Source organism: Martes martes (assembly GCF_963455335.1).
Source record: "Martes martes genome assembly, chromosome: 5".
Classification (NCBI taxonomy): Eukaryota; Metazoa; Chordata; class Mammalia; order Carnivora; family Mustelidae; genus Martes; species Martes martes.
In genome coordinates this window covers 159,388,073-159,460,161 of record NC_137892.1, presented here as the reverse complement: position 1 = coordinate 159,460,161, position 72,089 = coordinate 159,388,073, and positions in this window count along the sequence as shown.

Here is a 72,089-nt window from a genome sequence, read left to right as displayed (position 1 = left end):
TTTGAAGGGGGCATATTGCAGTTTTGCTGAAATCTAAGCAAAAGACATTCACTTGGGGGACACTAGTTACCTTCGTGTTTTTATTTTTTTTAAATGTCAAAGTGTTTTGCATCTTTTTTTTTTTTTAAGATTTTACTTATTTATTTGACAGACAGAGATCACAAGTAGGCAGAGAGACAGGCAGAGAGGGGGGGGAAGCAGGCTCCCCGCCGAGCAGAAAGCCCGATGCGGGGCTCGATCCCAGGCACCTGGGACCATGACCCAAGCCGAAGGCAGAGGCTTTAACCCACTGAGCCATGCAGGCACCCCTTAGTATTTTTATAAGTTTATGCATTTCCAGTTCAGGTTAAGGAAAACTAGAAGAGTATTTACAAAAGGCACCTTACCTCAACTTCAGCTTCTAAATTTAAAGAAGGACAAATCTCTATATATCCCTACATAAGTTAAGCGTATTCCCTAAACTCAAAGAATTTCATCTTTGCACGTATATACACACACACTTGAAGACACACCCATTCACAACATAAAGAAAGAGAGCATCCTTCAAAGTGTAAGGGCTTAGTTGAACTTCAAAGTTGTTTCAGGGAATATGTTAAAATTTTAAAATTGATGTGGACGTGTGTTACTTTTTAGGTGGGTTCCTCCCCGCCTTCACTTTGATATCCTCTGTGGTCTAGAAGCAAATATCGGGTTCCACCCACACTGCAGGGGCGGGGTTTACAATGTCTGAACCCCAGAGTGGGGGATTCAATAGGACCACTTTATCCTCTGCTTGGCCACCACCTGCCTGAGGTCCCCAGTGATTCCCATCTCTCCCACGTACAAAATGCAGGCATCAACTAGAGTCCAAGACCTCAGCATCTAAATGCAGTCAAGGGGTGGGTGAGGCTCCTGGGACCTCCACAGATTAATATACATTAACATAGGATTTGTTGAATATAGCTCCTGGGGCAAAACTCCTCTCCTGGGACCAGTGAAACCAGGGAGATAATGGGTGGGCAGATGGGGGTAGACTGACAGGTTTGCCCTGTTGAGGTAGGACCACTCATCGAGGGGATCTGGGGGAAGGTGGGGGAACTGGGGAGAAGAGGGTATCTAGGTGGAAGGGAACCACCAGCCTATAGTGATTCTGAAATCCAGCCAGGCAGATACTGGGTTTCTTTCAGGTTTCAGGGCCTGCAACTAATTCCCTGTGATTCTTAACACTTTTTATGTTCCTGGTTCTGCTTCCCAAATAATCCTCCTCTCTTCACAAAAAGTGTGTGACTGCAGCTGAGTAGTTTGATAAGCCTGTTCATGGTGTTGGCTCCAGGGGGGAATTCACTAAGACTCTGACGAGTCGGTTTTCTCTCCATCCTTCCAAGCTAGACCAGGAAGCCAGGGAGACTCCATTTGTGAACAGCTCTCTGCTGGTTTTCCGCTAGGCCTCATTTCTGAGTAAGCCCCAGAAGCCATGTTCGCACTTCAAGGGGAAAGCAAAAAGTTAATCATTTTCTGAGTTTTGTCTTAGGCCCCAAACACCCGAGGGCATTTAAGAAGACCCAGATCCCAAACATTTCCTGGACAGTAGCTTTGGACCAATCTCGGCTGACATTGGCATTAATACCCCGACTTCCGCTGATTTATGGAATAATACCTATTCTTCATCGGACATTCACCTTTGATTGGACCCTACCCTGGATTTATGAAGAGAAGCATCCCCTGGACCCCTTTCCAGCCCAAGCCCCAAACAATGATGAGACTCATTTTCCTTTCCTTTCTGAGTCTCCCAGACACTCCATCCGCTGTCCCCTGTCTGTCACACACTATTCAATACACCGCTTTCACATTCTCTGGCCTGCATCTGATTTCCATCCTGGGAGGAGCCATGGGCCCTCAGCTGATCTCGAGGGACCCCCTTCCCTCTGGATCCCCAGACCCAGCCTACCGGCATCACCGGGTTTTCGTCTGTGAGGTGGTACCTGGCATAGTAGCACAAACGGTAACATAAGTTAACTCTTTCAACTAAAGTAAATGCAATCAATATTTTGAAAAAAACAGGAAATAATAAAAACATCAACAGTTTTGTGTATTAATAGATACAAAAATGTTAAATAAAATACAAACAAGTGAATTTATAAAATACAGTAAACGATAATGTGCAACATCTAACTACTATTTATTAAAGATATGTTATAGCATTTTATTATCAGGTAAAAGGAGAAAATCTAAGAGCTCATCTACAAAAAACACTTGAAAAGATTTGATATCCATCTCTGGTTTATTATTTTGTTGTTGTTGTTATTTTCAAGTAAAACAAAAATAGAGTGAGATCTCCTTACTCTGATTTTAAACTTCTCAAACCAACATCACCATTATGTTATTCTGGAAATATTAGCCCATATGATGAGATATGAAATGAGTTATGAGTATTATTTTGGAAGGAGTGAAGTGAAACTACCCATGTGTGCACATGATATTTTGATCATCTAGAATAAGCAAGACTTTAACGTAAGCTATTGCAGACGAGAAGTGAATTAAGATATATGGCTTCAAAATACATGGCAAAATCAATAGTTTTCTTCTAGTTCAAAGCCAGTAGATTGAAAATGTGGATCTTCGTCCTCCCACACAAAATCCCACTGAAATGACGAGGAGAGAGAGAGAGAGAGTGTGTGTGTGTGTGTGTGTGTGTGTGTGTGTGTGTATTTCATAACCACACTGGGGAAAATAAGAAACGAAGCTGCTGGGTGTGGGGAAGTTTCCATCAATTTTTTTCAGTAACATTTGAAGGCAACTGGCGTCAGGCTGGGGCACCAGGGCCAAGAAGCAACCGCCCCACTCCCACCACCGGCTGCTGCAGCGGTCTTTGCCCCCCTGCTGCTCAGCCTCCAGATCACAGCACAGGTGTGGGTGGGCTACATCGGGGTAATTCGTGGAACGACTGCAACATCCCTGAGCCAGTGAGTTTGCAACGCAAGGGCTGGGGTCCTTTCCCATCCGTTCTGTTGCCCCAACCTGAGCACAGTCTCCCGGACACAGAACCGCATCCTTCGTGTGCGTGAAGAAAGGATCCATGGGACCATCAGGGATGAAAGAATGAGTGACTGAGGAACCTTGTGAAAACTTCCCCGCACCCAGCTCTGCCTGGGGATCACTGACACGCTCTCCTAGCAGCCCCGCTCCTGTGCTGTTGCCACCTCTCCGTTGGGGCTCGTCGCTATGGGCGCTCCAGCACCCCACCCCGTCCATCCGTCCCGCTCAGTCCTCAGCAGCCAACGAGCTTCTGCCAGGTGCATAGCCCTGGATGCACGCCAGAGCCATGCAGGCAGTGAGTTCCCGTAACGATCTGCCTGAATGAGATTTTAAAAATAAAAGTAGCTTCTACCTCACTTAGAGTTGCTATTGGATGAGATTGTAATGATAAATATACCCGACTCAAAGGTTTGGTTCTTTCCTAAGTCAAGCACACTGCTTGCCCTCAACTGAAGCCGCTTGTGACTTTGCCAGAATTACAGAGTGTGGCTTGTGTGAAAAGAGCAACTTTTTCACACAAAAATCCCAAGACAGACGTCTCCAGAATAAGTCTAGGGATACCCTTGCCTACGGGTAATTTTAACAGAATCCCATAGAGAGTCAAAGAAAAGACTTAAGGCAAAGAAGGGACACTCTACTTAACACACAAGGAGGTTATTCCCAGGATTGTTTTGCAAATAAACCTCAGGACAAAAAGTTGTGGTTTTATATATATATATACATATATATATATATATTTGTCATTTAAAAGAAAAAAAAAAAAGCTATGGCAGACAAAAATAGACTATACACACGTTCTTTTTATAACTCATTCCATGGGAGAGAGGCCTAAAAGTGTTAACAGAACTCAGGATTCACAGGGAAAGTGTAGAGTAGAAATAAAGGAGCCCTTTAAAACTTTAAAAATTTGGGGGCACCTGAGTGGCTCAGTGGGTTAAAGCCTCTGCCTTCGGCTCAGGTCATGGTCCTGGGGTCCTGGGATTGAGCCCCACATTGGGCTCTCTGCTCAGCGGGGATCCTGCTTCTCCCTCTCTCTCTGCCTGCCTCTCTGCCTACTTGTGATCTCTGCCTGTCAAATAAATAAATAAAATCTTTAAAAAAATAAAAACAAAAAAAACTTTAAAAATTTAAAAAATATTTAAAAAGTATTTTCAGTGATATTTAAAAAGCGAAAACTTCTACTCAATATATATGTTATTAATCATGAATTATTGAGCTCTTCTTTGTTTTTACTCAAGGTAGAAGTTGGAATTAGAGTGACTCATGTACTATTAGTTTAAAAATACTTCAGTAATTTTATTCAAATTAGAATTCCTCTGAGTCACCCAAAGCAGGCTAATAAAAATGTATAGATAAGGAAAACAAATTTATTAGTGTATAGCTCCCAACGAATAAAATATCTATTTACCCAAAATATTGCATTGTTTTTCAACTGATAAAACTGGGGAAAAAAACACCAGCCTGTCTTTGCCAATTACAGAACTCATGGTTCACAGGCTATAATGGGCCTTTTCTCAGGCATCAGTGACTTTCCAAGGCTGACCTTGACATGTTTGCTTCGAGTTCCTGCAGCTCATCCAGGATAAGGGGCTTTGCTTGGCATCTGTTTTGATTTTGGCCTGAAGATTTGAAGCCAGCTGGCTATAGTGAACCAAGGGGAGAAGGTTGGTTACTGACCCCAATACAACAAACCTATTTTTTTTTTTAAAGATTTTATTTATTTATTTGACAGACAGATCACAAGTAGGCAGAGAGGCAGGCAGAGAGAGAGGGGGAAGCAGGCTCCCTGCTGAGCAGAGAGCCCGATGTGGGGCTCGATCCCAGGACCCTGAGATCATGACCTGAGCCGAAGGCAGAGGCTTTAACCCACTGAGCCACCCCGGTGCCCCAAATCTATTTTAATTCTGATCTAAGGGAAGAATATGTGTAGTGCTTTGGGTCTTCGTCAACTATTTCTACATCAACTACTTGATTTGCAATGATTCTTCGCTATTTTGGGGTCTGCACAGAAAGCAGTCTTCTGCCCATGCCCCATGAGCACTGTATTTAGAGATGCTCCTACTTCTGGAAACGATCACTTAATTAGTGTTCATCCAGCGTTTGTTAGGTGACCGGTATTATTTTAGACCCTCTCACAAACCAATTCACTAACAACCAACCGAGTGAACCGGGTGCTCCTAGTGTCGTGATACAACTAAATGGGAAAACTGAGGCCGAAGATGGGAGGACGACTCACCGCAGGTCATACCTGATCAGATACAGGCCCAGCGTGTGCCCACGAACCGTTTGCTCTCAATTCTCTGCTATATTCTCTAAACACCTTGTCTGAAACACTTCCATTATTTCCCATTGTTCTTGGAATAAAGACAAAAATTTCTAAAGGTCCCAGGACATTGCCCTGATGGCCTTCTCCCGCTCCTTCTGTCCTGGGCTCTGAATGTCTCTGTGTTCCAGGGGCAGGGCCTTTGCACATACTATTCCATCTAAATGAAAATGCTTTTCCTTTCCCATATTGTCTGTTTAAACCCTATTTGTTACTAATATTTTATCCTAATGGTGGATCCTTGAAAAGGCTTTGCAGACCCCTGACTGTATCAACCTTCATACAGTAATTTCTGAAGCCATCACATACCAGCTCTTCGCCGCACTTTGCATAGTTGTCATTTAACACGTATCTGCGGACTGCCCCAAGGACGCCTCTCTGCCTGGCTGCAGAGCCTGCACAGTGAGGGTCAGGACCGGGTTTACCCATGATCACTTTCTTTCTCCCCCAGCACAGATCTCAGTAATGGCATGTGGTAGGTATTCAACACACGCACACTTGTTTGTTTGTTTGTTTAAGATTTATTTATTTATTTGACAGAGAGAAAGACAGTGAGAGAGGGAACACAAGCTGGGGGAGAGGGAGAGGGAGAAGCAGGCTTCCCGTTGAGCAGGGAGCCCGACGCAGGGTTCAATCCCAGGACCCTGAGATCATGACCTGAGCTGAAGGCAGACGCTTAACGACTGAGCCACTCAGTGCCCCCCTCCCTCCCCCCACACACTTGTTAAGTGAATGAATAAAGGAGAATGTTTTGTGGAGAACCATTATTTGCTTTTCTTCTTTCCTACCCGTAGAGGGCAGTGGTTCTACCACAAAGAAGATACTAGGGGGTGGAAAAAAGAATGAGGAGGACAATTAAGGCAAGAAGAGACAGAACAGGAAAGTTTAATCATAAGTATACAGTGGGAATATTTTGGAAGAGTGAGACCCTTCAGACCCACAGAGAGAATTATCAGTGTGTGTCCTTTAGAAGCCACGACAGCATTCACAGACAGTGCTTGGAGAAGGAGCTAAGCTATTCATGCCTGACATCATAACAAGTACAAGAAATGGACAAGACCCTTCTATTATGCCCTAATAGTTCATTCATGCCATTCTCTAACCAAATCAGGCAGCTAGTCCTTAGTACTCCGAGAGTATTCTGGGAGTATTGATACTGAAAAGCCTTGGGATGTAAGAAGATATTCAGATGGTTGGTGTGACCCCGAATGAATAATATGATCATGGAAGGGGATGACAGGAGCAGAAGACATGTGACATGTGGCCTGGGTAGAGGGAGCAGATGCGAAAGGTCCAGGCATCAGGAGCAGACCCTTGTCTGTAGGAGGTATCTTTCTCCACAGAGCTTCTGACCGGTACAAAGAGGGCACACCATCGGACCTGTGATTGAACTAAGCCCCTAAGTAACAGAGATGTCTGGGCACTGGATAAAGGCTAGAGAAGAGGAGGAAAGAAGGAACAGGAAGAAGCAGGGGTGGGAGACACAAAGGGGAGAGGAGAGCAAGGAAAAGACTACTAAAATGACAAGCTTAACTGACACGCTGGGCTGTGGCTGGTGGGCTCTGAAGTTCCTGGCTGGGTCGTGTCCCAGAAGGCCTCCCACCAAGACAGGAGCCACAGTAGGGCAGGCTGGCAAGGCACCTTCAGCTCGGACCACACGGGATCAGATAGCAGACACCTCAGAAAAGGGAGCTCTGAACAGGCTGCACAAACAGAGGTTTTGATATACGTAGAGCACTTCAGAATAAAATATAGATTTGGGAATTCTCAGTATAACTGTCTTTAACAGTAACTCCACAAGTACTCAAATTGTGGACAAATGCCTGATTTAACGTATGAGTAGATTTACGGAGCCATAAATGTTGATAAGACTGTCCTGGCCAGGGACAACATGGGAAAGAAAGAAATTACAATATTCCCTGAACAAGTTTGAAATGCCCAGGCCATACTAAAGCCAGCTTTCTGGTTTGGAGTGCCCTTTGCCCTTGGGCAAGAGAGGGCTGTGCCTCAGGAGGACTGTAGGATTCTCCCTGAATCTATGGGAATTAAATAAGGGGTGTCTTGCAGCGGTGAATCATGTAGATTTTCTTCAGTATTCAAGCAAGCTAGACTCCCAAAGGAATTTGTCAGTCACTGTTTGATATGCAGGAGGTCCTTCTCAATAAAAGAAATATCATAAACGAAGGTTTGTTCCCAGGTCAACATGCAAAAGCCACTTGAGCCCATGAAGTGCCTGAAATAACGCTCAACATCTACACAAAAACGTTGGGACGCAAATATGTCGGAAGTAGCGGGACAGGACTTCCGGCCCAAGGGCTCTTGTGCATAGGGCGGTCTCGAGAATAGCGCCTTATAGATGCAGCCTTGCCAAACCAGTTCTAAATGTTCTTGCATCAGATGTGTAAGAATCGTCATCAAAATGTGATGACAATGGAGAAAAACACACATAAAAAGAGGAAGGAAATTGGGTTAGAGAAAGAAGAAAGTGAATTTGGTTTCTTTTGCGTTTTAAAATATTTTAGGCAAACACTCATTTGGCCTAAATGTTACTCCTAGTAGGTGAATGCTTAAAGTCACGTCAGATTTGACTTCAAGGTCCAGGCATTAGGTACAAAGAGGAAGTAGACAAGGAACTCTGAAGAGGCAACAGTGTGTGTGCACGTGTGTGTGTGTGTGTGTGTGTGTGTGTGTTGTTTTGTTAATGTAATTCTTTGGCTGCGAGAGTAGAAGGAAAGGCCAGCATATGTTTTTATGTTGCACAGTAAACTCTGAATTCAAGGGATCATAAAAGAGTTCAGATAACCCCAATGGGAGCCAGGGAATCTTTGTAACAACAGACTACATTAAACCACTTAAGAATCTCCTCAGTATTTGATGTGATACCGCACTACTATCTCATGCAAATTCTCCCCTAAAATTATCCACCATTTGTTACGATAGTGACATTACCATTTCTGGTTTTCACGCCCATGAAAAACAAATGAATTGTGGAATGCTGATACAATGCTTGTAGTAAGATCTGAGCTATCCTGGTTTTCTACAAGCAACTTAGAATCACCTGTGGGATCCCATTAAGGCCCCTCTATTCCCGATTTTCTTTAGTTGCTGTGGTATCATGGGATTTTCATAACTATGTCTACCCAGAAGAGTAACTAAAACTCAAAACTAAACACCAAGGATCAAACTGTGAGGGATTCTCTCCAAGAAGACAAGTGGACATGCACTTGTGGATTCTTTGTGTTTATCATTATGTTGTTGTTTCTCTGCACCTTCTAGAACTGGGAAGTGCAGAAAACCTGCTTTATACATTGCAATACTCACTGAAGCATCCATGTATCCTGGGGTAGTGTAAGTGTTGGATTTTCAGGAAAGAGAAGTAAATCTACCGCCGCCACCACCACATCAAAACCAGTGCATGCCCCATCCTGCAAAATCTCACTGCAGCCCAGGACCCACCCCCCCAGAGTTTTATAACATGTCCCCCTGGTCTCACACTGACTTGTGCTGGGCTGATCCCCATTCCCTCTGCACAGATCTCGAGTTTTGTCTGACATGTAGTCAATTTACATACTTGTGTCCAGAGCCACAATTTTAATCAATCCTCTAATGACCAAAGACAATTTTCTTTTGGCTGACGGGGTCACATAAGCAGAAACCAAATTCTGGGAATCTGCATGTTCCCAAAGAGTGCCATTCTGAGGCTTTTGTGATATTTGCTGTGATATTCAAAGTATTCTTGCTATATTACTGCCATCTTCATGCTTTGCATTTTTAATATGGAAAACCTTAGTGTCAAATAAATATCTTTCCTGCCAATACATCTCATGTGAACACTGACTTTGACTTGGTGTCCTCAGGTTCTTGGGGAAATCTCTACACAAATTTCTGTGCCTTGAAAGATCAGCCAAACTTCCTAGAAATCCATTTCCATGACAGGGCTTTCCAAAGGAAACAGAGAAGTAACTAACAGCATCCCCACAACTAGGGAAACAGGGCTGATTTCCCTTGTACTCATCACACTAACAGCCAAGTTAATCCCATTATTATGCTTAGGGACTTAATGCTTTACAGAAGTGAACATTTCAAAATCGAAAACATTTATACCTTCAAACTATTGACTCACAAGCTGACTTTCCTTATTCTCTATTAACTCCTCATTTAATTATTGGTAGGAGTCTAAAAATAATCAAAATTCAAATAATTTAAATGGCTAGAAACAATAAAATAAATATATGCCGTATATGCAGCACTTGGGGGAAGTAGTTACTGGAGAAATAAACAGCAGCAACATATTTCTTCTTGTCCAAAATGTGAGACAGAGCACACCTGTCTGTCCTTCTTCTTAAGCTTCCATTAAAGTCATAGTAACTGGGTGATGGGCATCAAGGAAGGCACATGATGTGATGAGCACTGAGTCTTATACGCAACTGATGAATTATTGAACTCTACATCTGAAACTAATGATGTACTATATCTTGGCTAATTGAATTTAAATTTTAAAAAATAAAGTGGTAGTAAAGGAATGTCTCAAAAATCCCAAATAATAAAGCGTTCTGGAATGGAGACTGGGGCAGACAAAAGAACTGGACAAATGCCAAGATAATTGAAAGATGCAGAAAGACAGAGGAAAAGGCATACTGTACATCCACATCAAACAAATGACTTACAACTCTCTCAGACCTAACAATTTCTTATCATGACAAATATTTTGTGACTTTCCCTTAATTGTAATAAAAAAAAGTATAAAAAAGTAAACTATCCATAGGCAATTATAAAAATTAGTATAATGTCTTAACTACAGCTGGAAGGAGAGATACCAAGTAATTCATGATCACTTGAGGAACTTAATTTGGAAATTCTCAGGTAGAACAACACTTAAAGACTGGGAAGCTATCCAAGGCTGGAATCTGTATAAAATAGTGTGAATTCATTACCTGCAAGCACAATATTCCAACAGGTGTGTTCTTTTTGCTATGTAATTACTGTAATAACTTTGCCTTTGATTTTGGAATTTTTCAAAATGATAAAAGTTTAAGCAGAATAAATGCATCTTCCCTGGATTTCAAGATTGATGCATTCTTTGAAAATTCAATGCTTATCAAAACTACCTTTAAAATATGTTCACCATATTTCCTTATAGGAACACTAATTGTTAAAATATAACAAGTGATCATCAACACCCTCAAAGTTCTGAGGGACAAGGTTTTTCATGTGAAAATGCTAAATTTAGGCAAATGACCACACAAGGCAAGAACAGAAACATTTTAAAATATGTAATAACTCAGCATTTCTTTTCTGACAAAGCTGTGTAAGGACAGACTCCAACAAAATAAGGGAGTAATCCCTGAAAGAAAAAGAAAGGAAAATCAGGAAATGATGGATTGGATAAAAAAGGAAAATGCAGGAAATTTGCAATATAAAAGAAGATCAGTCAGCCTAGAAAGTAACCAACCAGACTAGAGTCCATTTCTTACCTCTCCAGAGAGTGAAGTCAAGCAGCTGAGGGCAGGAGGGTGCTCAACAGAAAAGATGGTTCCATTAAAATGTTGAAATGCTTATGGTAAAGACCAATATCATAAGAGAAAACAGACAGTTACAAACAATAGGAAAACATAAACGTCTTTAGGAAACCTGAACTTCCAACATGAATAAACTAGTCCCACTTACAATAAAAAGTTTACAAAGAAAATTAAAATAATTCCAAAGAAGGGATTAAAAATACAAGAAACTGAAAGATATAAGGGATTTCCTGAGAATGATTTTCTTTACATCAGAAGACTGAAAAAAAACCATGATGTTAACCAGTCACTCCAGTAAAAACAAAATATGTCAAACTGAAGGCACACAACTATATGAAATAAATATAGCATCATTTTTAAGCAACTGCTGAAGGGTAAGAAATTTTCAAATTAATTAATTGATTCCTTGTTCTTCAAATGGATGATATGAAGGCCTGGTTCTCTGTGTACAATAACTATTGATGCAAATCCTGTCTTTCTCTGTGTTTACCACAGTGGGGTTCCTCTCTATGGAAGCCACACTGGGGGACATATTTGTATCCTGCAGCACGGCTTCCAGAAGGATGGGGAAAGTACTGGAAGATTTGACTGTGTGAGACAGTTAGCTTCATGTGTCAACTTGCCTAGTGGTCCTCACCAACCAGTTGAAGGCCTTAAGAACAAAACTTGAGGTTTCCTATAGAAGAAGGATTATGACTTGAGGCTATAACAGGCCAGTGTGCTGGCCTGCCCCGTAGATTTCAGACTCAAGACTGCAACATCAGCTCTGGCCCTACTTTCCAGGCTGCCACCCAGCCCCACAAATTATGGACCAGCCAGCCTTCATAATCATGTGAACCAATTCCTCAGAATCAATTACATTATCTATCTATCTATCATCTATCTGTCAACTCTCTATCTACCCATCTCTCGTCTATTTATCATATCCTTTTGGTTGTGTTTCTCTGGAGAGCTTACACTGATATACTGTGTTTCCAGGATTCCTCCCAGTCATTCAACCCACCTGAATTCACAGAAGTGGCTTTTTTTCAGGTTCTAAGTTACTTGTGCAGAAGACAACACTCTCAGTAATTTGGTTGCATGAGCCTTTGAGGTGAGGGTGGGGTTGAGAATCACAGATCCGAGGCCAAAGAAATGTAAGTCTATAATCATAGAAATGCTTTCCAAAAGGATGTGGGTGTGCAGGGAGCAAGGACAAGAGAGAGATAGCTGGTTTTCTTCCTTGTCCTACAGACTCAACTCTGTGCCTCCAGGCAGTTCTTCTCCCTAGTGCCCTGGCTTCTTGGTGGCCTTCCTACCTGACAGCCAGTGGTTCTTATTCTGACATTTGCCCTGGATGTAACTCTAGCCCATTCTCTACCTTCGCCCTTCCTACTGCCAGGATTAATAGGTGCTGACATATATTTTGAGTTTTGTTGTTGTTTTTTCCTTTAAGTTTATCCCATAACCTTGGTTAGCTGGGCTCCTAATCCATTAGTTTTCCCTGGGGAATTTAGATATCTAATATCTGAAAGGAGAAGGACAGTTTGGGTGCCTTTGCATTGGTTCTGTCTTAGTTCTGTCAAGTATATCAGCGACTTATCCTGTCCTTTTTCCTAAATTTTAGAGAATCTATAATGAAAAAGACAAGTATTCAGACAGATTTTTGTGCAAGTGGATTGGGATTTGTACCTTCCTATTCCTTTAATAATCAGGAGACAAATTATAACTGATTTTTTTTTACTTGAGATTTCCCCTTTTAGGCTGATTCACTCCATCCTGTGAGTGTCTACATGAAGTCCCATCAAGATGAACCAGAATTGCTCAGCTCTCCATAGCTCCTTCACAAGGAAGCTAGGGCAAAGCAATGGGCATCCCAAGAATGAAGGAGAGGAAATTACCAAGGACCTTGGACTCCCAATAGGAGATTAAGTGGAAAATCATTACAAATCCTAAAAAAAGAAGTAGGTGACTCAAACTGTAGGCTGGTATGACAGACATTAGTGCATAAGCTATTTCCCCTTTCCACATAAATTCCAGGCGTGTTACCAACAGGGCTACAATTGTCCCCAAATTCAAGTCACCTTAGCCTATATTGGATTGAAATGATCTCCCTTATGTACCGCTTCCTAATGGAAAGGATGACACTCACACAAAAGCCCTAGAAAACCTTCCTGATCCTTGACAATGAGACCATTTCCAATAGTATGACCCCTCTGGTGTTGCACAGTCATTTTCTTTATGTGCTGAACATTTTCTCAGGGAATCATTGCTGAAATGCCACCATCCTCATGATGAGGGAGATACCAGCACGACTTTCTCTTTATAGTTCCACATACATTAGGAAAGCAGAAAACCATTGCCTTGTGGATTCTAAATGCATGAAATCCAGCTGCATGATATGATTTTCATCTTGTACAGCCTTCGGGAAAGCTTAAATGGACATATGGGCATGATTTAGGGTGGTAATTCTCAAACTTTAGCGGGCACTAGTTGCCTAGAGGGCTTGTTAAGACTTGGGTTGCTGGGACTGTCCCCTGAATTTCTGATTTGGTGGGGGATGGGAGGGGGGAGAATTCTAACAAGTTCCCACATGATGGTAGTGCTTCTGGTCTGGAGGTCTGCAGTCCACACACTGGAACCGCTGATTTGGGGAGTAACAGGTATTAAAGTAAATCTATTCCTTTTGTGAGACACAAAAGAAGGCAATATTCTCTTTAATGTATAAGGAGCTGTATTATGCTTCTGTCTTCAGAACTTTTTTCATGAGTTACAAGATTATTTAAGAGTTTAGAGAAATTATGAAACCAACCCTAAGGAGAGGTTGTCATTCTCTTGCTAACCATTTTCTTCCTTATTCTGGATCCCAGCTGGTAAGATAATAGTATGTGGGGATCTCCTTCCCATTTCTGTTTTAGAATTGCTTGCTTTTAGCTTGTGCTAAAATCACCATGTGGAGTTTATGCTACTTTTGACATACATTCCCAGAGAAAGAGAAAACTCAAGGACTTACCTTTCCTTCCTTCCTTCATTCTTCTTCTGTAACCAGCTTCTGTGTTGTGTTGTCTCTTTTTTCTCCAGAGACCAGTCTGGCTCCCAGAAAACACTTTTCCATCATCTTCCTGGGTGTGATATTCAGTTCTCTCTGTAAGTATTCACCTTATGAATACATTCTGTCCACTGTGTTTGTTTAAGGACATAAGGAGAGGGACGCCTGGGTGGCTCAGTTGGTTGGGCAGCTGCCTTCAGCTCGGGTCATGGTCCCGGCGTCCTGGGATCGAGTCCCGCATCGGGCTCCTTGCTTGGTGGGGAGCCTGCTTCTCCCTCTGCCTCTGCCTCTGCCTACCGCTCTGTCTGCCTGTGCTCGCTCGCTCTCTCTCTCTAACAAATGAATAAATTAAAAAAAAAATTTTTAAGGACATAAGGAGAAACATGTCCCCTGGCTCATTCTTGTAAAGAAGGCAGTGTGAGGTGTGGTGCAGAAAAGCCAATGCCACTTGGGACAGCAGAACAGTTGTGGCATGATGCCAATTTTGCCATGTCTTAGCCCCTCATTGCATTTCTCTGGACCTCAGATACCTGCTTGAAAAATATGCATGTGATGATGTGACTGTGTAGGAACTCACAGTGTCTTAAAGGTCTATTATGTAAGATTCAAAATGGTTCCTAACAAATATGATGAGTTATATAAATAGATATGGTATAATTTACAATAGCTCTGGGTTACACAATAATATGTTATAAACTTAAGAGACACTTAAGTTATATTGAAGTTATCCTCATTCCCAGGAATTGTATATTAAAAATTATTAATTTTCAGTTTTAATATGCTTCTTTCTAAGACTAAAAAAATCTACCTAAGGAAAAATAACATCAACCTAGATTTTAATTGAATTCACATGTACTGTAAATGCTTCAAACCTACTATTCATGGAACCTAACCAGAGGCTTCCTGGACTCTAACAAATTTAATTTAATTTAATTTAATTTAACAAATTTAATTTAACATTTAGTAGGTATTTTGAGTTTGATTGGATATACTCAAGGCTGACTATATCAGTAAGAGTCATCACAGTTTCTCTGTTACAGTTATACAGTTTTTTAAAAACAAGGAAATTTGATGTTATCCGAAAGTATATATTACACCATAAAAATGAAACTTTTAAGATAAAATGTAACATAACCTTTAATGCATCTTACACAGGATATTGTAAAAGTAGGATTTTGTTCCTAATTTTCAAATCCATGTTCTTATGAACACATTAGGCATAGAAATCCACTCGGAACAGAAGAAAAGTGAGATACTACCAAATTCTATAATCTTGATGTATTTTCAATTGCATGTATTTCAACATATGTTGGTTGCATAAGTCCATAGACAACAGTCAGGAACAGAAATTCACTTCTTTTTTTCCCTCAAAACTCTTCAGCAACAGATAACCAAACTGGACTATTTACTAAGGTTGACTTCATATTATAGAAAGTTATGAAACTGGCATTTTCCATTTGGTTATTAATTTCTCTTTCCCTGAATACATATGATATCTATCCAATGCCCATTTATTATTTGCATGTCTGAGAAAGAAACATACTTACTTTATAAGAATTACTACATTTTGATTGCCAGAAATGATCAAAGTAATTCAGTTTGGATAACAGACCAAATCTTTTCATGAGACAAGTAAAAGAAGATGGATTATAAGAATAATTTAAAAAATTCTTGGTGGTAAAAAGTTGGAAAACCCTTAATATTGTCCAACTCCATATTAATAAGTGATATAAACTTGGTTTCATACAGATAAAATGGCTTTATAGAATATCCTAGAGTGAGAAAGCTGTGACCAGAATCCAAGATTTCCTGATGTGACAGACCTGAGTTCTTAATCCAGCATCTCCTAAGACACATAAAACCATATTGCTCTTTCAATGTGTCCAGGGATGGAGAATCTATCTCAGATTGCAGGAGACTAGGAAGAGATGTCAATGAAATGCAATGTAGAGCCTAGAGAGGCTCCTGGACCAGAAAAGGGACATCAGTAGGACAACTGTCATAATTTGAATAAGGTCTGGAGTGGAGTTCATGGTATTGTATCATTTGTCTCTACTTTTCTAAGGAAACAGCTCATTTAAAATAATTATATGAAAATATTTAATTCTTCTCTAGCTGACATTTTCTGTAGCTTCACCTGGTAAGTCAGAATATTGCGCCGAAATGAGTTTAGATCTTATAATATAAAATTCATCGACATTGTCCATAAAGGTAGATTGATTTATGGAATACTATTACTTCCTTTACACGAGTGATGTCATTCCTTCTCCAATGAAGATTTTCTGTGAATCCATTAACTTAAAACTGTGGTAGAATTCTTTAAGAAAAGTCATGCTCTGAAATAAAGCACAAGTACTTCCCATTGGCCTGAATTCACTCGTCCTTATGATGTCTGAATTTTCTGGGAAATAGTTTAATCCACCCCAGATTCTCTGCTCACTTTGTTTTCTACTTTTCTGAAGGTGCATCACCATCAATTATTAATTTGGCATTACCTAAGAGAGATTATCTTAGTGTTTCTGCTCATTGTTAATGTGCTTTAAAAACAGGAATCAACATTTCCCTTCTAAATATTTAAGTAACTTCTTTAGCCAATTCCCTAGCATAATCAAATGAATCTTGTCTGCTGGCAAAACATAAAGATATTGTATAAAAGAAAATACTATAGAAGTAATCAAACTTGTAAGAGTCTTATGCCCCTTGACTTCATGTTTCTGTAAGGCAGTGGCTTGAATGCCTGAAGGTCATGCTGTGTGTATTACAACTGGGATATAGAAACCACTCCTGTCCACGTTCTGGTGGACACTGGCTGGAGACATAGGCTTAAAGGGATCCTCCTACTCCATATCCCTCCTAGAGATGTGGTTTTAAATTCTGGTTTGTCCAAGAAACTTCTTATATTATCTCATGAGTTCCTGGGTCCATCTGGGGATTTCTACATTCAGAAAACCAGTTGTTAGATCCTTTGTCTATGAGAAATGTTTACTTCCATATCAGGATCCACTGAAGACAGTTTCCTCTATATCCAGAATTCTAATTTATATCAATGGTTATTGTTTTCTCTTTGAAACTGATTTCATAAGAATTTTGTTTAAAAGGATCAGTGCTATTATTGTAATGCAGAGTCACTGAACAGCTGCTAAGGTTCTCACTTATGTATATACTGTACTGTTTATGTAGTTCCAGAACCCAGGGCAACCCCAGGTCAGCCAGAAATCCCTCCTCACTCTCTTGTAGAGTCATTCAGATGCCTGTGGCTTGATCAGTGACACTGCTGTTGGAATGCAGTAGGGCACAGGGGGTAGGAGGCTCTGGAGCCAGGCCCACCTACCTTTCGACCACCTATTTGCTGCATAGACCTGAGCTGGGAATTGTTAATTTCTTTACACTGAAATTTTAAAACTAAAGACCAGCCCATAGTGCCAAAGGTTTTCTACCGATCAGCAAATGATAACTACACACAAGCTGTTTCCTTTGTTTGCCATTTAAGAGAATAATATTTTTGCTTCATGTGGTGTAAATTGGTGATTGGGTTTCTCTTTTTAGTCCAGACATACCACTTTCCCATAAGAATTTAGAGTCTCTGTAAACGGAATCTGAGTTACTGAACTTCAAGAATTTCACCATTAAATAAATTAGTCATCTACACAGTGTTAGGGCTTATGGTAAAACTGTATATATAACTGGAACTCAAAAAAGAAAAAAAATGCAAAAAAAGACCTCTAACTTGTCAATCAGAAATCATTAAAATCTGCCATAAAACTCAAGAATGCTGTTCATTAACCTTGGACTCTAATTCCGCTCTGACCCGAATCCTCTTGATTCTGTGAAATGCAAGGTCACGGTGGCTGGAAGGAAATAGAAGGTAAGTGAGGGAACCCATTGCTGCTCAGGGCCCAACAGAAATGGCAGAGATGGAAACCTATGGAAGGAAAAACCAGACCTCAGGATGCCTAAGCACACGCTGGACCCGCTGATACAGGGACAAAGACTCACACAATTAAGTGAGACTTAATGAATTTGTGCGTGATGAGTCCCAGAGCTAACATGGAAACATATTCCATACAGACTGCTCTTGAAAACCATGAATGTACAGGATATTTTAAGTTACTGCTATTTAAAATGGCATGTTTAAAAGTGGTGTTTTGGGGTTTACAGTGAACTTCCAAATTTAACCTGATCCGTGCCGTACAAAACTAATGCATCCTCCACAGACCAAACAAAAGTTTATATTACCTGGAGTTTTAGATAATAAGAAGGAATTTCTCTCCCCACCTGAAGACTGACTGACTTACATATTTATTTATTTATTTGAGGGAGCATGAGAGCAAGCATGGGGAGGGGCAGAGGGACAGAATCCTCAAGCAGCTCTCCGCTGAGCATGGAGCCTGACCCAGGGCTCCATCCTGTGACCCAGAGATCACAACCTGAGCCAAAACCAAGAGTCCAACACTCAGTCCACTGAGCCCCTGTAAGAAGGAATTTCCATACCTCGCACAAATTCTTATAATTTGTTTGTTTTTCGTTACCTAAAAGCTCTCAACAAAACTGGAGAGGTAATAGGTAAAGGCGCCCTTCCAAGTAGCCTGACGGCATTTGATATCTTGTGTTTATAATGCATTGTGCCAGGGCTAGAATATAAACAGGGGATACACTAAGACCTGTGGGCTATAGGGCATCATACAGGACCTGTAACCCCAGCAATGAAAGGCCACAGGTGCCTTGTTCTCTCTCCAGCACTTTACACAGACCAACTCCAGCACCTCCGTGTACCTTGCTGGACCAGCGAACCGAAGACAGTCTGATCATTCACGATGGATCAGTCTGAAGCTATGATAAAAGGGCTACAAAGACAGAGGGGAGAAAAGCTATGAAGAACACACCAAGAAAATGCCATATATCCTCGAACGCAGCCGTGTAGTTGCTGTGGACCCGCAGTACTAGCAGATAGGTAGTTACTCAAGGAGAAAGTCAGTAAGGAAGGGAAAGTTCCACCAGCCAAGAATGAATTTAAGAAAGCCTGGATGTGGCCTCACTTACCAGCACATCCTCTTCAAACACAAAACTTAAAGGCAACTGACAGAATGGAGGAAGATATTCGCAAATGACATATCAGATAAAGGGCTAGAATCCAAAATCTGTAGAGAACTTACCAAACACAACATCCAAAAGACAAATAATCCATGTAAGAAATGGGCAGAAGAGGGGTGCATGGGTGGCTCAGTGGGTTAAAGCCACTGCCTTTGGCTCAGGTCATAGCCCCAGGGTTCTGGGATAAAGCCCCGCATGGGGCTCTCTGCTCAGCGGGGAGCCTGCTTCCTCCTCTCTCTCTGCCTGCCTCTCTGCCTACTTGTGAATCTCTGTCTGTCAAATAAATAAATAAAATCTTTAAAAAAAAAAAAGAAAGAAAGAAAGAAAGAAAGAAAGAAAGAAAGAAAGAAATGGACATAAGAATGAATAAACATTTTTCCAAAGAAGACCTCCAGCTGGCCAACAAACACATGAAACGATGCTCAACATCACTCATCATCAGGGAAATATAAATCAAAACCACAATGAGGTATCACCTCACACCTCTCAGAATGGCTAAAATTAACCACACAGGAAACAACAGATGTTGGTGAGGATGCGGAGAAAGGGGAACCCTCCTGCACTGTTAGTGGGAATGCAAACTGGTGCAACCAATCTGGAGTGTGGAGTTTCCTCAAAGAGTTACAAATATAACTACCCTATGACCCAGCAATTGCACTACTAAGTATTTAGCCAAAGGATACAAAAATGCTTATTTGAAGGGGCACATGCCCCCAATGTTTATAGCAGCACTATCAACAGTAGTCAAATTATGGAAAGAGCCCAAAGGTTCATCGACTAATGAATGGATAAAGAAGAGGATAAAGATGAATGGACAAACAACCATATAGATAGATAGATGTGTATATGTATATGTATATGTATATGTATATGTATATGTATATGTATGTGGTGGAATATTACTCAGCCTTCAAAAAGAATGAAATTTTGCCCTTTGCAACAAAATGGATGGAAGTAGAGGGTATTATGCTAAGTCAGAGATAGACAAATACCATATGATTTTGCTCATATGTGGAACTTAAGAAGCAAAACAGACGAACATAGGGGAAGGGAAGGAAATAAAATAAGACAAAAACAGAGAAGGAGGCAAACCATGGAGACTCTTAATTACAGACAACACACTGAGTGTTGATGGAGGGACATGGGTTAGATGGGGAATGGGCATTAAGGAGGGCAGTCGGTGTGATGAGCGCCAAGTGTTGTGTGTGGGTGAGGAATCACTGGGTTCTGCTCCTGAAACCAGGGCCACTCTGTATGTTAACTCCCTGGAATTGAAATTAAAAACAAAACAAAACAAAACAAAGTGTCTTTTGACTATTACAGGAGCTAAACTATACTTTCATTGTGTTAAACTCCTGGAATTTGGGGGTTATCTATTACCGTACTAACAGAATCTTATGTAACAGAGGTTTGCACTCAGATCCCATCTCTGCTGCGTACACTCTACCGAAGTGACTTGAAGCCCCTCAAGCAGATAGGAGAGATTCCCAGGGGAGAGGCTGGGAATCCAGGCGGGAGGTCATCCAGGGTTTCTGGAATTACAACTAGCCTGCTGGAAAGTTGAAGCTCCTACCATGTTTTTCGATCTCAGCTTTGGTCATCATCAAGAAGCAGTAGGATTTCTCTAATCAAAACTCCATTTTCTTCTTTTATCCTGCGGCATTCTGAGTAACACAGGGGGATCTGAAGGTGAGGTTTAGAGGCAGAAAGCTGGGACTCATAAATTCACTACTAACAGGAAACATTGTGGCCAAAATGGTAGGGAGATGCACAGTTTCCACTTCATAGGATACATCTGCATGGAGGAAACTATTTGCATTACGGATGCACGTAGATTGTTCATGTGAATGTAACATAGCACAGTTTCCAAAGACATAAAAATAAAATGAAAAATAATATATCTGAGACATACCTGTTTTTCTGGAGTTCTTCCAGGAATAAATTAAAGCATCAAGCTTTTATGATTTTGGTCTCTTATTATGATTCATTTATGCAGGTAATTCTCCTTAATTAAATGACACCCATGGGCCAGACCGTATTCTTAGAGAAGCATCACTGTTTGGCCTCCTTCTTACCCAGCAAACATGTGCTCTCGCTCAGGAGGAGCCCCCCTACTCCCACCCAGGTGCAGATGGCAGAGGTGGGGGGAGGGGAAGGGGCTGGGCAGGTCTGGGGAGGGGTCCAGCTAGGTGCAGGGTTCCCAGCAGCTTCAGGACTTGACGGTGAGGTGGGTTTTCTGCCGTCTGTGGGCTGTATAACTGGCCCAGAGGATTGGGGATGGGGGGACTACCAGCCAATCGTAAAGGGCCCAGAAGCTTCGGTGGGAGATCAGCTCATTTAGGTGGAATGCGACGATCATATGACATGGCGGCCTCTCACACCCCTCATGCCTCGCCTCCTTCTCTGCTGGTCCCATTCCAGCTTGCAGAATAGGGGTGTTGGGACCCACCCTTAAATGCGATGCCCTTCGTTAGCCCAAACACACACGAGATCAAAGAGTAGCATTTTGCACGTCTCTGGTTATTGTGGACGCTTTTGTTGCTGGGACGCCTCCCCATCTCCGAAAATGACGGCTTCATCTTCCAGTCCGTTCCCCTAGGAGCCCCGCAGTCCTTCTGCACACCATGATTTTCTCAGGCTTGTATCCGGTCTGCTAGCCAGTCCTGTCCCCGCCACCTTCCGAATATACCCTGGCTGACCCCTCATCCTCCCCACCACAACTACTCCGGCCCCAGGCGCCGGCACCCCTCACGGAGCTTGCCCGAAGAGCCTTTTAGGAACCGCTGCCGTCTGTGCTTTAGGCCTTCCTGGAGTCGATTCTCAACAAAACCGGAAGCGATGAAGTGTAGGGAAATGATTCTCCTCCGACCAACCTCCTGTACTCGTTTCTGTCCCATTTAGGATAAAGACAAATGTCCTTCAAATGGCCCCTAAAGCCCCATCCTATGGGGGTCCCCGAGTCTTTGGGATCTCCTCGCCCTGCTCTCCCTCCTGCTCATCCACCGACCTCTGCTGCCCGCAGAACTCTCTAGACTCCCAGCCGGGAGTCCTGGCCCGGCCACCACCATGCTCTTTCCCTAGTCAGCCGCACAGCCCAGCAGCCGGGGATGCTCTCCGTCCACACGCTCTGCTCTATCTGCCCCCTCGGACCTGCCCCACACATCACAGGCTCCATATTGAGGGTTTTCCTCATGGCCCCTTCGGAGGCACGTAAGGGTACGGAATGTGGTTCTCCGCTCTCTATGCTGGGGCCCAGCGCCTGGCACAGGACAGGTGCTGCGTCAGGTTCTCCATGGCCGCCGGCTCCCCCCGCGAGAGGACCGCTGTCCACCCCTGCTCTGCGTGGCCGAGTCAGCAGGAGCGACGTCGAGGTGGGCGTTTGTATTCCGCACCGAAAAAACTGCCCACTTCTGTTAGGTTCAGTTCTCGCTGGTTTTGTTTCACAGGGAGGTGAGCAGAGGGTCCAAGAGTGAGCTCAGCCCCTCTCAGGGGCTACAAAACACCGCATGCTTCTGTAGAGTCGGCTCAAGTGAGTCTCCGGGAAAATTTCATGACGTTTGAAACATCAGGTGTGATATTTGGGGGCTGTTGGTTTTTTTCTGTCACCGTGTGCTTGTGTTTTGCTTTACCTCTAATTGAATTGAATTTAATCAGCCAGTGGATGACATTTATCGGCCATTCGCTATGCAGCAGGCCCTGCAGGGCCACACGAAGCTGAGACAATGGGGGATGCCAGGGCCACCAGCATGCTGAGGGGGAGACGGCCGACCTGCTTCACCCACAAAGGCTGTGCTGTCTGTGATCAATAACCTTCCGATCAGGGAAGAGGGTTTGGCAGCCTCCCTAGGAAGGGGGAGGCCGTCACAGAGCAAAAGATAATTTTTTCCTAGTAGAATTCTCTAGGAGTAAATCTTCCTCCTCATTTCTTAGTAAACTCTCCATGACAGGTGGGTCATGAGGTAGAAGAGGAATATGGGATTAAATGGTTTTTCCTCACAACATCAGATCGTTACAGTGTTGGGTGATCAGAGCCCAGCTTGGTCCAGGAGCCTCTCCTTTCAAATGTACATGTCGTTAGTACATTACCGTGAATTATTTATCAGGATCTTTATGAAATGCTTTGGGCCCAATGGATTGAAAGAGAAGGTAAGTGAGAGAAACAGAGAGAGAGAGAGAGAGACAGAAATCCAAGACCAGAAGCCAATGAGTGGAGCCTCCCAACCAAAAAGAGCAGAGCAGAGGGGGGGCGCTGTCCCCCCTTGAAACCAAGGGAGGGAAGCCCATAGACAAAGTAAAGGTTGCTTCATCCAAGAGCAACACCCCAGGAAAATTTTCCTGCTCACTCTCAATGTTACTTTCAGAAAGTAGAAAGCCTCAGCCCTTGACGGTCCTGATTTATGATTCTCCGGGGTCATTCCACTGCTGTTTGCACAAGCCAGAGAGAAAAATCAAAACCACTCGACCCGCTGGTCCTGTACGGAAACAAGGCGGACGTCAGAGTTTCCAGCCTGATGCTCCAGGGACGCACCCACAAGGCTCCTGCCCACGGTGGCAGCAGCGATGGCTGCCCGTGTAGTGTGTGGGCAACACACCGACACTAAGCAGGCCACATATGATGTCCCTGGCACACATGTCCCCGCACACGGTGGCATTCGGCTCGGTGGCTGAGATGAATGAGAGGGACAGGCGGGGCATGGTGTCCGTGTTCTATGAACAGGAGTACAGTTCTGCATCTCGAGGTCGCCATTTCCAAACAGCCCCAACGGGGAACACTTGAGAAGCAGTTCTAGTATGTTCGATCCCTGTGAATATTCACCTTAAAAAATAGAGGAGTTCCTGTTATATATATATATTTTTATTTTCAGCATAACAGTATTCATTGTTTTTTTTTTAAATTTTTTATTTATTTTCAGCGTAACAGTATTCATTGTTTTTTCACCACACCCAGAGCTCCATGCAATCTGTGCCCTCCCTAATACCCACCACCTGGTTCCCCCAACCTCCCACCCCCGCCCCTTCAAAACCCTCAGATTGTTTTTCAGAGTCCATAGTCTCTCATGGTTCACCTCCCCTTCCAGTTTCCCTCAACTCCCTTCTCCTCTCCATCTACCTTGTCCTCCATATTATTTGTTATGCTCCACAAATAAGTGAAACCATATGATAATTGACTCTCTCTGCTTGACTTATTTCACTCAGCATAATCTCTTCCAGTCCCGTCCATGTTGCTACAAAAGTTGGGTATTCATCCTTTCTGATGGAGGCACAATACTCCATAGTGTATATGGACCACATCTTCCTTATCCATTCGTCCGTTGAAGGGCATCTTCGTTCTTTCCACAGTTTGGCGACCGTGGCCATTGCTGCTATAAACATTGGGGTACAGATGGCCCTTCTTTTCACTACATCTGTATCTTTGGAATAAATACCCAGTAGTGCAATTGCAGGGTCATAGGGAAGCTCTATTTTTAACTTCTTGAGGAATCTCCACACTGTTCTCCAAAGTGGCTGCACCAACTTGCATTCCCACCAACAGTGTAAGAGGGTTCCCCTTTCTCCACATCCTCTCCAACACACGTTGTTTCCTGTCTTGCTAGTTTTGGCCATTCTAACTGGTGTAAGGTGGTATCTCAATGTGGTTTTAATTTGAATCTCCCTGATGGCTAGTGATGATGAACATTTTTTCATGTGTCTGATAGCCATTTTTATGTCTTCACTGGAGAAGTGTCTGTTCATATCTTCTGCCCATTTTTTAATATGATTGTCTGTTTTGTGTGTGTTGAGTTTGAGGAGTTCTTTATAGATCCTGGATATCAGCCTTTTGTCTGTACTGTTATTTGCAAATATCTTCTCCCATTTCGTGGGTTGCCTCTTTGTTTTGCTGACTGTTTCCTTTGCGTGCAGAAGCTTTTGATCTTGATGAAGTCCCAAAAGTTCATTTTCGCTTTTGTTTCCTTTGCCTTTGGAGACATATCTTGAAAGAAGTTGCTGTGGGTGATATCGTAGAGGTTACTGCCTATGTTCTCCTCTAGGATTCTGATGGATTCCTGTCTCACGTTGAGGTCTTTTATCCATTTCGTGTTTATCTTTGTGTACGGTGTAAGAGAATGGTCGAGTTTCGTTCTTCTACATATAGCTGTCCAGTTTTCCCAGCACCATTTATTGAAGAGACCAGGTGGGATTCATCCCTGGGTTACAAGGATGGTTCAACATTCGCAAATCAATCCATGTGATAGAACAAATCAATAAGAGAAGAGAGAAAAACCACATGGTCCTCTCAATTGATGCAGAAAAAGCATTTGACAAAATACAGCATCCGTTCCTGATTAAAACACTTCAAAGTATAGGGATAGAGGGAACATTCCTGAAGTTCATCAAATCTATCTATGAAAGACCCACAGCAAATATCATCCTCAATGGGAAAAAGCTTGCAGCCTTCCCGTTGAGATCAGGAACACGACAAGGATGCCCACTCTCACCACTCTTGTTCAACATAGTATTAGAAGTCCTAGCAACAGCAATCAGACAACAAAGAGAAATAAAAGGTATCCAAATTGGCAAGGAAGAAGTCAAACTCTCTCTCTTCACAGATGACATGATTCTTTATATAGAAAACCCAAAAGACTCCACCCCCAAACTTCTAGAACTCATACAGCAATTCAGTAACGTGGCAGGATACAAAGTCAATGTACAGAAATCAGTGGCTTTCTTATACACTAACAATGAAAATACAGAAAGGCAAATTAGAGAATCAATTCCATTTACTATAGCACGAAGAACCATAAGATACCTCAGAATAAACTAACCAAAGAGGTAAAGGATCTGTACTTGAGGAACTATAGAACACTCATAAAAGAAATTGAAGAAGACATAAAAAGATGGAAGACCATTCCATGCTCTTGGATTGGAAGAATAAACATTGTTAAAATGTCTATACTGCCCAGAGCCATCTATACTTTTAATGCCATTCCGATCAAAATTCCACCGGTATTTTTCAAAGAGCTGGAGCAAATAATCCTAAAATTTGTATGGAATCAGAAGAGACCCCGAATTGCTAAGGAAATGTTGAAAAAAAAAAAAAAAACTGGTGGCATCATGTTTCCTGATTTCAAGCTTTACTACAAAGCTGTGATCACCAAGACAGCATGGTACTGGCATAAAAACAGACACATAGACCAGTGGAACAGAGTAGAGAACCCAGATATGGACCCTCAACTCTATGGTCAAATCATCTCCGACAAAGCAGGAAAAAATATCCAGTGGAAAAAAGACAGTCTCTTCAATAAATGGTGCTGGGAAAACTGGACAGCTATATGTAGAAAAATGAAACTCGACCAGTTCCTGTTATTTTGCCTTCTAAAATTATATGGATGGCCTCTGAGCTCTGGACGTAGAGATTGGACACTTCCCCCAACAAAATAAAAATAGAGTTTTTAACTTTAAAAAAAACTTTTTAAAATGTAATATAAAATACCTGAAGACTTTGGGGTTTTTAACTAAAATGTATAATTTGTTGCTCCTCTCTTATGGCTCAATGAATGTGCTAACATACTCCCTAATACCTAATTTTTAATTATTTTTTCATGAAGAGCAAAAAAGCCTTATTGTTTTCAGAAAAGAATGTTGTTACAGTATCATTCAGTTACTCTAGTAGAGAGGTACAGATCTCTGTTACAACTGAAAATGAACGGAAGCATGAACCATTAGTATTCAGCTCTGTATGTTTTTCCCCCCTTGACACTTATTCAGGGGATCCAGACAATTTGAACTAATTCCCAGTAATTTCCCACTGGGACACAAGCTCTGTGGGAAAATAGCAGGACCTGCACATTTACGCCCGCTTCTCTGGAGGACGCCCACTGCAGCATCCCGAGCGTTGTTATCCCTGGAAGGCAAGTCTTACAGTCGCTGGTACTGGTTTCTCTTCTACAAATGGCAGCCACTAATTTCAATCAGAGTTCAACAGGTGGCGTTTTGCAACTCAGATCTGCCTATCTCTGGGTCCCGGGCTCTGAGAACTTCATCACTGTCAACATCAGCAGAGGCGGCCTCACATGCCGTTTTCCTTTTGATCGTAAGAAGCGTTCCTTCATCACAGCCTTATTGGTCTGGTTTATTCCCCTGGCTCCTGCTCAAGAGACTTTTAGCTCTGGCAATTTTCCAGGCTCAAAACACACCCTGCTTAGGATCTGAACACATCAGAAGGATTGGTTCTTCCCCAGAATAGAGCAGTCAGGGCCTCAGAAAGGTACAGGAAATCTCAGCTTTCCAGGACACAAGTCAGACTAGCCAGTTCTAAGGTTAGTAATTATACAAGGACAGAATAAAGAAGGATACCCATGTCCCCCTGCCCCTCTCTTTGCAAATGGTCAGAGATAATAAGCAGAGACTTCCCTTCTCACCCTAAAACCACACATGACCTCAGGCTGGACAAGACACCTAGAGAGAAGGCCAGCCTTGCCCCTGGTTGATTTGAAGGATCTGGGAAGGTCACTACAGCAGAAACAGTGAGCTGGCTGTCCAGTGTCTTTCTATATTCCTTTCATGGTCACAAGGCCCTGAATTTGTTTAGGACAGTGGTGTACTCAGCTAAAAGACTCTAAAGTATCTACCCTTCCTTGATACTAATTTTCTAGCTGTTGATTTATTTTGGTGATATATGAATATACTAAAAATGGGCACATAAATCTCTTTAAAGCCTTTTTGTACTTCCTCCCTTCCTCTTTGCTTGGAACACAGTGAGATGGCTAGTGCTCCAGCAGCTACATTGGACCCTGAGGTAAACTTGAGAATGTTAGTCTCTGGTGTAGACTATGAAACAGAAAGATGGAAGGAGCTTGGGCTTCTTTTTGTCTAGAAGATAGCAAAGGAGTTCTGGACTTTCTACTTTTATACTTTTTTTACATGAGAGCAAATATTTGGTTTTTATTTTTTGTCTATGCAGCCAGCAAACAAAATTCTTATATGATGCAGTCTCCCATAAGTGGTACTCAAACCCAATGTGTGCGCGCGCGCACACACACACACACACACACACTCACATAGGCACACACATACATGCCATGCCCACACACAGATGGGACATACAGAGGTTATCTGTCACAATGATTATTCATGACTACGTCTGTGGGTGTAAGTCTAGGATGGATGACTCACTAAGTTTCTGTTTTCTTGGTGTACGACCAATTCTATCACAAAGTAGACAATTCCTCAGAGTAGAATATAAAGAGAAGATATTTTAAAAATTGGGAAAGAGAAGATACAGGTGAAAGAAACAAGAATATCTGGAAAAATCAGAATCTTAAACTCTATGTGGTCTATGATTAAGCAATAACTAAATCATGAATATTTATTTATGTTAATCAAATTTGGAAGGAGAACAAAACGAATGAAAATGACTGTGGGTTCATGGTTGAGTATTTTAAATGTTCATTTGGAGTGTTTTTTTAAACACTGAATGAATAGAAACAAATCATTTTTAACAAATAAGAATAGGCATGTTAGTCCTGTTCCTTATCCAAGGTTGGCCAGTTGCTTTTATCATAAATGCACCATCCATGTTGTTAACTGATATTTGATCAAAAGACTAACCTCCATTACTGTGACCACAAGCACTTCAGCTACTTGTCTCTCTGGGCAAACCAGGTATATTTGTCAGTACTGAAAAGGTTGAAATGGCTTTTCTTTGGCAAAATTAGTGGCATTAGAGATACAGCGATTGGCTTGATATTTCAGAGACACAATCACTATCCTTGCAAGAACAGGATATGAGTCCTGAGAACCCTTCACTTCCTTTCCTTCAGAAAGTCACCCAGAGCTGACTCTGACCTCGTCCTGTGTTCACCCCCTAACCTAGAGAAAACTAGGTGCTTTAAGCTCATTATACGTATAACTAGATCTGCATCTAGGATGTCTTGTCTGCCCCAAGAGAGGAATTCATGCAAGGTATGGAGGCGGACCTAAACCTACAGAGAACTGGGTGTTTCCTGAGCTTATGTAACAGGGTATGTGACTGTTCCAGACATGCTTACTAAAATAAACATCCTATACATATTCCTACATGTAGCACAACTCAGTTCATCACCTGCCTTCACTCCCCATATCAAGGTCACGTGGAAGAAGATGGATAGACTATGCCAATCTCTGACTGTGGGTGGCCACATATTTATCAAGAATATCCAAAATCTCTCAGGAGTGGAGGTCCAATCCTTTTGTGAAGAAACAAAGGAAACCAAGAAGTTATTTTTTGAAAAGGTCTATTAAACTCATAAAACTCTAGCCAAATAGTAAAGCAAAGAAAGAAAAATTAACGAGTTTTAGAAATGAGAGGTCATTAACCCTGATCTCATGGATTAAAAGAATAATAAAAGAGTACTATGAATAACTGCCTGGCAACAAATTTGATATTTCAGACTAAATGAACTAAATTCTTGAAAGGCATAAATTGCCAAAACACAAACAACAAAAAATAGATAACCTGAGTAGCCTGTATTTATGAAAGAAATTGAATCAATAATTAATAACATTCTAAAGACTCAGATGGAGTCTTTAGGTACTGGTGGATGATACCAAATATGTAAAGAAAAAAATGATACCAATTCTCCACAATTTCTTATATATTACCCCAATGCCAAAACCAGATAAAGACATGAGAGAAAGGAAACTTGAATCCAATATCTTTTATGAACATAGATGCAAAACTCCTCAACACAATATTGCTAATTTGAAACCAACAATTTCTAAAGTAAATTGTACACCATGACCTGCTGGGATTTATTCCAGGTCTGAAAGACTGGCTCAACATTCAAAAATCAATCAATGTGATCCACCATATCAACAGGATAAAGAATAAAAATCATCTGATCATATAAATTGATGCAGAAAAATCTTTAACAAAATACAACATCCAATCATAATAAAAACTCTTAGGAAACAAGGAATCACTGGGAACTTTCTTAACTTGATAAACAACATATATAAAATATCTAAAACTTATATCTTACTTAATGGTAAGAGACTAGATAATTTCCAGCTAGCATAGGGAACCAAGAAATGATGTCCCATCTGACCACTCCTATTCAACATAATACTGGACATCCTGTCTAGATCAATAATACAAGGTAAAGAAATCACATATATAAAAATTGACAGAGAGGAAATAAAAGCATCTTTATACACAGATGACATAATAGTTAATGTGTAAAACCCAAATAAACTGCAAAGCACAGAGCACAACAACAAAAAAGCTTCTGGAGCTATAGGTAAGATAGCAAGATTGCAGAATAAAAGATTAATATAAGAAAGTCAGTTCTGGCACATCTGGGTGGCTCAAGTCAGTTAAGCATCCAAATCTTGGTTTCGGCTCAGGTCTTGATCTCAGGGTTGTGAGATCCAGCCCCATGCCTGGCTCTGCCATCAGTGGAGGGTCTGCTTGAAGATGCTCTTCCTCTGCCCCTTCCCTCACTTACATGTGTGTATGTTCTCTTTCTCTTTCTCTCTCAAATAAATAAACTAATAAATAAAAAGAGTCAGCTGCATTCCTAAATACCAGTAATAAACATTTGTAATTTGAAACTAAAACATGGATTATTAAGAATAGTTTGAAAAAGTGAGATCCTTAGGCAAACTTGTAAGGGATCTGCAGGATTTGTATAGGATCTGCAGGGATAAACTACAAAATATGAAGAAATCCAAGAAGATCTAAATAAATGGAGAAATAGTCCCTGTTTATGGATTGGAACACTGAATACTGTTAAGGTGTCAGTTCTTCCCAACTTGATCTGCAGAACCAAGGTAATACTAATATCCTATTTTGTAGATATCAACAAACTGATTCTGAAGCTTGTATTGAAAAACCCAAAGATCTAGACTAGCCAACACAATACCAAAAAAGAACTAAGCTGAAAAGACTCACACTACCTGATTTGAAGCCTCACTATGAATTACAGTAATTATGTCCATGTGGTGTCATGAAAGAACAGGCACAAAAATCAATGGAATGGAATTGTGAGTCTGGATAACAAATACAGTCGACTGATCTTTGACATTGACACGAAGGACAGTTCATGGGGAACTTTTCAACAAATAGTGCTGGAACAACTTTAACATAGGCAAACGAACAAAAGAAACCCCCAACTAAACTCAGACCTTTTATAAAAATTACCTCAGGGATGCCTGGGTACCTCATTTGGTTAAGCATCTGCCTTTGGCCGGGATCCTCCTTCTCCTTCTGCCTCTGCTGCTCCCCCTGCTTGTGCTCCCTCTCTGACAAATAAATAAATAAAAGCTTTTTTAAAAATTACCTCAAAATGAAACATATATCTAAAATGTAAAACATAAAACTGAAAAATTTCTAGAAGAAAACATAAGATGAAAAATCTCTATGCCCTTGGGTTTAGTAATAAGGTTTTGAAAAAGGGTATTGACCTAAGTAACTGAAAATAAATGGAGTCTGTAAGACGGAAGGCAAAGGGAAAATACATAAGCCCTGAACTGTAGTTGAAAGACTCTGTTTTCCCCTGAGACATATGGGTTAACACTTCCGAGGCCAGTGTATGTGTCAACTAAAATTAACAAATAGATGATAGATGGTGAAAGCCAGGATTTTCACTATTGGAAGGGGGAGTTTGCATATAAGAAAAGGGAGAAGGGTAGAATAATCCATATGGTAAGGATTAGAGATGCAGATGTCAGTGTGAACACATGTTTAGCTTCTTCTTGCTATGTGTATATACGCCAGTTAGTATACACACATATATTTCTGTGCCCTGCCAGCTCAGGAATCCCAAAAGCAAAAACATCCCAGTAGTGAAGCAAACAACCAGATCTTTGTTTCTAACAGCATTCTCCAGTAAAAGGAACCATGACTCCTTGGCAAAATGGATGATTCTAGAACTGGGGCAGGAAATACACAAGATGAGCCTGGAGCATCTTGTAAGACCAGAAAGTATGAAAGGGCTTAAATACACGTAAATCAATGAATACCCACCCACAGGGTGAGGGTATGCCAAAGGGACACGGGAAGCAACTGAAAGAGCTTCTAATGACCAAAGCCAGAACAATTTGAGCAGCAAAATAAATAAATAAATTAGTATTTGATTAGAACCCTAAAAATAAGATGTAGTATCCTGAATCCCTTTTTGCCGTCAGATCTTCAAGGATTCTGTAAAGATGTGTCCTCCACCCAACCTTGACGAGGATTAATTCAGAAATGATTTCCAATGAAGATCTATGGAGTCTACTATTGGGCTTTTTTAAAAGCAGATAGAGATTAAAGATATCTTGAACGACATAAAACCAATGAGAAGAAACTTTCTATCTCTGGAGGTATGTTGCATCCCCTCTGACCTTCCAGTTCTTAGAAAGGATCAGAGGAATATCTACTATGCACCAGATACTAAAGACAATGGTGAACAGGACTGCCGAGAATGTGCCCTCCAGGTTATTACATTCAATGGGAAATGTGATAGTGAGTGACCTAGGGGCAGGGCAACTGTGGTCAAAAGACCTCTCTGCAGAGGTGATCTATAAGTTATACCTTAATATGAGGTCAGACAGAGAGAATCTGGAAGAAGTATGTTCCAGGCAGATGGAACGGTAAGTGTGTTTGAAGAACAGAAGGGGGTCAGTCGGACGAGTAGAGGATTGAGACATTGAGATTGGCTGGAGGTCACCAATTATGCAAGCCCTTGTTGGCCCCAGTGAGGAACTGAATTTTATTCTTACTAGAATCAGGAGTCTTTAGTAGAGTGAGGAAGGAGTAGGTGGGGTCTGAGACTTGCAACCATTGTTCCCATCACAGCAAGCCCTGGCTCTAGGTCTGTCCTCGTGTTTTAGAAAGACTGCTTATGTAATTGTGTTTTGGTTTCCATGAATTTAAACCATGAGATCAAGATTCCTCGATTGCCCGTGATTTCTTAGTATAAGTACCTCCACTATCATTTGCCCTCTCCAATTTCCATCCTTCTTATTTAGGATGATATTTATAACCATAAGTACCCAAAACCATAGGAAGGAAATAACTGGATGAAAGTCTCCCATTACTAATACCTCCAATGATCCTGAGGATCTCTTAGCTAGAAGCTCAGCATGCGACCACACTGGCCAAGACGCTTCACCTGTTCGGGACTTGCTTTATTTGTTTGTTTGCTTCTTTGTCTTATATTTATTTTTCTTATTTGTAGGAAGTAATTTTTTTCAGGGATTTTGTCACTGTCTCTGTTAATCTTTATAAAAAGCATCAAATTAATATTTTATAAAAATATGAAATACGAGCAGATTAGGTAATCATGACAGATCAGGCATTCTAGAATACAGTGGATACTGCTCTTCATTTAGGTCAGACTTTTGTACATTTGCCTCTTTCCTCTCTAACATGTTTCCTGGGTGCTTCATCTCTGATGATGTAATCAAGTCCATTCAACTGTATGGAGGCCAGGAAGTTTTAAAATTATTTCATTCTGCCTTGTTCAAATTTTTTGCAGTGTTAGAAACAGACGACATGACTGAAACCGCAGGACTGACTCTGGCAAAGATGCTGTACCATACCAAGCTCTATCAGAGGTTGCCCGTCTACGCTCTGCAGGGAAGTTAGAGACCCATTTAGGTGTGCGTGGCTGTCAAACTTGGAGTAACCGAATGAGGGAACCTCAGGATAGGTTATTTCTCCACAAGCACATTCCAGCATCCTGGTTTTAGTTTTAGCCCCATGGAAGGCGAGAGGACGGGATTTTAAAGCTTCTGTGGGGAGTCCTTGAACAGCCTCACCCAAGAGGAATCCCCAGGAAAGGAAAGATAAGAGGTTAATTAAAGCCAAGTGGGAATGAAGCTGAGGGCGTCTGAACTGGGAGGGCCAGGGGCTTTCAGGAATGTGAGTCCCCAGGAAGCACAAATGGCTAGAATGTGGCAGCACTGAGGCCAACCTTGGCTTGTAAAATTAGAGGTCTCTTATCTACAGGACAGGGAGATGGTTTTAGTTAGCAGGATCAAAGCCAAGGAGGGAAATACACATAATCGTAAAAACAAAACAAAGAGCAAGTACCACGAGAGCAATCCGCCTGTGGCTACCTGTTCACAGGCAGCTTGTAGGAAGAGAGATGTCATGCTTTCCATCATCTTAGGAGTCAGGATTGTTTGACATCAGATCAAACATGACATCAGATCTGCCGACCCGGAGAACGTCTGTGTACACCATGAACGTTATATTCGATGCCCACTGACTTGAGCAAGGTCTCCTATTACATGCGTGTGGCTAGGATTAATTATTGACGTTATTCATAATACATAAAGCTAAACTTCATGCAAGGTGTTAGTTCTGGAAGGACCAAGAGTCCCTGCACACAATGAACTGTGGTTCTAGATCAGTTGTCCCCAAACCTGAGTGAGCACCAGCACTACCCATCAGGCTGGTCCAACCAGGGGTTCTAGTTCCCATGCCAAGATTCCTGAATCACAGATGGCGCTGGAGAATTGGCATTTCCCACAAGTGCCAGGGGAGGCTGAGTGACTAGTCCCAGGGCCACACCCCGATTGCCACTGTTTTTGCCTGCAGTCAGAGAGGGAGCTTCAACCACAACACTGGAGAGGGTATACCAAGTTGAAAGCAGGATAGACCAAAGTGGCTGATATCAAAAATGTTTACTATTCGATATATTTCATGTCAATTTTTATCTACCTCGTTGAGTTCTAACATACTTGAGGTAGTTGGTATTTGGCTTGTTTGCTTGGTAAGTAAATGATTCAGAGTCCCACGGTGTGAAGCCAGTGACATTGAAAAATAAACACAAGAATGAGGGCCTCCAACCACAGGCAACTCTTAGGTGACCTGAAATGTCCACTAAGTTCAGGATCAATTTACAATGGAAGATTACAGTTCTTCCATCACACCATGCTTTCCATTTTTATTTTCATTATCCTCCATGCTGGACTTCTGATCTATAGAACCAAGAGCTGGTAAATTGGTGTTATTCTGAGCTATCGAATTTATGTTGATTTTTTACACAATAGAAAAGGAAAGCAGAACAACTAAAGGACTCATTCCCAAAACTGAGGCTAACTTTTTTACCAGACAGAGAACATTTTTAGATGACTTTAAACACAGTTCCCAAATTTCAAGAAAAGAGCATGAAGTTTCTTGTGGAACTACGTTTTTTAAAACTTTATTTTAGATTGTGGGAATATAGAGGGGATTGTTTTCTACCATGAGCATTTTCATGAGAAACTGCAAAAATGCAGATTATCTGATTCAAAAATCTCTTAATAAACCACATCATAATCTAGATTAGAGGCTATTTTCTCCACTGCTAACACAAATGGGTGGTTAATCCCATGGCTCAGCTAGAATGTAAGAAATATCTCAACACTTGCGCCAAAATGGAACCATTTCTTGGCCAAGATGTCACAGCCACCTGCGTATTTTATGAGGCACATTTGAAACAATGTCCCAAAAGCAGATGATAAAGGCCCCAGGGCAAGGGAGGGAGACATTTTGCTAACAGATGAAGATGGAAATGAGGTTTCTTTCTACTCCCGCGGAATATGAGAGAGAGAGAGCTTCCTGCCCAAGGAGATCCATGGAGAGGCAGCCTGAAAAATGATAATGATAGAGATGGGAAAGGAAAGAAAGAAACCAGGGAAAGGTAAAGAAGAGAACAGAACTGCCCCCAAGTGCGAAAGAAAGGGTAGAGCAGGTTGTCAAGGGAGAGCTGCTTGGAGCTCGCTGTCCACTCTAAACGTGCGAACCCCGCCTCTGTTACTTTACTGTTCTTCACGTAACCCAGTGCCCCCTCCCCAAATACGTGCTGGTTTGGGACTGAAGACTGGGGGTGGGGGCCTGGAGAGAAGGATCTGCAGAATGAAGGTGAGAGAGGAGAGAGAGCCTTACATGAGTTGGTTTGAATCTGCATGTGGTGCAGCTGGGCTGCCAGCATGAAGGTTGTTAATGTTTTTCTTTATAAAACAAACAAACAAACAAACAAAAAACTTCCCAGTTTACCTGATACCTGAAGTCTCAGAGTTTTTCATAGTTTATAGTCCAAGATTTGTGGAGTCATTTGGATAACCCATTAACCAATGAGCTCATTCCCTGCGATGACTGTTTTAAGCCATCTTGGCTTGTTGGGTCCATGGTCAAAGGAACGAGACGGACACAAAGCGAAGGTCAAGCAAAGCTTTATTTTGCACCAAGCATCAAGAATCAAACTGACCGGCCAGGGCTGTCTCTTACAAAGAGGCGACCTCTCTCCGCCTTACAGACTAGCTTTTAAGGGCAAAGGCCATGTGGTTGGGCCTGGCCATGCACAGGTGGCCAATGAGATTGTAACACACAGAGAAAGCTACACAGTCACGTTAGGTCACACATAAGTGACCCATTGAATCAATTGAATTACAATTTACCCTATAGTAGGTATTTGAACTAGCCTATCAACTTGGTCAGAATTGGCACCCAAAAGGCACCCAAAGGGCAGGGCCCATACTCCTTGGTAGCTAGGGAGACAGTATGTGCCCCCACTGATTGGATACCTCCACCTGGCCGGACCCACCCTTGTGTTTGGGCTTTGTTACCTGGGACTGGTTTCCGGGACTTGTTTTTAAGTAAGTCCCCTGGGGGGAAGGGGGGCAGGGTCAGTTTAAGTTTTACTGTATAAACAACAAAATCACTGTTTAACCGGATGGAATCACTCTGGCTAAATAGGCCTTTACAGGCTCAGTGCCGTCAAAGGGGTAAGATGTCAATTTCCATGAGGAAGTCCACGGGGACCTCAGGGGCTGCTGTGGAAATTAGAGGTGAAGGGATGATCAGGACCCACTCCAAGCCTAATTCCGACCATTGCCTCGGCCGTGATTGTGAGGACTGGGATGCTTAACCAGAGTACAAGCGGAGGGACCAGCTCTGAGGGAAAACACTGAACCAGCTGCTCGTGTAGGACTGCCGCGTGCCCTAGGTGTCCTCTAGCAGAGGACTTCACCGAGCCTCCCCCAGAGAGGGCTCCACCTCCTGCCCTAAGGGGACAGCTGACTGAGGTTAACCCTTCCAAGGTGAGAGAATTGCTTCTTAACAATGAGGGTGAGCGCCAAGGTCATAGTAGCTCATTAACCTGCTAATTTAGAGGAGTAAACCACAGAGCATTTAAGGAAAGGGGCACATAAGGGCACATAATTAAGAAATTAAATAACAATAACTATTAGCACTTGTAACCTGAAGATGCCACAAGGGATACATCATCTCCTTTATAAGCTCCATTTTAGGGAAGGTGAGGAATTCTAAGGAAGCCCAACTTTTAAAGAACAAATTTAACTGAGAAACCTACTGAAGAGAAAGAGGTAAAATGGAAGCAAATAAATTATTTTCCTATAAAAACAGAGTCAAATGACTACGGAACTTTATAAATTATGTAATATAAGCACTGAGGACTTCTCCCAATGTAACTGCATTACCAACTGCCCAAATCACCCGCTCTTAAATGTGGAGTCATTTGCAGACAAATTCTTTGAAAAAGGGTACAATGTATTTGCTTACAAAGGACAATAACCCTTAGACAATAGAATCTACAATTAGCAACTGAATCATCCTTACAGGCTGTTTGGGGGAATACAATAAAATTTTTCATCCCATTTTTGCAAGGCTGACTCCCTTCTAGAGGGTTGCTCCATATTTTCTAGTAATATTGACAAAGATTATTGACAGAAACATAATTTTTAAGATAATAAGTAGAATTGCAGCAAGCAGCTTAAATCTCAATCCCGCATTAACATCACCTCCATTTGACACCCTGACGTTGACGCTGTTTGGTAACAGACAGATGAAGACACTGGTTTTCAGAGTCTGCTGGATGTGGTGTTTTCTTGAGAGATGCACGGGCTGAGACCTGACACTGGAGAAGGTATCAGAGAAGACCTTGTCCTCTTCTCCTGATGAATCCTCGCCTTGTCTGCCGGGGTTGCGCAACCCATCTGGGGAACTGGAGGGATACACCTCTCCCCTGCCGTGGTTGGCTTTCTCGCTGGACTTTTGAGTCTGCCCACGGATCCCCTGTACGTCCTACCCAACAATGAACTCTGGACACAGAACAGAGAGGTACGTCTGCCCTTCCGTGGTCTGGGAGAGCTCAGTGGAGCCTGGTGTGTGTTCTCCTGGGACTACAGGGTATTGTAGCCTGTACACTGTTATTCCAGACAAGCGAGCCCCTCTGATGAAGAGCTGGCACCCAGGGGAGAGTAGGGGGGAGCAGGTGCCTTCTCCTGGAAGTTGTGGGAGTCGCCTCTGAGAAGCTTGAAAAATACCACGCCAAATCCTGGAACAGAAAGAGTAGAGAAGCACAGTGAGGGGCCGTACAGTTCACAGGAGGGGCCCTCTGTGAGCCGTTATGGGGGAAAAAATCTTTAGCAAATAGACTTTAATTTCTTCCTTCATTTCTGGCACTCTAACCCTCCCTTCCCCATGAGATCAAGCTGACACGCCCTAGAGAGTGTGGCTGGATCCAGGGCCACCTCCTCCCAGGGAGTTATTTCAGAAAGCTCAGGATTATAATGAAGTCGATGTGGTCCGTGGGTTGCACGCAGTGGTGTGATGCAGGAGTCCCACTGGGTGTCTGGGAGCTGACCATGTGCCTGCCTTTGTGCGCAGCTCTGGGTTTAGCGACATCACTGTCAGCTTGTGACTGAGTACAGTGGAGTATTTACACACGGAAATAGGCAAACACTGAACATCACCCTTGTTTGCCTCTGCCTCTCTCTTTTTTTCTTTTTTTCTGGAGCCAGTTTACCACTGCTGACTGCATCTGTACCTCCTCCTGCCTCGTGGAGAAGCCGGTGGCTCTCAGGAGAGTTTGGGCAGGATTCAGAATAGACAACTAAAGAGATAAAAGTGAAAAGTTTGAGAGCAGCTGGGAGACAGAGAGCATGGATGGAGGAGGAGGGGGTCCTTCAAGGGAAAAGGGAAATGCCTCACAATGAGATGAACACGATTTAGGCAGAGACAGGAGGGAAGGGCTTTGGAGCAAAGAACCCAGTGGGACTATCTGTGCATGGTAGATTGTGGGACGCAAGGATAAGCCCGTGCTGGACAGAAAAGCCACCCGAGTAGGTGTTTTCTTTGATAGAGATTACATTCAAAACAGTTACTTACATTTATTGAGCAGCTCTTATATGCCAAATACTCTGCCATACATCAGGAATATGATGATAGAAGTCACACACAATCCCTGCTTTCATGAAACCAACCAAGGGGGGGGTGTTGATAAAATATTTAACTCTAAATGATTCAAAAATTACAAGGACACAATATGTTCTCATGAAAATCCACCACTTCTGACCCAATACCTCCTTCCTTTCCTCCAGAGCACACAGAGTTTGTGGATGGGGTCACATAGTGGGGACCCAAGAGAAGGAGCCAAGAGAAACTTCCAGGAAGCCCCGCTCAGCCAGTATTGGCTGTGGCTCTTTGTCAAGTTAACTTCTCAACCTCTAGTTCCTATTCTTAAATGTGATTCTCACAATATCTACTTTGCAGAACCATTGTGAAAATAAGTTGGTGGGAATCGGCCTGCATGTTCCTGAAATAGGTTAGTGACTCAATAAATTGCTAACTTAGAGCAATCCTTCCCCATCACATCAGTGTCCGGGGAGCCTTTGCTGACAGAGGCAGGGTGGGGGAGGATGAAAACAGGGTCAGATTTGGGGACTATCTGCTCACACCCTTTCAGTCAACATTAAAGTCTGGTCCAGGGAAGAGGCTTTGAGCTTCAATTAACATGTTATTTTAGGAAGGACTTCTTGAGTATTGGGACACACTGGTTATTTCCTGTTGGTTAACGCTGGTAGGAGAAAAAATGGTATTTATTTTCCTGCATGATTTTAGAACTGAGCCTGACAAGTCTTTAAAGAATTTTCCAGATTCCAACACAAAGTGTAAGACCTTACTTAAGGTCTTTAGCATCAATTCCTGGATGTGCTGACTGCGCCAGGAGCAGCTCACTGACCTGAATGAATGTTTTATTAAAACTGTCCCCAACCACCTTGTTGGAGGAAATTGTGCCTAAGGAAGCATGGTTTTATACGCTTGCTTATGAACTCATGAAAAGAACAAAGGATGATATATGGGACACACACACACACACACACACACACACACACAAACCCTGATGAGAAAAAGTCCATGAGTCAGGTCTCACTTTAAGGAAGCTGGGAAGAGGTAAGAGTTAGATCATAGAAAATTCTATTTTTTTCCCTATTGATGTGGCTTGTCTGTTTCTATGCAATTCTTCCTTCTTAACACCTTCATAGCTACCATGTTAAGCTTTTTAAAAATATGATCTGTTAAAGTCCTTTTGTAACCCTTGGACCCAGTGGTTACTGTGGAGGACGGGCATGGAAAGGCAGTGAGAGTGCCCGGATGAGCCTCAGCTGCACTTGGCAGAGACCTCGTGAAGTCCTTCCAAAGAGCTTCATACATCCACGCGCATGCGTCTTTGTCTCAAAATTCATCACGTGCTGTCCATACTGTAATTTTATTTTTGCTGAACATGGTCCCAAGAACATTGGCACATTATTAAATGTTCCTCGAATATCCCCCAAAGCAGACAAATCGAGTTCTCCTATGACTTCCTGGTCTTCAGGCCCCACCTTTCTTGAGACCCACAAAACTGGAAACTGACCAATGGGCTGGGGTCCGGCCAGTTCCCGGGTCAGCCTGGCCAGGTCTGGCAGGACCCCAGCGACTCTACTGCGCATATCGGGAGGGCTCTAGAAGTTCCATGCTACCCTACGCGTGGGACTCGGAGTGGTCCCGAAGAGAGTGCTGTGTCCCTGCGGGGCCACTGGCCTGTACCCTCCGTCTTAGCCTGGGCACGTCTTCCAGCTCACCCGCTTGGCCAGGAAGCTTGTGCTGCGGTTTCCTGATGAGCTCTTTTGTCCCCAGGAGGTGCAGGAGCCCTTGCTGACGGGCACCACTCACTGTCCTGCTCAGGACAGTGGTCCTGTCCCCAGGCCTCGGATCCAGATCTCTGAACCCACCCCTCCCTGGGGCAGTCTGCTGCTGCGTAGCCTCTGGACGTCTCCCTGTGGGTGCCCTGCCGCTGGTCGATTTCATCCCTGTCTTTTCTCACCACACGCCTGTTGGCCCAGCAGAATCTCCTTCCAGATCCCCCAGCTCCACCGGCTCCTGCTCCCGGGTCCCTGCATCCTCAGAGGAAGCCCACGCGGGTCAGGGCACAGGACTCAGTCAGTAAAAGCAAGAAGCTAAAAAGGCCCCTGAGAGAGTCAGGGCAGCTGCGCCGTCATGGGGAGCCTGGCGGAGGGCGGAAGTCGTTACTGCTTTTGATGGGCTGCACCTTTGCAGAGGCAGCTGGGGCCGTAGGGAGAAACACCAGAGGAGGACCGCCACGCCTGCTGGCCCTGGGACCTTCCCCGGCTTCTTCCGTAGCTGGTAAGCATCTCGACAGGGCCTCAGAGGGGAGGTTCCTTTTGTACTTCACTCCTTCTCTCTTCACTTCCAGAAAGCCCTGTGAGCACCTCAGGGGCTCACTCTGAGTCTCACCTCTCCTCTGCGTGCGTGGCCTCTGTAGTCTACTCCCCTGCGTGGCCTCTGTAGTCTACTGCCACCAGTCTCTCCCCTCCAGGCCTGCTCCTTTCATATGAGAAAACCACCTTCCTTCAAAATCACACAGTGCTCCTCTGCTGGAGAACGTCAGTTGCTGGTCCACTGAGGCCCAAACACCTTTGTTGGTCCACAAATCCCTTTTTCTCACAGTTTGCTTCCAGTCTGCTTCATGGCCTACTGCCCTGTCCCATCACTTCAGTCATTAGAAAAACAATCCACAATAACAGTGGCTCAAATGAGGAAGCTTATGTTTGTCTTGTAAGAAAATCTATAGAAAATAATCCAGGGCTCTGCGCCACGAAATGCTTAGAGACCCAGGCTCCTTCTAGATCACCTCTCTGTGAGGCCTCACGGTCCGAGATGATGGCTACAGCTCCAGCCTTTACATCTGCATTCCAGGCAGAAGGATGGAGGAAGGGACAAAGAAGGGGTAAAGGACCCAGGCCAGCTGTCTTTTAAGAAAGTTTCCAGAAACCAGTTCACAACATTTCCACTTAAACCCCATGTTAAGAATGCAGTAGGAGCCTCATCAGAAAGGGAGGCTGGGAGTTCTAGACTTTGTTTTGGGCTTTCTGTTACTGTGGAATAAGGGGGACAGCCAGCAGTTTTTGTCATACCAGTGAACCTTCAATCACAGTGAACTAATTATCACCCCCAAAACACCAGTCCCTTTGTGCACCCCATCTTTGTCATAACCCCTTTTTTTTTCTTTCTAGAATATTCTTCTCCTTCTTGGCCTGAAAAAAAAAAAAAAGTCAATTCATCCTTCATAATGTCTCTGTTCCTATTTCTTCTCTTTACTTAGCATCTACTGCACGCCAGCCACGGTTCTAAGAAGGGCCAGTGCATTACTTCACTGTCACAGTTTGCTCAGAAAGTAAGTTCCGTCATCAGCCCCTCTGACAGGTGATCCAACAGAGCCGTGGTGAGGTTACAAACAATGTGCGGTAACACTGAGCCAGTAACACTGAGTCCACCTCTTACCCCACCCCACCCCGCCCACCCCAACCCCCTCACCCCCACACCCACTTGTCTGCTAGTTGCCGCCCCGCCCTCGCTTGTGCCCCAGCACATGGCCCACGCTTCCGTACGTCCGCAGTCACATGTGCGCTCCTGCCCTGCATGTCACGTGGGGGCCACTGACTGTCTGTCTTGCTGCACGTGGGCCTGCTGTCTGTATCTGTGTGTCCAGTGCCCAGCTGGTGGCTCACACATATCCCAGGGAAATGATTTCCTGAGGGGACATTAAGCAACCTGTTCTACTTGGAGAGCCAGTGATAGGACAGGATGATGGCTCTGGAGCAGAGTGGAGACCAGGAGAGGGTGTGAGGGTGAGTGCAGGAGGGTGATGGGCAGCCCGGGGAGATGTGGGAGGAACTACCAACATAGCCAGTTGTCCTGGGTCAGAGCGAGGGGTCCTCCCCTTGAGCGGGAGTGGGGAGCAGGGTGTGAGAGTCCTGTTAGCCACAGCTGGTCTACGGTGCTAGGTGCTGGGACCCAGGAGTGAGTAGGGTCACCACCAAGCTGGGAGAGGCCCATGAAAGCAATCAAGAGCAACAGGCCACACGGAGGGGACAGCCAGGAGGGACAGCTGTCCCTAGGGGTTGTCACAGACGGGGGTCTGCCATGAGGTCTTACTCAGGGCTTCCCATCGCAATCAACAAAATGCCATTCTGGCCACTGAACACACAAGGCGAAAGGAGAGTCTGGGAAGAAACTGATCAATCCAGACAGGGGTCAGTCTGGGGGTGGGTGTGGGGGGAGTCGCGCGTTCCTGAAACACGCGGCAGCCCTGTGCCCGGCTGAGGGCTCAGCCGGGAGCAAAGGACGATGAGCGGCGTCCAGTCGGGACACCACCCGGCACCCAGGCTCTACGGGCGACTAGCGTCGGTGGCTGAACCTCTGTGCGCGAGGACACTGGCCCGCAGGCCTGCTGCACTGGGCTCGCAGCCTCGGCCAGGAAACAGCTCACGGGTCCGTCCCGGCCTCACGCCGTGGTGGCTTCGGAGCCGCCCGCAGCAAAGGCGGATGCGGCTTCCCGGAGCATCCGAGCGCCTGCTGGCCGGGGCGCGTCCTCCCCCCGCCAGCGACGGGGAGAAAGTCCACTGACGAGCGGACACGATGTCCCTCCAGCAGCAGGCGGGGGTGAGTCCCGAAGGCCCGAGGAAGTCGGAGGTGACAGGAAAGGAACGGAGGACAGAGAAGCCTGGCTGGAGCCCGGAGGCTACGGGGCCGGAGTAATCATTGCGCCAGTGCCCCAGAAAAGACCCCCGCGCCCCACAAATAAGCTTCGATGTCGTTCTGTTTGCGCTGGGACGTCGCTAACGTCCGCGAGGAGCGGCTGCGGCTCTCTTGAAACACCTTTGCAGGGAGGAAGGATGCGTGGCAGGAGCATCGGTCCGGAGGCCACCGCAGTGTTCGGGGGAGATGCCATAAAGACGGAAGACAAGGGAGCGGCCACGGGAGGTGATGCTGAAAATAAATTTCTTTTCGAAAGAGGAACTTAAAATTGTATCTTTCAATGAAGCCACTCCTCTGCGGCCGAAATCGGTCGCGCCGCGGCCAGTGGGGCGGGCTGGGCACGGCGCTCGGTGACAAATGTCTCTCGCGAAGTCGTGGACACGGCGGCCCTGCCCAGAGCTTCTGAAATATGCAGGTGCATAAATATCCACTGCCTTCTCACATAGACCTCCAGCGAGGGGATAAATCAAAAAGTCCCGGCACAGCAAGGAATGGAAACAAAAAATATTGGAGACAGCAAGGAGGGACCAGCAAACAAGGGACAAATAAAATAATAAGGATTTTACACTCTGAGGATGATGGATCTCGAGCTACAGACAGGAGGAGAGATGGATCGTCAGAGGCCAAGCAGCAGCAGACAGAGGAAAACAGTTACGCATGTTTAATTTAACAGTTCAGGAAACACGGCCACCATTTGCATCAGGCATAGTGGCGTGCCTTGCTCCTCTCAAGAAGTTATTTCCTCTTAGAAGTCCCTGTGGCATGACCACATCGTTGTGGGAATGGCTGCATGCCAGCCAGAGCTATCCCTTTCTCTGGTACCTGCTTCCAGCCCCAGGGGCTGGAGAGCCAGACACCTGCTGTCCCCTTGCCCTGCGGCTGGGAATGACCCCAGACCTCAGGAACTTGGAAGGTGAAGGGCAAGCTGCTGGGACTGGTGCGAAAGATGCTTCCTTTTTTATAAAATAGAGAAGCTCTCTACCACCCTGGCAGCCCTCCCTTCTGCCTTGGGATGTCATCACCTGAGAATGTGATACCTGGAATTGTGGAAGCCACTTTGCAACCCTAAGAGAAACCCAGGAGAACCCCAGAGACTGACTAAGTTCCCGCCGTGGCACGACTGATTCCACTTTGATGTCTTTGCCTTCTTGTTAAATAAACAAAGTGTGTTTCTATGGTTCAAAACACTGCTGGCTGGGCTTTCTATTTCCTGGAGATGAATGTCTCCTGAAAGGATACAGTCCCAACCGAAGGGTGTCAAACACATACAGCTCGCCTCAGGGTACCTGGTCCTACCTCCGTCTGAGCACACTAACCCTGGGCAGTGAGGGAACAGTATTGACCAGGTCCTTCTGCTCCATCACCTCTTGGAAAAAATAGGCCCATTTATAGAGCTGGTTAATAATTATAATAACAAAGGATTATTTCAATATCTCAATCAAAAGTATTCAGTCTCTCTCCCTAGTTTCCAAATCGTACATACTATCTCTTTTTTAATAAAACAAACACAAACTTCTTGATGAAGTACATTTCAATGGCAAGGTACTTATCAGTTGATAAGTTCTTGGTCTCCTAACATATGACAAGCTATCTGCTTCAGAAACTGGTATGCCCTTCTCATTTTTGCTTCTTGTCTTTATTTCTAAAATAAAGTCACTTGGAGCTGGCCTGACAATGATGTTCTGATGTTAAGCAATTAGATATACTAATTACAACTAAGTTTTGAAAAGAGCAGGTTTTTCATTTCTACAAATCCCTATGTTGCTGTGTTCTTTTGAATTGTTTCAGGCCACACCATGAGCAGGCGGCCTCTAATGGGATTACACTACAAAATGTTAAACAAGGCATTGGGATGGAAGAAACTTGCGAAGGAAGATGTGGGTGTGCAGCTAGAATGGGAATTTGAATTCTATCAATCTGAAGGCTTACAGGTCAAGACATAAAGATTTTTGCTACTGGGCTTTTAAAAGTTTCTTTTCAGCCTTAGCATAACCAGAACATAAATTTAAAAAGAAATCTGTGTCAGTTCTTGGGAAATTAAGTTAATTCTAACAGCCAGAACTAATTCATTGAGCGCTTCAAGTAACATTTACTAAATGATCTCTTGAATTTGCTACTACTTGTCTGCCCTCACAAAGCTGTGCTCCAAAAAAAAAAAAAAAAAAAAAAAAAGAAAATAAAAGATAAGAAAAGAAAAAGAAAAAAAAAAGGCTTCAATGCACAGTTTTACTTCCATTGTCTCTTTCTATGCCTGAATTTTTAAGACCAACAGTGTCTTGCTTCTATATCTCTCACAGGCAATAAGAGAAGAATGCTAATGTAGGTTACTGAAACCAAGCTCATTACTTGGTTCTAATTAATTTGCATGTGATACAACACTCATGATGATACAATTCAAAATTGATTTAAAATACTGAATGTGGAGGCAGTTCAGAAAAAAGAAAAGGCATAGCGATTTGTAAGTGAACAGCAAACGTAGTAGACTCAGAATTCTATCAACTGCAGATCTATTATTTACGATTACTCTGCTATCAAAGCTAGATAATTTATTCATAATTTATAGTAAAAAGTTCCTGATTTTTTGGTTGTTGCTTACATGATGCCCAACCTGGACTAGGAGTCATGAGGCATCTCTGACACGCACAGCCTGTTGGAAGCACAAAATCCCTCCCGTGGTTCCACTCGGTGGCCACGGCTGAGCATCCTTGCTGGGCTAGCGCTCACCCTTTAATGCAGTGCCCGTCACCAGGCAGTGATAGAATGAGCTGAGTTGTTGCCAGAAAAACAGAGGACAGGCTCCTGAGAGCTACTCTGTCTCATTTCACTGAAGCCGGATTTGTTTGATGCATTATTAAAGCAGGAGCAGTAATTGTGATAAAGTGTCTTTCAGTGCCTATGAAAAGATGGAAATGCTCGGAGAAAATGAAAGCCCGTTTAGGACTCAGACTTGAATTGCTACTTTTAAAAAAGTGAGGGAAAAAAAAATCTCTTTTGGAATCTGAAGAGCAAGTTTGTCACCTCTGGCTTACATCAACCCGACAACCAATCCTCGTGTCGCTTGGGTATTGGCAATATTCCTCACTATATCCAAGGTCCTCTGCGTGTTGACTCTGCCTGAAGGATGGGTGTTGCCAAGCCATCTTCTGGGATAGATGAAAGGAGACAGTGCTCCCCTGCCAGGCTCACTGAGCATCACAGGGCAGGAACCTCACAGACCTTACTGGTGTGTCCTTCTTCTCTCCAGTTTTCGAAAGCCTGAAATATGCATCCTTCCTGTACCTACTTCCTATAGCCTAAGGTTGAGTTGGGGGTGGGGGAAGAGGTTACGGAGTGGAAAGACCATGGAGAACAATCCCCCAGCTTCTCTCACCATCTGTGTGCTATGGATGGAATGGTTGTGTCCCCCACTCCCAAAAGTCGCATGTTGAAACCCTCCCCCTCAGTGTGATGGTATTCGGAGGTGGGGACTTGGGGAGGTGACTACGATTACATGCAGTCACAGAGATGGAGCCCTATGATGAGATTCGTGCCCTTCAAAGGACCCCAAGAGAGCCTGCTCCCCTCTCTGTTCTCTACCCTGGGGATACACGATCTGGAAGAAGGCTCTCACTATCACCCAGCCCTGCTGGCACCCAGATCTCAGGCTTTCAGCCTCCAACTGAGAAGTTTCTGTTCCTTATAAGTCACCCCATCTGTGGTAGTCTAGAAGAGCAGCACGAACAGATTAAGATGCGGTGTGATGGTGGGAAGTTCTTGTTTGCTCAGCCTCTGTTTCCTCCTCTGCCAAAATGGGTCTACATGTGTCTGTGAGATCTTGGTCTGCTGGGGCTGCTGGAGCAAAACCATCGTAGACTGGGGGGCTTGCACATCAGACGTCTGTATCTTATATTTCTGGAGGCTGGGCAGTCCTAGAGCAAGGCACCAGCAGAGTTGGAGTCTGGTGGCTTGTGGGTGGCTGTCTTCTCATGCCCTCCCGTGGTAGAGAACAGAGAGCTAATCTCATTCAGGAGGGCCTTGTGCTCATGACCTAGCCACCTACCAAAGGTCCCACCTCCAAATGCTGTTGCCTGAAGGGTTAGGATTTCAATATCTGAATTCAGGGGTGGCAGGGAAGAGGGCCATAAATATTTAGGCCATAATAAAGATTAACTATCAAAATAAACAAAATCCAAATAGAGTAGCTGGCACATGGGGAGGTACAAAGTATTGTATATTGCTATTTATTAGTATTATATCTGCACTTTATTATCAATTATAAAAGGAATCTTACTTCAGCTAATAAACCACTGTTCCCTAGGGAACTATAAACTGACTTTCCATCACCTTCAGAATAAAATCCAGTAATATTTAATGGAACACATGCACAAAGATCTAGCACCCAAAAAAGATAGAATCCACAGTGACAGGTATCCAATGTAATTGTCCTTATATGCAAAGAAGAAGGAAATGAGATGAATAACCAGGAAAAAAAAATCAATTTAAGGAAAACCCCATAGAAGTGATAGAGAAGATGGATGTTATTAGAAGAGCCATCATCAGTGTCCTCTGTGTCTTTAAGACAATAGAGAAAGACATGAAAACAAAGAAGAAGGAACTGGAAAATATACAAAAGATTCAAAAGGAACTTTCAGAGTTTAAAAATACAGTATCTCAAGTAGAAAGCAAACAATAAAATTAATAACAGATTAGATGCTATAGAAAAAAAATTAGTGAGTTCAAAGACATTGCTGTAGAAATCAACTAAAAGGAAGCATAGAGAGAAAAATAAGATGAAAGAAAAAGGAATAGAGTATCAAAGCATGAGAGGCTATATTAGTATCAATGTATCTTTTAAAACAAGAATTCCATTAGTGAGGATGAGAAGACACATCTGGGCTAGAGGAGGCAATTGAGTAAGAGGGTACAATAGGAGTGATAAATGTGTCTCTACTTCATAACAAAGACTGAAGTAGGAGAAGCCAACACAGATTGAGATGAAAGGAGAAAGACACGCCCACAGTTGAAGCTGAAGAGTCCAACACTCCTCAGTAATTGAGAGAACAAGAAGAAAGTCTCGAAGGACATAAAGGATGTGATCAATATCATCAACTCAATCTCAATGACATTTATAGAAAATTCCAACCAACAGTAGCAGGATACATAATTTTTTCAAATGCAATCGACCATATTCTGGGCTGTAAAGCAGGTCTGAGCAATTTTAAGAGGATAAAAACTGTACAAGGTCGTATATTTGGTCAAATTAATTAAAATAATTCATCCTATCAACTAAAATGTTGATTATTTTAAATTAAGCAATAAAAATAGAAATCAATTAGGTATCTAGACCAAAAAACAAACAAACAAACAAACAAACTATCTGGACAAATGTCCACATATTTGGACACTAAACAGAATGCTTATCAATATTCTTTGAGACAAAGAGGAAATCACAACACTTCAAAATGGGTGTAACGTAGCTAAAACAGAGTGAAATTCATTGCATAACATTCTTATATTTGGAAAGAAGACAGTTTCAAAGTGGATAATTTAAGATTTCCTGTTTAAAGGGTGAAGAAGGGGAAATTGAATTGATACAAAAGCAAGGGCAATAACAAAGGCAGAATAAATCAATCAATGCTTTTCAGAACATATGGACCAGTAACACTACTCCAGGAGAATTTTCTCTTCTAATCAGAGTGGCTACAAGTGCCTGATTGATTCAGACGTGAACAAAGCAAGCTCCAGAAACTGTCCAAAAAGAAGTGCCCAATTTGGAGGGGATGTGAAATCAGCAAAGTGGCACAGGGGATGTTCCCCGGGGAATCCATGATTAGCTCAGACTCGCAGAAGTGTTACAGTGAAGTTCTGAAGTGGATGGGGAGGGGGATTTGGGAAAGAGCATTCTCTGATTCATTTAATTTCAATCAAGGCTTTAATTTTAGGAAAGTGAATTTAATTACTCATGTTATAATGGTTACAAACCTGGCATCTTTAAAAACAGGGACTGTTTGTTAAGCATGCCGTTTAATCTCACATCAGCCTATAAACTGAACAGAACTGCAAATTTACGGTCCTTTAGCTGAAGCTCATGACTGAAGATAAAACTTGTGTATTTCCTTAAGTAAATTTGGGGGAGATTTGGTGGTTGTCAGCGGTGAATGTTTTACTATAGAATTTATTAAATAGGCACACACGCACTTCACTTTTATGACAGCAAACCTCTGCTATGTTAGAAAGTCTTTGCAATTAACTTTGCAATCGCTGTACTTGAATTATTCTAGGCAGAGATTTAAAAATAACAGAATAGATCCTCCTTCTGTAAAGCAACTTATACCTTGAGTGTCCCAATGCTATAAACATTTTTTTTTCCTTTGGCGTGTGAAATTCTCTAGTCCTCAGTTTCCAATTATAATTTCTAGGGATTGCTGATGATTATTTATATGTCCTGGAGGCAGACTTTTGCTAGATTAATTCCTATAATCCATCATTTTTCTTTTCTCCCTGTTTGTGTCCTGCATCTTTTTACACTTGATTGCCAAACTTCTGAGAAGCTAGATTTTAGAAAATGTATAGTTTTATGGCCATCTGCTATACCACATGATCACATGCACGGGTGTCCCTTTTTCTCAAGACACTCCAATTTGTTTTAACAAAATTTGATATTTTCACGATGACAATCCTTCATATTGACAAGCTCTTCACCAAGATGTTTCAAAAAATGGAAAGTAAATTTCTCATTTCCATTCTTTCTTTTTTATTTTTTTCATTTTTTAATTTTTTTATAAACATATAATGTATTTTTAGCTCCAGGGGTACAGGTCTTTGAATCGCCAGGCTTACACACTTCACAGAACTCACCACAGCACACACCACCCCCAATGTCCATAACCCCACCACCCTCTCCTGACCCCCCTTCCCCTCAACAACCCTCAGTTTGTTCTGCATGATTAAGAGTCTCTTATGGTTTGTATCCCTCCCGATCCCATCTTGTTTCATTTATTATTTTCTACCCACCAAACCCCCCACATTGCATCTTCACTTCCTCATATCAGGGAGATCATATGATAGTTGTCTTTCTCTGATTGACTTATTTTGCTAAGCATAATACCCTCTAGTTCCATTCACGTCCATTGCAAATGGCAAGATTTCATTTCTTTTGATGGCTGCATAGTATTCCATTGTGTATATATATACCTTCTCTTCTTTATCCATTCATCTGTTGATGGACATCTAGGTTCTTTCCATAGTTTGGCTATTGTGGACATTGCTGCTATAAACATTTGGTGCACGTGCCCCTTCGGATCACTACGTTTGTATCTTTAGGGTAAATACCCAATAGTGCAATAGCTGGGTCATCGGGTAGCTCTATTTTCAACTTTTTGAGGAACCTCCAAGCTGTTTTCCAGAGTGGCTGCACCAGTTTGCATTCCCACCAACAGTGTAGGAGGGTTCCCTTTTCTCCGCATCCTCGCCAGCATCTGTCATTTCCTGACTTGTTAATTTTAGCCTTTCTGACTGGTGTGGGGTGGTATCTCATTGTGGTTTTGATTTGTATTTCCCTGATACCAAGTGATGTGGAGCATTTTTTCACATGTCTGTTGGCCATCTGGATGTCTTCTTTGCAGAAATGTCTGTTCATGTCTTCTGCCCATTTCCTGATTGGATTATTTGTTCTTTGTGTGTTGAGTTTGCTAAGCTCTTTATAGATTTTTGGATACTAGCCCTTTATCTGATATGTCGTTTGCAAATATCTTCTCCCATTCTGTCAGTTGTCTTTTGGTTTTGTTAACTGTTTCCTTTGCTGTGCAAAAGCTTTTGATCTTGATGAAATCCCAATCGTTCATTTTTGCCCTTGCTTCTGTTGCCTTTGGCAATGTTCCTAGGAAGAAGTTGCTGTAGCTGAGGTCAAAGAGGTTGCTGCCTGTGTTCTCCTCAAGGATTTTGATGGATTCCTTTCTCACATTGAGGTCCTTCATCCATTTTGAGTCTATTTTCGTGTGTGGTGTAAGGAAATGGTCCAATTTCATTTTTCTGTATGTGGCTGTCCAATTTTCCCAACACCATTTGTTGAAGAGGCTGTCTTTTATCCATTGGACATTCTTTCCTGCTTTGTTGAAGATTAGTTGACCATAGAGTTGAGGGTCTCTTTCTGGGCTCTCTATTCTGTTCCATTGATCTATGTGTCTGTTTTTGTGCCAATACCATACTGTCTTGATGATGACAGCTTTGTAATAGAGCTTGAAGTCCGGAATTGTGATGCCACCAACTTTGGCTTTCTTTTTCAATATTCCTTTGGCTATTCAAGGTCTTTTCTGGTTCCATATAAATTTTAGGATTAATTGTTCCATTTCTTTGGGAAAAAATGGTTGGGATTTTGATAGGGATTGCATTAAATGTATAGATTGCTTTAGATAGCATAGACATTTTCACAATATTTGTTCTTCCAATCCAGGAGCATGGAACATTTTCCCATTTCTTTGTGTCTTCCTTAATTTCTTTCATGAGTACTTTATAGTTTTCTGAGTATAGATTCTTAGCCTCTTTGGTTAGGTTTATTCCTAGGTATCTTATGGTTTTGGGTGCAATTGTAAATGGAATTGACTCCCTAATTTCTCTTTCTTCTGTCTTGTTGTTGGTGTAAAGAAATGCAACTGATTTCTGTGCATTGATTTTATATCCTGACACTTTACTGAATTCCTGTACAAGTTCTAGCAGTTTTGGAGTGGAGCCTTTTGGGTTTTCCACATATAGTATCATATTGTCTGCAAAGAGTGATAGTTTGACTTCTTCTTTGCTGATTTGGATGCCTTTAATTTCTTTTTGTTGTCTGATTGCTGAGGCTAGGACTTCTAGTACTATGTTGAATAGCAGTGGTGATAATGGACATCCCTGCTGTGTTCCTGACCTTAGCGGAGAAGCTCTCAGTTTTTCTCCATTGAGAATTATATTTGTGGTGGGTTTTTCATAGATGGCTTTGATAATAGTGAGGTATGTGCCCTCTATGCCTACACTTTGAAGAGTTTTGACCAGGAAGGGATGCTGTACTTTGTCGAATGCTTTTTCAGCATCTATTGAGAATATCATATGGTTCTTATTCTTTCTTTTATTAATGCGTTGTATCACAATGATTGTTTTGCAGATGTTGAACCAAACTTCCAGCGTTGGAATAAATCCCACTTGGTCGTGGTGAATAATCCTTTTATTGTACTGTTGGATCCTATTGGTTAGTATTTTGGTGAGAATTTTCGCATCTGTGTTCATCAAGGATATTGGTCTGTAATTCTCTTTTTTTGATGGGATCCTTGTCTGGTTTTGGGATCAAGGTGATGCTGGCCTCATAAAATGAGTTGGAAGTTTTCCTTCCATTTCTATTTTTTGGAACAGTTTCAGGAGAATAGGAATTAATTCTTCTTTGAATGTTTGGTAGAATTCCCCTGGGAAGCTGTCTGGCCCTGGACTCTTGTTTGTTTGGAGATTTTTTTTTTTTTTTAAAGATTTTATTTATTTATTTGTCAGAGAGAGTGAGCACAGGCAGACAGAGAGACAGGCAGAGGCAGAGGGAGAAGCAGGCTCCCTGCCGAGCAAGGAGCCCGATGTGGGACTCGATCCCAGGACGCCGGGATCATGACCTGAGCCGAAGGCAGCCGCTTAACCAACTGAGCCACCCAGGCGTCCCTGTTTGGAGATTTTTTATGACTGTTTCAGTCTCCTTACTGGTTATGGGTCTGTTCAGGTTTTCTATTTCTTCCTGGTTTAGTTGTGGTAGTTTATATGTCTCTAGGAATGCATCTATTTCTTCCAGATTGTCAAATTTGTTGGCGTAGAGTTGCTCATAATATGTTCTTATAATTGTTTGTATTTCTTTGGTGTTCGTTGTGATCTCTCCTCTTTCATTCATGATTTTATTTATTTGGGTCCTTTCTCTTTTCTTTTTGATAAGTCTGGCTAGGGGTTTGTCAATCTTATTAATTCTTTCAAAGAACCAGCTCCTAGTTTCATTGATTTGTTCTATTGTGGTTTTTTTTGTTTGTTTGTTTCTATTTCATTGATTTCTGCTCTGATCTTTATGATTTCGCTTCTCCTGCTAGGTTTAGGCTTTCTTTGTTGTTCTTTCTCCAGCTCCTTTAGGTGTAGGGTTAGGTTGTGTATTTGAGACATTTCTTGTTTCTTGAGAAAGGCTTGCATTGCTATATATTTTCCTCTCAGGACTGCCTTTGTTGTGTCTCACAGATTTTGAGCCATTGTGTTTTCATTATCATTTGTTTCCATGAATTTTTTCAATTCTTCTTTAATTTCCTGGTTGACCCATTCATTCTTTAGAAGGATGCTGTTTAGTCTCCATGTATTTGGGTTCTTTCCAAATTTCCTCTTCTGATTGAGTTCTAGCTTCAGAGCCCTGTGGTCTGAAAATACGCAAGGAATGATCCCAATCTTTTGATACCAGTTGAGACCTGATTTATGACCCAGGATGTGATCTATTCTGGAGAATGTTCCATGTGCACTAGAGAAGAATGTGTATTCTGTAGCTTTGGGATGGAATGTTCTGAATATATCTGTGATGTACATCTGGTCCAGTGTGTCATTTAAGTTCTTTATTTCCTTGTTGATCTTTTGCTTGGATGATCTGTAAATTTCAGTGAGGGGGGGTCTTAAAGTCCCCTACTATTATTGTATTATTGTTGATGTGTTTCTTTGATTTTGTTATTAATTGGTTTATATAACTGGCTGCTCCCATGTTAGGGGCATAGACATTTAAAATTGTTAGAGCTTCTTGTTGAACAGACCCTTTGAATATGATATCGTGTCCTTCCTCATCTCTTTATTATAGTCTTTGGCTTAAAATCTAATTGATCTGATATAAGGATTGCCACCCAGCTTTCTTCTGATGTCCATTAGCATGTTAAATTGTTTTCCACCCCCTCACTTTAAATCTGGAGGTGTCTTCAGGTCTAAAATGAGTTTCTTGTAGGCAGCATATTGATGGGTTTTGTTTTTTTATCCATTTTGATACCCTGTGTCTTTTGATTGGGGCATTTAGCCCATTTTACATTCAGGGTGACTATTAAGAGATATGAATTTAGTGCCATTGTATTGCCTGTATGGTGACTATTACTGTATATTGTCTCTGTTCCTTTCTGACCTACTTTTAGGCTCTCTCTTTGTTTAGAGGATCCCTTCCAATATTTCCTGTATAGCTGGTTTGGTGTTTGCAAATTCTTTCAGTTTTTGTTTGTCCTGGAAGCTTTTTATCTTTCCTTCTATTTTCAATGATAGCCTAGCTGGATATAGTATTCTTGGCTGCACGTTTTTCTCACTTAGTGCCCTGAATATATCATGGCAGTTCTTTCTGGCCTGCCAGGTCTCTGTGGATAAGTCTTCTGCCAATCTAATATTTTTACCATTTTATGTTATAGACTTCTTTTCCTGGGCTGCTTTCAGGATTTTCTCTTTGTCGCTAAGACTTGTAAATTTTACTATTAGGTGACGGGGTGTGGACCTATTCTTGTTGATTTTGAGGGGGGTTCTCTGTACCTCCTGGATTTTGATGCTTGTTCCCTTTGCCATATTAGGGAAATTCTCTACAATAATTTTCTCCAATATACCTTCTGCTCACCTCTCTCTTTCTTCTTCTTCTGGAATCTCAATTATTCTAATGTTGTTTCATCTTATGGTGTCACTTATCCCTTGAATTCTCCCCTCATGGTCCGGTAGCTGTTTGTCTCTCTTTTGCTCAGCTTCTTTATTCTCCGTCATTTGGTCTTCTGTGTCACTAATTCTTTCTTCTGCCTCATTTATCCTAGCAGTCAGAGCCTCCATTTTTGATTGCACCTCATTAATAGCTTTTTTTTTCTTTCAACTTGGTTAGATTCTAGTTCTTTTATTTCTCCGGAAAGGGCTTTTATCTCTCTGGAGAGGGTTTCTCTAATATCTTCCATGCCTTTTTCAAGCCCAGCTAGAACCTTGAAAATCATCATTCTGAACTCTAGATCTGACATATTACCAATGTCCATATTGATTAGTCCCTAGCCTTCGGTACTGCCTATTGTTTTTTTTTTTTTTTTGGTGGTGAGTTTTTCTGTCTTGTCAATTTGTCCAGCTAAGAATACATGAAGGAGCAAATAAAATACTAAAGGGGTGGCATAGACCCCAGGAAAATGTGCTTTAACCAAATCAGAAGAGACTCCAAATCATGGGGGGGGGGTAGAAAAGGGATAAAAAGAAGTTCAGTAAAAATAAATATTAGAAAGAGAAAACAGATGAAGGAAAAATATAAAAAAGAAAATATATATATATATTAGACTGGTGACTAGAACAGGATCACCCACTTAATTTGGGGAGTATTTTGGTCTCTTAGAAGAAACTACCTCCCCAAATTTTAAAGAATGAAAAACATATATAACGGTAAACACAATGAAGGGATGGAATATGCCTATAAAGATGAAATTTTTTTAATTTCTAAAAAAGGAGTTGATAAAGTAAGTTGGTTGGGAGAATAAAGAAGAAGCAAGTGGAAAGAATTTGCTTGGGCTGGAGACTGGAACAAGCCCAGAGCTAGAGTTAGGGTATATTTTGATCTATTAGGAGAAGTTGTACCCCAAATTTTTTAGAAGAAAAAACCGTATGTGTATACAAAAAATAACATTAGATACAATGAAGGATAAAATATGACTGTAATAATTAAGGTTCAAAAAATATTATTTTTTTTTAATGAAAGGTATTGTTAAGATAAACTAGTTAAAAAACGTTAAAAGAGGAAAGGGTAAAAGTTAAAAAAAATTTAGCAGAAGAGAAAAAAATAAAATTAAAAAAATTAATCAACTGCAAGACTAAAGAATCATGGGGAGGAAGCCATGGATTCCATGCTTTGCTTTCTCCTCCTCTGGAATTCCACTGTTCTCCTTGGTAAGTGAACTTGGTCTTGGCTGGATTTCTTGTTGATCTTCTGGGGGAGGGGCCTGTTGTAATGATTCTCAAGTGTCTTTGCCTGAGGTGGAATTGCACCACCCTTACCAGGGACCAGGCTAAGTAATCCGCTCAGGTTCACTTTCGGGAGCTTTTGTTCCATGAACAGTTTCTGTAGAGATCCATAGTACAGGAATGAAAATGGAGGCCTCCCAATCTCTAGCCTGGAGGAGCCACGAGCTCCGGGTCCCACTCCTCAGTGCTCCCTCAGAGAAAAGCGCTCAATCACTCCCATCTCCATGGCTTCTAGCCGCGCTCCGAGCTCACCCAGCCTGTGGTCAAGCACCTCTGTCTCTGGCACACAGCTCTGCCTGGAGTCCCGAACCCCGCAGATCCCTGAGCTCTTCCACAGGGAGTCTTCCCGGATCTTGTGGGGACCCCACTCACAGAGCAGTGGCCTGTGCCATGGATTACAGTTCAAGGTAACCCCGAGTTGAGAGCTCACTCCTTGGCTCTGTCTCTGTAGCTGGCTTCTCTGCTCTGATACCTGTGAGCTCTGTGACACTCAGACACCCCGATCATTCTGTGACCCTGCGGGACCTGGGGCCATGCTAGACCCCGTATGGGCTTCACCCCGGTTTAGCCTCCGGAGCGATGTCCCTCAGTGGAGCAGACTTTTAAAAGTCCTGATTTTGTGCTCTGTTGCTCCGCCGCTTGCTGGGAGCCAGCCCCTCACCCCAAGGTCTATCTTCCCGTTGCTTTGGATTCACTTCTCCGCCGGTCCTACCTTTCAGAAAGTGGTCGATTTTCTGTTTCTAGAATTGTTGCTCTTCTCTTCGCTCTCCTGTTGGATTTGTAGGTGTTTGCAATGGTTTGATAAGCTATCTAGCTCATCTCCTGATGCCATCTCAGCCTGCTACTTCTCCACCATCTTGACTCCTCTCCTCTCCTCTCATTTCCATTCTTATGAAGATGGATTATCATGTTCCATCTGGGATAATCAGGGATCGTCCTTTGCAGCGGGATATTTGGAAATTTACATGAATGCATTTAATAACAACTGTGCAATTACAGTGTTTGTTTTGTAACCTTTTTCCAGAAGGCCAATATCATTTGTTGCTTTAGGCACAACCTTAATCTCATAAAAATTCCGAGATTATCTCTACCAGATATCATCGAAGAGTATAAACAATCATTAAGAACATTCCTGCTACTCAGCTTGTGAGTCTCCCCAAGCTACAAAGTTCATAATAGATGGGAACAGAAAGAGAAAGCTGGAGAGCCCTTTCTAGTCTTGATGATCTGGGATTTGAGGGGCTTCCTGTGAGGTAAGTGGTATGGGGGAGGGAACAGGCACAGTAGTTAGGATAATTTTGGCTCAAACTGGCTTAAGACACAGTGAATTTTTGATCTCACACATCCAGCCATCTGAGGAAGGGAGGCTCCCAGGCAGAGGGGCTCAGCTCTGCCTCTCAGTCTGTGGTTTGGGTGATTTACTTTATCAAATTTGTATGGATTGTATTCAACTGCAGTCAAACAGATTTCTGCAAGCAAGTTGTTGTTTATGTTGACATTAGCAAAACTATATTTGATTATTTTTCAAGTATTAGATGGGCTCACAGAATGAATTGGGGACACCTCTGTGTTACTGAATCCACAACTGAATAATTGAATGTAATTAATTAAATTAATCACAGCATGTAGTGAATCCTGTTCTGTGCCAGATGCAAGAGTAGACTGTATGTTGGGAGCTGGGAGGGAGTGTGGAAAACCTCTGAACCAACATCAGCTACTACCTCAGCTATAAATTCGTTTTGTTTTGTTTTGTTTTTAGATTTTATTTATTTGACACAGAGAGAGGTAGAAAGCACAAGCAAGGGGAGCAGCACAGGGGCAGGGAGAAGCAGGTCCCCCCGATCTGGGAACCCCATGTGGGACTTTATCCCAGGACCCTGGGATCATGACCCAAACCAAAGGCAGACGCCTAACCGACTAAGCTACCCAGGCACCCCAGCTATAAGCTCTTTGAATGAGAGAGAGAACTGGAGAAATTATTCAGTTATCTGGTCATTCCAAAGTATTTAAAATTTCTGATTCTTGATTGAGGATTTTCTAAGATGGTGGAGGAGTAGGAGACCTTAGTTTTGTCTGGTCCCAAGAATTCAGCTAGATAGCTACCGAATCATTCTGAACACCTGTGAACTCCACTGGAGATCTAACAAAGTATTTAAAATTTCTGTGCTCCTTCATGCCCTTAAGTATGGCACTTAAAACGAGATGTGGTTTTAATCTCGAGCATTTATTATGCTCTGTAAACCACGATGCTAAGTTCTTCATACATTTTTATAATATTAACAAAAACCCAGAAGGTAAGTGCAGTTTCCAGATGAAAAATTAATATTGCAGAGACGTCAAGCAACATGCACAAAGTCACAAAACTGGGCAACTCTCTACGCCTAAATTTGGTCAGGGCCTTCAGAGAAAAACATTTGGTATCACAGGGATTTTGAGTTAATAATCATACATGAACGTAAGGGCATAAAATGTTAAGATGTAAATTACAGATTGATAAGTTGTAACAAGGGAAATGATAAATGGGGAAGTAAGTAACCTTAGCTAGGTATATGGTGTTTGTAATATACTACATGACTTGAAATGTGTTTCTCACACAGTATTCAATGTAGTATTCCATTTAGTATTGCTTATATAATGCTGGAGGACATTGGAGACCTACAAACAAGATGGTAAGTTGCTATCTTGTATAACTGAAACAATCAATTAAAATGGATTACAAAATGACTTGCAGAAAGTTCATAAAACCTTGAAGACATTTTAAAATGAGCCCAAAGGCACCCTTTCTGACCCATTCTGCTTCCCATGGCTTCCTCATTTCCCTGTGGGATGTCATCAGAGGCCTGCATGTGTCACCATGAATGGTATCCAGATGCCCTGTGACAGTGCCACACAGTCAATGCATTTCAAGTTAAATACTCTACGCGCTGGAATGTTCTGGGGAAAGGCTTTGTTGTTGTTGTTGTTGTTGTTTCATTTGAATCTGATAAAATAACCTTGAAAAAATCTTAAAATAATGAGCTCTATTTCTCCCTATGCCCTTAACGAAAATAGCTATTGAAATACCATCAACAGCAGAAGTTGGGTTTCAATATTTAAATTATCTTCAACTTAAGGAGGATATCGTTGTGCTTTATGTTTCCAGATAGATAAAGAAAAATAAGTGATTGCTGGGGAGACCTGAAGTTAGTTTGGGAATCTGAATTTCCAAAAAGAGCAAGATGCGGTTGTTTGTAGCTTATGACCAAAAAGAAGAAGAAAAGAAGACTGTTAATATCAACAAGTTTTTATTCTACTACTTATGCTATTTTATTTTTATTTTTATTTTTTTTAGAGAGAGAAAGTGCTGGCAAGAGGGTATATGCTGGGGCTGGAGGGGTGGAGGAGGGAGAGTGAGGATCTGAAGCAGGCTCCACGCCCAGTGCAAAGTCCCCACACAGGGCTCTATGTCATGGCCCTGAGATTGTCACCTGAGCCCAAATCACAAGTTCGATGCTTTATTGAGCCACTCAGGCACCCCTACTTAGACTCCTTTTTAAATTTAGCTTGTTCAGGTATTGCTGGCCTTGGCAAATACATTGGATGCTTTTCAGCAAAAAAGGAAGAACAAACAGACTGAGGTTGAAGCCTATCGAAACAGCATATGCACTGAACATGGGCTTCTGGGCATGACTGTTAAAGACTAAAGTGGATTTAAAATGTTAAGCCAACGAAGAAAATAAGATCTATCCGTACGGTACACACACACACACACACACACACACACACACACACACACATTTTATAATCCATATTATGTATTTCTATAATTTAACAGGAAACCATAATTTTTTGGAATAAGTCCCATTCTACATATTATTTAGATTTATTTTTTATACTTAGTTTTACATTTATTTATAAACTTCTTGAAACCCTCTCAAGCAACTTTTGAAAAAAGCCTAACAATGATCCAATAAAGAACTAAATTCCTGTCTTTCGATAATCATCGCACTTTTCAGTTTTGGAATGTACTTCCATGTACTCTCCTCCATTCCCAGGGCACAGTCTTATATCCAATTCCCTATTTATCTTTCTAATCAGTTTCATTCTCTATACTTGTTGGTATCACAAATGTAAAATGCATTTCAAACTAAAATTTCCATGTGAACAGTTGTAACATGCAAGAAGAAAAAGAGAAAGTGATTCTCCAGTTCACTGGCTCTAGGGTGGCCTAGGGCTGTCTGAATATGTAAGAATCATACTTCGTGATCTAAAAGGTCATTTAAGCATAATAGTGTGTGCACTACGTCTATCAGACGGAGACTTCTAGGATGTGGTAGAATTCCTTTGCTCCTTTTCCTTCCCAGATTCTCTTTCTTTAGAAATAAGAGGGTAATAAGTGGGTCTCCTTTAAGGCCCTCATTGCCTACAGGACACACTGTAGAGAGAATTGCAAAGATTTCTTCCTGACCACAGATATTCACAACCCAAAACAAACACAAGGAAAAGGACAAAAGCCCAGGGTGTGCAGGAAAGAAAACACTATGTTAATTCAGTTTTAACACTACTTCTTACATCTACCTAAGGAAATGCATCTTGAGAGTAGAATAAAGGGAAATGGTAGCTAGTAACTGCAAAAAGCATATTTGGGGGAGTTTGGTTTTCTAACATCAACCCAGGGAGGTGACAACAACTTTTCCTTCAAATCAGAAAAACTCCTGATAAAAGGCAGAATGAAGATTATCAACAAAGTGAGGCATCTTGAGCATCTTGTAGTGTTTTGGAGAAAAACAGCGGGTACAAATAGTAAGAGTGAGGTAAAAAAAAATGTTACTTAGGAGACAAGAGAAATGAAGGAAATGATAAAGAGCTGAAATAACCTATTTTTATGATCTGGTGAGGATGAGCTTGAACTTCATTTTTAAGTGATCAAGAGTTCCACAAAGCTCCAGGGACAAAATCCACCGTCAAAGTTACACAGTGAAGGCTGGTCACTGGAGGTTGGTGGGTCATCTTCTGGTGGCCAAGCTCTGTGAGATTCCAGGAGCTGACCATATTTCTGTGCAGTGTTTGAGCCCTTGGGCAGGTGAGGACACAGCCTGGAAAAGCTTCTGGAGGAAAATAAGCCAGTCTTTGATGTGAAACTTTTGGACCCAGTCAGGAAAACAGATGCAAATGCTAAATTCCAAATAACAAGATTGCCGTGAAGTGTGTGGTGACATGACCAAAGTCAGGAAAGAGTAGAAGCTGGAGCCAGGGTGACCCAAGGAATGGAGATCAAGAACGTGACATTTGAGAACCTAGGGGGTTCCTGCTCAGCATTAAGTATGAGAGGCGCTGGCAGGGGTTGTGTGTCTGCTGAGACTTACATGTACATGAGGAGAAGACATTACCCCAATGGAAGGTGAGATAATACAGAGATGGGTAAATGTGATGGTGGCCATACATAGAGAGGTAGAGCATGTGCATGCAGTTTGGTAAAAACAGAAATAATATTTGTCAAAAAAAATAAATAAAAGATTTGTCACTATGTGAATATACTGAGTAAAACAAATCGACAAAAAGCATTAATATTGAAAATCAAGGTCTCCTCTTGAAAGAGGGAGTCATTTCTCGTTTCCGAGAAAGATTGTTTAATATTTCATGGTGGAAGATCTGGAGAACCAGGAAATTATCGAGCAAATAGTCATCAGATAATGTGAGAACTTTTCTCTGAACACTGAGAGGTATTTTTATGTAGGCTGCCTCACTAGCATTTCTTTTCCTGTATCTTTTATTTTTTATTTTTTTAAGATTTTATTTATTTTTCAGAGAGAGAGAGCAAGAGAGCGAGCACAAGCAGGGAGAGCAGCAGGCAGAGGCAGAAGCAGCCACTCTGTTGAGCAGGGAGCCCGATGTGGGACTCCATCCTAAGACCCTGGGGTCATGACCTGAGCCGAAAGCAGATGCTTGACCGACTGAGCCACCCAGATGCCCCTATCTTTTATTTTTAAGATAAAAAAGGAATGTAAGACTTCCCTCCCAGGATCACCACATTTTGCCCACGGCCCCAACTCTCTGAGCTTAAGACCTTAGACGTTCTTGTTTTCCCAGCTATCCTCAAGTACTAGGGAAAGGGAAATTGTCTTCTAATTAAAAGACAGCAGTTTCCAGATAGACGTTTTGAAGCCAGGCTATAAATGAGGGAAAATAAAATGGAAGATACAATTGGTTGAAAGACTGCGACCTTAGGAAGCCTATGCAAATACGCCTGCAGAGTTATGAAAAGTAAGTCACCAACTAGTCAGTAAACATTAACATTAACATATGTGTTGATGCATGGAGAACTCTGGGAGGAAGTGGGGTTTATTTCGAGAATATGTTTGGAACAAGTCAGAAAAGCTGTTTACCATCAGAACGCTCGGCATTTAATTCCACACAGCCCCGTGTAGCTTCTCTCACTGTGCAGCAGGAAGCGGAAAACAGCTGGCTCACCGCCACTTACAAAATACAGGATGCCCAGAATCCGTGACACTAATTTCAGTTCCAATAAAAGAAGGGGTAGGGAAGGCAAAGAGAAACCTGGCTTTAAAATCCTCATCAAAACCCTGACTATTAATAAAAATAGGACAACTGAGCTATCATTTTCCCCACAGAAACAAACCACGGTGCACAAGCTCCTTCTCAGTGTCCACAGGAGGACAAATCTGAAATACCAGACACAGTTTTATTGTTAAAAAAACCAAATACCAAAAAGCAACAACAACAACAACAAAACAAAAAACAAAGAAAAAATGAAAAAAAGCAAAAATTGCAGAGTAACTCTGAAAGGTGCAGGTAGCGTGGGGTTTTCAAACAGTTTTATTACATCAATTGGGCTGCATTTCAAAGTTATTAAAAACTTGCCTTCCTTTTTTTTTTTTTTTTTTTGATCTTTCTCCTTTAAGTCCCTTTTCCCTTCAAGCCATCCTTTCACTGTAGTCCTAGGAAACAAGCCACAGAAAAAGTTGTTAAAATGCCACCCTCTGAAAGTGCCAGATCTCTGACAGAGAGGTCAGAAGGGAAATAGAAGCAGCTAGATTAGCTCTGTCCTTGCCACTGAGGAACTTGACCTACGAGAGACTACTTGCTGAGAGTCAAAGCCCCTGCCAGTCCTTAACTCTGGATTCCAGGTAATTGCGGGGAAGCGGTTCCTCTGAAACCTCCCGCCCCTCACCACAAATGGCTTGTGCTCCTGAGAGAGTGGCCTCATGTTATTCCTAATCACAAACAGCAGTGGGCACAGGAAGTGAGTTACTTGGGGGACTCTGACTCTGCTTGTTTTAGGGTTTTTTTTTTTGTTTGTTCATTCTGATGGGCAAATATCTACACATTGGATAAGTTCTTGGGATTTCAGTTCTACAGTCTTCTGCACACTATTGACTTTGTATTAACTAGCAAGTTGGTTTTTTTTTTTTTTAATTTACTGAATCTCTTGGGTTGCTAGCATCTTAAGGCATTGAAAGTCACAGATGCATTTCAGAACACATTAAAAATTAAAATCTTAATTTTGCTAAGCAATGACATATTCCTATTTTACATTTTAAAGCAATTATTGTTTCTCCATAAATTATCCATTTTTTATCAACTTGGTCTCTGCTGAAGAAATTCCTTTCAGAATCCCATGAGAACTAAATTATCAACACTACATCACATTTGGTTTCATATTTCTTTATGCTATAGATTCTTCTTCTTCCTTATCATCCATCTCATTTATTAATTAGATTTCTATTTTTCTTCCATTAATAAAATGAACAATGAATGTTACTTCCACAAACCAAATAACATTTTAAAGTTATATTTAAATAATATTTAATTTAATAATTAATTAATTAAAATAACATTTAAATATAAGTCCCCCAACCAACCTCGCCACCCCAGTTTTCCCTGAAGACTTGTTTAGATGGAGTTGCACATGGACACCCAACAAACACACGTAACTGGAGGAAAGGTGCTTGGTCCTCACAGCACGTCGAAATGCTCAGCCTGAGAAAGTTCATGGCAGGGGTTAGCTGATGGTGGGGAGATGGCTGTGTTTCCTGAGGGAACCCGGCAGAATGGAAGAGTGCCTGCCTGCTCGTCTGCTGCGTTAGAAGGTTTTACAACTTTCAGCCAATCTTAATGTGTACAAAGTTCTGAAAGAACAAGGAGACAGCTCAACCTGGGAGGGGCTTTCCCCTTACCAACAGGAGTGGGGGAATGCGGGTAGGAGTGGGGGATGGGGTCAGCACAGCCACGTGTCTGGCACAGGACCAACCTGGGGTCGCTTCACAAATAGGACACCCTGCTTTGTCTACATCATCCTTCCTTTCTACCGTCTACTGAAAAAAGAACAATGAAGACACCATCTTCATTGGTGTCTGAGGAGCATGGTTAAGAAAGAAAGGGCTGATGGTTGATTGTTGGGTTATACTATTGTGGTAAAGGTCTCTCCCAGTCTGATGTAGTTGTACTTTGGAATAGTAATCAAATATCAAATATCTGGGTAGGATATTTTTGGAAGAATCTCCCTCAGTAAAAGTGCACTTTGAGACGGTATTACCTGAAATAGTGTTAATACAACTTAATTAAAAGATCATCGTGATGGGTCTATGATCAAAGGAGCGAGACTGATACAAAGCAAAGGTCAAGCAAAGCTTTATTTCACGCCAACACCGAGAATCAAACCGACCAGTCTGGGCCGTCTCTTATGGAGAGAGTGACCCCTCCCAGCCTCACAGACTAACTTTTATGGAGCAAAGGCCATGTGCTTGAGCCTGGCCACACACAGGTAGCCAATGAGATTGCAACATACAGAGAAAGCGCACAGTCATGTTAGGTCACACACGGGTGGCCAATTGAATTGCAATTCACCCTGTAGTAGATATTTGACTAGCCTATCACCTTGGTCAGGATTGGCACCCAAGTTTGGCATCCAAAAGGCGGGGCCCACATTCTTTGGTAGTTAGGGAGATAGTATGTGCGCTTTACTGATTGGATGTCTCCACCTGGCCTGATTCGTCCTTGTGTTCTGGGCTCTGTTATCTCCACCTGACCTGACCCGTCCTTGTATTTGGGCTCTGTTATCAGGGACTGGTCGACCATATTTTTCTGGTTTCCCAGACTTGCTTTTAAGTAAGTTCCTCTGTGGGGGGAGGCAGGGTCAGTATAAGTTTTACTGCACAAACAACAAACTGGCTGTTTAACCTAGATGGAGTCGCTTTGGCTAAGTAGGCCCCTACAATTGTAAGCCATGTGCTTTTTTATTAATGAAAACAAAAGGCATGCCAGTAGAGCAGAATAGGAATCTTAAACATGATGTGAAATTTCCCTACATGGATTAATACTAACTGTAAGCCAGAATGTACTTTATACATGCAGGAGAGCATTAGAGGTCAAATCCACAATTTTGTGAGGTTAGAGTCAACCCCAAAATCCATGCAAAGGAACCAACAGTCAAATCCAGGACTGTCACCATGATGAACTGAGAAACACACAGAAAATGATCTCCCTGCTTTGTTTATACTGCAGCTTCACTGAGCGTGTTTCCAGTGAGTCTGGTAGGCAGTTACAAAACATAACCAAAACCCCTAAAAATGATCCCAGATGTGGTGTAACTGCTTATTTCATGTTACTTTATTCAGCTGACAATACCACAACCCTGGGTCTCTTTGGGCCCCACTTGGAACGATAGGTTGAATTCTAAGGAGCATACTCCTCTCTCCAACAGACTCAATGTTGGAGTGTCTGGGGTGGGGTGGGGCAGACAGAGAGGCCTTGGACTGATGAGGATGAGCTCAGTCCAGGAAGAAGGTACTACTAAAGCCCACAGATGCCGTCCACTCCAGGCTGAAGGACAGGGATGGCAGAAAAGGAAGAGGGTCATTCGGTTCAACAGAAAGGGATGCAGCAGGCAGCCTCAGCTAGATTCAAATCTCAAACTACTGGTCGACCAGTCTACACTGGAATGTGAGGGTGGCGATGCTGGGAGCAGAGCAGGTAGGGACTTTTCCCGGGGGTTCTTTCGTCCACACACCTGGCTCCTCTGGAAACCTGTCCCACCTCTGGAACAGCAGGGAGATCACAAGGTCTGGGGTCCAGCCTCCTTTATGCAGGAGGGGGAAGCAATGAGATCATTGGGTCAAGAATGACTCACAGTCTGTCCCCTCTCTGCACCAAGTTCATGTGTTCCTGCCTGTCTCATGCTGGGGTTCCGTGAGAAGCCAGCCAACAAACAGACCATGTCAGCTCAGTTGTTTGTGATTATTTGAAGTATATGGTTTTAGAGTCAAGAGAGAAAATTGGGAAAGATGTATCAAAATGCAGCATAAATAATTCAAATGAGTTACACTAGAAACTATTACAAAAGTAGAATTGTGAAAAAAAGTTCAAGATGCAAATCACATTGTTTTAATTAAAATATATTTAGAGATCATCTTCCCAAACACCAGAAATTGTACTAATTCTGCCCCAATTACACTATACTTTTTATATAGTGTGACACAAAATCACACTTGAACGATGGAGTTATCCAAACAACATTAATCACAGTTTAAAAATTTTTAGTATTAGTACAAATCAGCAATTCTCTTGAGCACTTTCATATAGATAGTGTGATACTGAAGACTAAATAAAACTTTATTTAAAAGGTAGGGACTATATAAATTCAAACGATTTCCTTTCAAACCAACAATGAACAATGACAATTCAAAGAACAGAATTAAGGAATTCAAATTGCATTAGTCAGATAGATATCATAATATAAATGGTGTTGTAAGATATATATATATATAGTATATATTGTTATAAAATAACTCATCAGTGGCAGCTAGGGCAATCTGATTTACATCATATTTCTTTTTTTGAGTATTTATATCTAGACTATTTCAGGACTTAAAAATCTTCCTTTCAGTTGAACAGCTTTGTTGAAATCTGTGTGTTCTTATACGTATTTTTTAAGATTTATTTATTTATTTGAGAGAGAGAGAGGGCGAGAGTGGTGAGGAGGGGTGGGGTGGGGGGAGAGAGAATCTCAAGCAGCCTCTGCGCTGAGCCTCAGCAAGACTCCACACTCGAGCCTTGATCTCATGACCCAGAGATCATGACCTGAGCTGAAACCATTAGATGGCCCCTTAACTGACTGTACCACTCAGGAAAACCTGAGTCGTTTTCCTTATATATAAAAGCACATGGATGATTTTTAAGAATTTTAAGCATTGAAAAGTCTGTTAAATAGTGTCCAAACCTTCCTGAAGTTCATTTAATGCAAGAAGAAATTACTTTCTACCTACGGATAGTATACGCAGTTCTTTTCTTATCTATCACCTTTTAGTGTAAACACTAAATTAAATATGCAATTACTAAAAGAATTTCATATGAAAATTCTTTCTGAGGTATTTCTAAGTAGATATATCATGTATTCACTTTCCTTCTGGAAGGTAGCAGTGACAAAATATTGTAATCATGTTGTATAATAATATGATAAAATCCAGCTATCTTATAATTTAAGCTTAAAAAATCACAAAGTGGGGCGCCTAGATGGCTCAGTGGGTTAAAGCCTCTGCCTTCGGCTTGGGTCATGATCCCAGGGTCCTGGGATCGAGCGCCATGTCGGGCTCTCTGCTCAGCGAGGAGCCTGCTTCCCCCTCTCTCTGCCTGCCTCTCTGCCTACTTGTTATCTCTGTCTGTCAAATAAATAAATAAAATCTTTAAAAAAATCACAAAGTGTCTAGATAATTCCAAATTTCCTATGAATTTAATTAACTAGCTTCTTCCACTCCATTAGTTATTATCGAAGTTATATAATTCACTGATTAAAACATGAAAAAAACAAGAACCATTTTCAACATAAATAAAACAGTGCTTTATTTATTTTTTTCAGTGTTTAAGTAGGACCAAGATCCTAATGTAAGAGGATGATGCAACTTTTCCCAGCTAATTCCAAATGAGTGTGGAGTATTTAATAATCCCAACATTTTTTTAAAGATTTTATTTATTTATTTATCAAAGAGTGACAGAGAGAGAGTGAGCACAAGCAGGGGGAGCAGCAGGCAGAGGGGGAAGCAGGCTCCCCGTCGAGCAGAGAACCCAATGCAGGACTCCATCCCAGGACCCTGGGATCTGATCTGAGCCAAACGCAGATGCTTAACCCATTGAGCCACCCAGGCATCCTTCGCCTAACATTTTTAACCACGTGCCAATTCACAAAATATTTTGCTTATTACGTATGAGGTAAGCATAGAGAATGGCAGGTTTATAAAATCTATTTGTATCCGTGATATATTATCATATACTGTTATATGTTATCATGCATACATACTATCATTTACGTCATGGGGGTTATGTGTTATTGTATTATATGTAACAAATAATTTCTACCTACATGGTCTTAGATGGGAGTGTTTATTATGTATCCCTGGGTTTACATACTTTTAATGGCTGCTTAGAGGCAGCATAGTTGAAGGCCACCAGGGAAAGAGCCCAGTTAAACAGACAGCAGCAAATGGGTAATTTCTATCATAAATCCAGTCCGAAGTACTTCACTGGTGTATCTTAAGGATTAGTACAACTATTGTGCCAAGTTAATTTTTCATCTTATAATACCAACTCGTATAACATTTCTTGTTAGAGAAAGGAATTTCAACTAAAACAAGAGACAAAAACATACTAATAAATAAGTCCCAGCGCTATCCTCGATGGTCCTTTCTTCCATCAAGTGATGTACTAAGACACACAATTTCCTTGCTGTGGTCTTTAAATAATAATACTCAGCAGCATGTATTGGCTCTAACAGGTATCAGTAGAAAACATCTAATTTACAGAAATAATATGAGACAGCTTGACAAGTTAGTATGTATCTCTCTCGTGGCTGTATCAGGTAGTAACACACAATGATCTCATCTTGCGGGATCTGAAGATGAGCCCTTCGACTTGGTGGCGTGACGCATGCTGGCCCACGGAAATCATGAGCAGAGGGTAGTTGGCTTTTTGATCCTTCCTTCACTTTGACAAATGAGGGCATGATTAAAAGTAATGGGGCGCCTGGGTGGCTCAGTGGGTTAAGCCTCTGCCTTCGGTTCAGGTCATGCTCTCAGGGTCCTGGGATGGAGACCGCATCCAGTCGGGCTCCCTGCTCAGTGGGGAGTCTCCTTTTCCTTCTCCCCCTGCCTCCCGTTCCCCCTGCTTGTGCTTTCTCTCTCTCAAATAAATAAGCAAAATCTTAAAAAAAAAAAAAAAGTAATGGACACGTTCACTCTGCCTCTGATACCCGCTGCACCCCACCTTCTTGGTCTAAGATTCTTGCCCTCAACTATCATCACACTTGAAATGACGCACCGTCATGAGAGACTGCTCCATGGGTGGGACACGTTCTTCTTTCTAGGGTACAGATCATACCCGTACTCCACCATTTCAACATAATGCTGACCCCGTTTTGTTTATGAGAATAAAACAGACCATTTTTTGCTCCATTATCTCCACAGCAACAGAAAATAGAGAAACTTTCAACACGGACATTTTTTTCTAACGTGGTTGGTTGGTCCTATCCCTGGTCCGGTCACCGCATTTATGCATCTCTCCTTCCTCCTTTCTCACTGATCTTCTAGTATTTTCTATCCACAAGGGCTGGGGAAACTGGGAATTCCCTACGATGCCTGGCTCTTTCTGTAAGAAACTGTGGCAGAAGGGAGAGAACGGAACGTCGTCATCTACTGAAGCAACACAAAGTGGCGCGTTACCGGGCATATGAACTTACAAAAGGACTTTTTACCCAAAAAGACCAATTTCCATAGATTCTGTAACCTCCCTGTCCAGTGAGGTGAAAGTATGCCTCCTCCTCTCTCCCCGGAGACCTCAGTGTTTTCTTAAAGCCCTGAATCCAGAATGATGGAATAATTCAGACCACAAACCACTTGCCTGAATTGGTTAAAGCACGAAAGGCCCTGCCGCTTGAGGTTGCAACTTTCCCCCTCCCTCTGTGTCTCCTGCAGTCGCTGCTGTGTGAGCTGAGGGATCAGGGGATATTAATATCTGTCTTTACACCAGCCTCGCGTGACTTAACGCGGGACGCTTGCTAGCCAATCTTCATACTCTCCTCCCATATTTTCATTTATTTTGGCAATCCTATTCCACGTTAATAATCAATTACATAGAATATTATTCATGACAGAGTAATCATGTACTCTTTATGTACTCAACTATGTATACTGGAATTTATATTCTAGAATAATTTTAGATTTGCAGAAGAGCTGCAGAGGGAGTACAGGTGTCTTGTCTGTGCTGTACCAGTCCCCTCTAATGTCAACATCTGATACAACCAGAAGACATCCACTGGAACTGGGAAATTAATATGGGGGAGGTTTAAGAATGGCTTCACTCCACACTGCTTCATTTCTGCCTGTTGTACTCACGTGATACATTTCATATCACTCAGTATAGAATCTTTTCCACGGCTCTAAGAGCTGCAGAATATGCTATTTCAAGAATGAGCTTAAGTTCATCTGGACGATTTCCTGTTGGAGGAAGTGTAGGTCATTTTCAAGTTTTTGTTGTTAAAACTCACGTTCCAATGAATGTCCCTTTGTATAAGTTACGGTAGGACAAGTGGGATTTGGAGCTAAACATTAGGATTTTGTGGTGGTTCATTTAGGAGTCAGCTTGGCAGGATCACGGATGCCGAGATGGTTGGCTAAACATTATTTTTGAGTGTGTCTATGAGGGTGTTTCCAGATGAAATTAGCATTTGAGCGGTGGACTCAGTAAACCCGAGTGCCTCCGGCCCACCCCCACCCGGTGTGACCAGTGAACATCATTCAGTCTACTGAGGACTGAACAGAGCAAGAAGATTGCTGGAGCTGGGACACTGATCTTTTGCCCTCGGCGCCCCTGATGTTCAGGCCTTCAGACCTGGACTGGAATCACACCCATCAGCATCCAGGCATCTCGGGCCTTTGGACTCAGACTGAAGTACAACACAGGCTTTCCTGAGTCTCCAGCTTGCTGATGGCAGACTGTGGGACTTCTCGGCTTCTGTAATTGCATGATTGGTTTTGTTTCCCTCAAGAATCCTGGCTAATGCAAGGTGTTATTATTAATCTTGTATGAATCTGCAACATGGCAGTGCCTACTGATAATTTCCCTAATGTTAATGTTGGCATATTTTTTAACTTTGCACTCTCTGGTAGAAACATAATACAGAATTCCCTTTATTTATTTATTTATTTATTTATTTATTTATTTATTTTTTTGCCAGGCTTCTCTCTGATAGCCTATTTGCAGACCCAAAAAATAGGACAATGTTCCCTGGAAAAAGTATAAGTGGTTTCAGATGAAAAGCTGGTGGAAGTAATA